Source organism: Cimex lectularius, unplaced genomic scaffold, assembly GCF_000648675.2.
Source record: "Cimex lectularius strain Harlan isolate CLEC.00 unplaced genomic scaffold, Clec_2.1 scaffold9, whole genome shotgun sequence".
NCBI classification, from domain to species: Eukaryota; Metazoa; Arthropoda; class Insecta; order Hemiptera; family Cimicidae; genus Cimex; species Cimex lectularius.
In genome coordinates, this window is record NW_019392733.1 from 3,603,099 (window position 1) to 3,673,047 (window position 69,949).

The 69,949-nt window shown below is 34.6% G+C and overlaps 2 protein-coding genes across 2 annotated transcripts; one reads left to right on the plus strand and one right to left on the minus strand.

Annotated features, from left to right (window-relative positions):
• Window positions 1-1,300: 1,300 nt before the first annotated feature.
• On the plus strand, window positions 1,301-1,672 carry LOC106665411 (uncharacterized protein C14orf119). The gene has a single exon (XM_024226904.1). The coding sequence runs from the start codon at window positions 1,301-1,303 to the stop codon at window positions 1,670-1,672; it is 372 nt and encodes a 123-aa protein (XP_024082672.1).
• A 7,659-nt stretch (window positions 1,673-9,331) lies between these two features.
• LOC106665326 (unconventional myosin-VIIa) lies at window positions 9,332-34,817 on the minus strand. Its single transcript, XM_024226905.1, has 32 exons — window positions 34,717-34,817; window positions 34,507-34,569; window positions 32,037-32,289; window positions 30,081-30,271; window positions 29,057-29,275; window positions 28,820-28,984; window positions 28,520-28,762; window positions 26,040-26,348; window positions 25,836-25,981; window positions 25,549-25,761; window positions 25,233-25,402; window positions 24,217-24,353; window positions 24,005-24,150; window positions 23,746-23,944; window positions 23,418-23,675; window positions 22,159-22,345; window positions 21,923-22,077; window positions 21,628-21,846; window positions 21,412-21,546; window positions 21,112-21,341; window positions 20,713-20,905; window positions 20,464-20,628; window positions 20,238-20,385; window positions 19,891-20,162; window positions 17,938-18,074; window positions 15,905-16,110; window positions 15,532-15,830; window positions 15,237-15,444; window positions 14,874-15,151; window positions 14,577-14,816; window positions 14,303-14,506; window positions 9,332-12,834 (listed from the first exon to the last, which is right to left on the minus strand). Exons 1-32 carry the CDS (start codon window positions 34,792-34,794, stop codon window positions 12,670-12,672), a joined length of 6,231 nt encoding a protein of 2,076 aa, XP_024082673.1. The 5' UTR covers window positions 34,795-34,817; the 3' UTR covers window positions 9,332-12,669.
• Window positions 34,818-69,949: the final 35,132 nt, after the last annotated feature.

Sequence of the window (69,949 nt, forward strand, 5' to 3'; positions counted from 1 at the left end):
CTTAACTTAGCTGGAGTTTCTGCAAAAAGGACCAGGTCATCAACAAATCTTTAGCAGATTTTACGTCCATTCATATGTTTCCGTGTTCCTGGCTGATAGCACTAAGAGGCACAAGATCAATATTGAATTTCATTTAAAAAAGGGTCAGTTTAATTTGCAAAAGAGTGAAATTTATTTGCAAAAGGGTTAAATTGATTTGCCAAAGGGTGAATCTCATTTGCAAAAGAATGGAATAGATTAGCAAAAGAATTAATTTGATTTGCCAAAGGGTGAATTACATTTGCAAAAAGAGTAAAATTGATTAGCCAAAGAATGAATTTGATTTGCAAAAGAATTGAAATTGATTAGTCAAAGAATGAATTTGATTTGCAAAAGGTGAATTTGATTTTTAAAAAGGTCAATTTAATTTAAAAAAGAGTGAATTTCACTTGAAAACCCTGTATCAACATTATTGTTAATTCTTAATTCCTGAGACAACTTCTCTAAAAAAAAAATCTTCAAGATATTGAATAAATGACGGGATTCAATTTGATTTGATCCTTTATTGTCTTATTCTTTTAGCAAAAAACTAGTTATTTTAGATTAAAATTGTTGCTTGACTTTGACCCCACAACATTTATGCCAAACAATAATTACTGCTTAATTTGTGAAAATATACTTCTTGTTAATAAATTATTAAGTGTATGATATATATAATATAAATATAATGTAATTTATTTTTATTAATTATTAATAAATATATAATCGAAAAGCCGCTTTAGCAGGGCGTATTCTAAATTAGATTTATTAGTGTTGTTTTTATAAATTGAAAGAAGGGAACAAAGCCCCGATGAAAAACGATGATGTGGTGGGGGAGGGGAAAAGTACTATAGTAACAGTACTCAGTAGTCAGTAGTCAGTATTAGTAATACAGATGGACCGTCATTCTTGAGAGACCGTTTTTTGGACTCGTTCATTTTAACCTGTTCCATCTCGGATAACGCTATGTTGTCAACACTTAGAGAATAATAAAAGAAAAATATCAATAAACGTATTTAAATAATACTCAATGCGCTGACACGGTATTTAATACGGGGTCTCCACGTTAATAGGAAAGCGGCCGGCAAAAGGTGACATTTTTACTGTTTCTAATAATTATAACAATATTTTGATGAAGGATGAGGTAGTCGGAGGGATTAAGTAGATTTTTCCTTATTCTTATTACCGTCATCCGACATATTTATTACAACAGGCTAATCGTATTGTTATTTTTCAAGGTTTTTCTTATTAATACATACTGTCACTATCTGACCTGTTTGCAATGGGGTCGACGAACGGTTATGTTCCCAGCAAGGAGATGCAGTTGAGGTATCTTGTCGAATGGTTCAAAGAGTTCAGCGATATGCAGAAGAGTGACTTCCTTCCAGTCCTTGTCCAGAGGTTTGGGAACAAGAGCTATGTCAACGGACTCCTCCCGGCGATGGAAGCGATTGGGAACCTCGAGGACAGGCCGCCCAACCTGTTCCAGTGCCGGGTCAAACTCTTCACCGAATGGACAGAAACATGGGGCAACGAGGAGAAGCAGACCCTCCTCAACCACATCAAGTCGATCGACCCAAACTTCTCGGCCAAGTACGATAAAGAAGTCAGCTCTGAAACTGCCCCCTATCTCCAGCAGGAATACGTCGATTGAAAAATACACAAACCGCCTACTTTTCAGGTAAATTTTGGGATATTTGTACATATAAATTGTGAACGCAATCAGAATACGCAAAGTATGCGTTAACATGTTTACTTTGGTTCCTGATGTGAGCATCGACATTGTGTCAACTCGACTGATATTTCACATCATTAAAGCAATTCAGCACAGGGTATCGATCTGACTGGATTCAGAGACGACCTGTTAAAAGAGATGTATAATAAAACGACCTGTTAAAAGAGATGTATAAACAGTCATCAAATTATTGTCTGTTGTGTTTAAATAGCTTGAACTTGAATGGCTTTAGCAAGTCACAAAAAATGTCTATTTCTGGTGGCAACCTGTTTCCAAGCTGCAATTATTGTATTCTAGGAAAGGTGTAGACAAAGGTATAATATGTCTATCTCTCCTTTCATTTATATAAAGGAGCCAAGCAAGGCATTTCATATACTGCGGTTTTCTGAATAGATTTCAGTATTGAAAGTGAATTTTTTCACTTTTCCCTTTAGCAAGTAAAAGGAAAGCAATTCCTGTCATTCAGCCTTTAACCCTTAGAGATTCGCACAAGACAAACTACTCTAAAATACCTTTTTACATTTTATTGTCAATTAAAATTCCATATGCTGGCCAGGATTCAAAACTACTAGCATGACAAATAGTCTGGTGCCCTAACCACCCAGCAGCCGCAGTTTTACATTAAATAAGTAATGTCCCTTTCAGAGTTAGATGATCTCTTTAGCATATTTTGTTGAAAAAATAAATAAATAAAAAATATAGAAATCTCACACAGGTTTTTCAAATTAAATTAACTCCTTTGCTAACAATTTCACCCTTTTGAAAATGAAATTTACCCATTTGCAAATCAACTTAGTATTTTGCAAATTTAATTCAGTTTTTACCAAATCAAATCCACCAATTTGCAAATTAAATTTACCTCTTTTGCAATTCAATTTGTTAAATTTACCCTTTTACAAATCAATTTCACCCTTTTGAACATAGAATTCTTTCTTTTGCAAAAACAATTCATCCTTTTGCAAATCAAATTCCCTTTTTCCAAATTAAATTCACTCTTTTTACTAATCAATTTCACCCTTTTGAAAATCAAATTCATTCTTTTGCAATAAAATTCACCCTTTAGAACATCAAATTTACCCTTTTGCAAATAAATTTCAGCATTTTGAATATTAAATTCACCTCTTTGTAATATCCATAATTCCATTTATCTTTGAATATTTTAACTTAACTTTTAAAACTTTTCCCCTTGTTCTGTCTTCCCAAGATAAGGGCTTTATCGACCCTCTTCACTTTCACAATGCTACACCCCCTCCCAGACCTCATACCACGGTATATAGTAGGAAAACTTGTAAGCTGCTAACAATCCCTAAAGAAGCAACGAGTCTGTTTCCCGTAAGCTCTCCACTCCTGTACTTATTAACTTTTTAATATAGAAGTTAATTTTCCTCTGTCCATCTAATTCTACTTCTACCTAAGTTTCCACCCCACAGTCCTGAGGGCGGTTATTACACCTTTTGCTAATCAATTTTACCCTTCTGCAAATCACATTCTTTTGCAATAAAATTCACCCTTTAGCAAATCAGCTTCAGCATTTTGCAAATTGAATTAAATGTTTAGCTAATCATATCCCTCTTTTGGTAACTTATTTCACCCTTATGCAAGTCAATTTCATTTTTTTACAATAAATTTCACTTTTTACCAAATCAAATCCCCCTTTTGCTAATTAATTTCACCATTTAGCAAATTAAATTAACTTTTTAGCAAATCAAATCCTCCATGTTACAAATTAAACTCACCCATTATACAAATTAAATTCATTCTTTTGCGAATTAAATTCACCCCCTTTTGCTAATCAATTGCACCCTTTTGCAAATTAAATTCACCCTTATGAAAATCAAATTCATGTTTTGCTAATGAAATCCACAATTTTGCATATTAAATTTACTTTTTTCGTGTCAATTTCAATCTTTTGCAAATTAAGGAAAGGAAACCGAATTTGTATGATTTTATGTGAATTTAGGAGTTCCTCACTGCGTAGGCTCAAACCTGAAATGCATTTGAGTATCATCACAAAACCAAAATATAGATGGACTTAATAACTAACTCAGTACCCATTCAACAACCATAACTATAATAAAGTTTATTTGAAATTAAAATCACAGTTTATTAATATATAATATCATCAGGAGCTTATTCAGGCATGCTGCTTGTGCTATTAAGGTCGAGGATGGAATTGCAAATTTTTTCCCTATTACTTGTGGGTTAGATATGGATGTATTTTTCTGAACGTGAAGGCGATGTTCGAGTTGGCAGCAATAAAGTTAAAGCTTTGCTATATTCTGATGATGTGTTGTTCTTAGCAGATAAAATACTAGGTTTACAGAGGAACATAAAAACATTAGAAGGCTATTGTGAGAAGTGGAGTTTGACTATTAATCTTGCCAAATCTAAGGTGCTCATTTTTAGAAAAGGTGGCTGACTTGCCCACACTGTCTTTTTTCTGTGAGGTAATCACCTGTTGAAATTGTAAACCACTGTAAATACCTTAGAGTTACTCACACCTAGTCTCGCCAGAGGAGGATCTGCAAGACCATACAAAGGCCTTGAACCTATACTTAGGATAACAAAAACAAATATAGAATCCTCCATCACAGATTGGATCCAAACAAAACAGGAGAAATGCATAAACTCTAGCAGTGCTAGACATAGTAAACTTATGATCAAATAACCCTCACCAAGACTGGCAAAAACATTGCTGCAATTGGAGAGGGCCAAACTCAGAGGAGTAGTAGGACTACTAACCGGTCACTGGCATCTGAGAAAACATCTGCACTACATGGGTATACAACGATGATCCCATTTGCAGATTATGTAATGAAGAAGAGGAAACAGCCACTCATATCATCTTCGAATGCGAAGCAACAGCTCAATGGAGATTTAACGTACGGAAAAAACTTAGGGAATCAAATTGCAGCAGCGATAGTCAATGACCTGATACTTCTAAGGAGAAGGATTGAGTCTATTGCACTAAATTAAGGAACTAGGAAGGTACAATAAGCCAGAAGGCTGCATTGCCTGGGGAGCACAAACGCCGCTTCCTAGTATCCTTTTTATCATACCATACTCTTACACCTCGTCCCTCCTTCCGTTATCGTTTGAAGCAGGTATTATCTACAGCCAAGATATAATTTGGGCTAGCCTAATATTAAATAATAACATTTCACTGAAAGCTAAACTCAGCACATTTAATGCTGTTTTTAGGTCTTTGTTGTTTTATGCTTGCCAAATTTGGGGGTATCAACAGTACCACATAGTCCAAAAATTTCTGACGTTTTTTATCAAAAAGCTTTTTGACCTACCCTCTTCAACCCCTAACTATATGTTGTATTTAGAAATATCCATGGACCTACTGATCTTATCTACATTGAAGCTTCACTTTAAGTATATCCTGAAAATCCTCCCTGACTTTTGACTTTCTAAAATCACTACTCTAGAGGTAATAAAGCAGCACTTTATGGTTCTCCCACTGGCATGCACTATTTTCAAATATTTCATCTTTCAGAATTTAAACGTTAATAATATACCTAAATGGAATACTCGTTTTAACTGTCTCCATACACCGATGAGTACTCATCATGGAGAGGAGTTTGCTCTGGCATCCACTAGCTTTTGGTTATGCAGGGATCTTGATCATTCTCACTGTCACTTCCAGTGAGTCTAATCACTATGCAAATCTGAGTGTCCTAGAATGGGGTTTTAAAATGAGATGTGAACTGCTTTGGCTAAATTACATCCCCTGGGTGGAGGGGCCCTCTGCATTGTGCAGTTTATGTAATTCTAAGTTCAGAGAAGATGAATTGCATATACAATCTTAAATAAAATCCATATACTCTACCTATGCTGTGGTTCCCTTTTCCAGGACCAATTAATTAACAAGTTAAAACTATGTGCCAACTTCACTTGTAAGATTTTGTAGATCCGCATGGCAATGCAGATATTTTTATGTCAATGAAATGAATATTCAGTGTTTATATAATTTAGTTTCAATTGTTTTCTTTTTATTGTTCTTATTTTATTTATTCACATTTTTAGTTTGTTTTTTCTTTTTTTAATTCTTTATTTCTTTAAGTTCTTTGGAAGTGTTTTATCAATATTTAAATTTTGATTTCAGATCCTCTCTCCAGCCTTCCTGTTTCAATCATGCCAGAATGGATATGCTTTAAATTCCATTGTACTTACTTTTTTTATCCTACTGGTCAAGGAGGGAATTGTCTTAACGTGCTAAAGAGGATTTTATCAACTAAGCTCAGGAAAACAAATCAATCAAAGTATTTTATTAAATCTGTTATTTGACATTGAGTCCTTTAAATATAATATCAGTTATAGTTGCGTTATTACAGTCTCTGGGTTATAAATGTTTTAAAAATGAAATCTGTGATCGATATTCATGATATATTTTCTAAATCTAGTTTAGTTATTGCACATAAACTTTTAGTTTGCTTGCAAGCAAGAAATCATGTCTGCTTATTGCAGCTAATTGTTTATTTTATACTTCATATTATTTTTTCCTGTTTTTCATGATTTGGCAAATATAACCCGACTGTGTAGCTTGGAAAAACAAGGCTTTTCACTAAGAGTTAGCTTATGAAAACTCAACAATTCATTTTTTTTTAAATTAAGTACATTCACAAGTTCCTAATACCATACATTCCAACAATTTACTTTTAACTATGCAAAGTTTACGAGTAATTAAACAGAGATTAGGTTTGTTTTAATAATATACAATGAGATTTTTTTAACAGAAGAATTGATATGTTATGTTATTTAATAGTTTAAGTAACTGAATTTGTTGATATATTTATTTTTATTACACGCAGCATCGTCCATATTATTTGGTTTTGGGACTAAATAAGAATTTATTTTTGATTTCATTTGTACTGATAATATATTTATATAGATAGCAATATGTACCTATATATTTATAAAATAAATGATAATTTAAGTATTTTTAAATATATAAACATAAGTATCTTTAAATATTTAGCTCTCTCACAGTTTTACTGATGATAAAATAATAATTTGTACTCATATACGATTAGGAAAATACATCATATATAATTGAATTTCATTATCGATCATCATCAAAAATGACACAATAAAGATTTCAGATTAAATTTCTCCAAATTACAATTTGACATAATCAAAGTTTCAAGTGATAGTGGCAGTTTCTATAAATTATAGGATATATTCTTGTGGAACAGAAGCCAAAGTATGAAATAAAAAACTGAAAAGTGTTTTTTCTTTCATTTAAAGATTACTTAATTATACTCTTAATATGGAAATATTAATTCTGAATTATTTTTGACTCTTAATATAGAAATTTTAATCCTGAATTATTTTTGCAAGTTTTTGCATAAAAATATATATGGTCGATATTTTTCTAAATATATTATAAATTAATGTAATAAATAGTTGTATTTTGAAAGGACTGAAATAAGTATTGATAAAAATTGTGTAATTTAAAATACATAATCAGCTTATTTTTAGACTAAGCCAAGTTAATAACTTATATTAAGTATTATAGATCAATTTAAACTTACTATTTGTCAATTTGTATTTTTTTTCTCAAACATATGAATGTGTTTTTGCAGTTTGCTATCCTATTTTAAAATGAAAGATTCATTTCCCTAGAGAACTGTTCCCATGTTATTCATTGTAGTTGAATAAAATACAACTAACACTTTACTAATTTCTAAATTTGTCATATAGCATTTAAAGCGATGAATGTATTCCAGTCTGAGAATGATTTTTTTATATCAGTCAAAATTGTTTAAACTAAGTACAATTTTGATTGACAGCAAGAGACAAAGGTGGCACTTTATATTTTATTTGCGTTGAAAATGAAACTAAAATAGTTTAATCTTGTTGACTTATAAGAGTATTGATATTATTTTTGTGATGTTGAAATCTGAAGTCTGTCTTGAAATTGAATTTTATTTTGAACATACATCGTATGAATTTTATAATATAACTTTATAAATAAGAAAACTGTTTTATTTCTCCTTATTGTTACATTACCATTCATTGTAACAGATAACTGATATATTCATGTATGTGCAGAGTTGAGTCTATCACTTCTCGAACTCTACCAGCATTCCAGCTTTTGTAATTTACAATAAATTGCTGGCAGGCCTCAAAAATCACCTATCCTGAATGTAGGCAGTCCGGGGTCAGATCTCGTTCTTATTCATCCAGTCACTGAGGTTGGTGCTAGGTCAATTCAGTTCCCAAAACAATCAGTTCCTTAAACCATTATCGCTTTCACTCATTCTTAAATACATCTCTCATATTTACATACATTCCCTCAGTTAGGGGTCATGGAGTACTTGATATTCCTCCATCACCCATTACACCTATATGTAACGACTATTTCAACCCGCATATCAAATTTTAACCAAAATTCAGTATATATTTCAATTGTGATATTTTACTATTTGGAGAAAAAGCCAATAATAGCCACTGACCACATCATTGGAGATAGACCAAAATGAATTTAGATTGACCTAGTTTCTAGAATCATCTCTTGTGTTAGGAATAAGATCTGGATGTAAAGAATGGTGTAAAGTTAACAATAAAAAACTGAGGGAAATTAAAGAGGGTGGTTAAACGATGTCTAATAAACATATCCCGTAACAGTCTTGGCACGTAAAAATAGGACATTTTAGGCTTACTCATGGGTTCCTCATCACAAGTGAACATCCTCTGAAATGATAAACCTCTCAGTAACTATTAACAGTCAAACACATTTTGAATGTTTTCATATTAAGGTTATTAGTTAAATAGTAGTGAAGTTTCAATTTGTAGGTTAGTCCTGCATACCAAATTTGAACCAAAATTCAGTATATAAACTACTCAAAAACAAATAGGGATATTTATAATTTATTCTTATTCTATTAATTTTAATTAAATTAACCGATATATTCTTGTTAGCTTGATAAAGCAAAATAGAAAATACAAACGAAAAACAAACAAGTTAAACCTCATTGTTAATAATAGATTTACTTAAGAATAGTAAACAAGAAGATTACTCATTTTGTGAACAAACACCTTTTCTTGTCTTTTCTCCATTTTAATCTATTTCTATTCTCTTTAATCATGGAAAGACATCATGTTGAACCAGAAGTTCACAATGTTATTGTGAGAATGAGTCATCGAGGTCACCGGCAATTGGATATCGCAGAGGCAGTTGGCGTTTCTCAGAGCGTCGTCTCCCGGGCTTTAGCCCGATTCCGAGAGACTGGAAGTGCCAATAGGAGGCCTGTTAGTAGATCTCAGTGCATTATGAAGTTAAGGGTGGACAGAAATATTATCATTGCTTCCAGTTTCTTCTGCTGCCACTATACAGACAGAAACGCGACTCATCAGTAAACATATCAGTAACTGTGAGATTTTACTATTTGGAAAAAAGCCAATAACAACCACTGAATATGGCAAGAAGCCAAAAAGTGTCTTACAGACCAAATTATTGAAGATAGGTGGACCAAAATTGTTGGAAATAGTCATACTAATAGCCATCACTCCGCAGACCCCTATGAAGAAATCAAACAAAAATTAATTATGATTTAAAAAAACACATACTCATTTAAACAACTGTAAATTTATTTACAATATCAATTAGGTAACCACTATAGTTTAATAGAAATCACTGGCCAATAAACAGAAATAAAGACACCCAGGATTTTAGCTGTTAACAGTCTTATGTTACAAAAGTCTGGCTCTTAATACAAAGCTAAACAATTTTAAAAGTGTATATAAATATATATTTTAACGTTATTTAATTTTAATAATTTTATGATGCTATAAATATTTTTAATTACAATGCAGACTATTAAAGTATAATTTTTTTCTTCAAATAGAAACAAAGGCATTATAATCTACATTTTTTACAATAAGGACTTTGATAAAATATTTTATAGCATTTAATAACATAATAACATAATCTAACAAGTGTAAACACAATTACACAATTATTAGGGTCAAAGTTAATACTGCCGCTTCCATATCAGTAACATATATATAAAATATGTTACTATTTTAATATATACATGTGCTTCTTTTTTTTAACAGCTATCCCTAATTTTATAGATCTCAGTTAGTGTTACGTTTTATCTCTAGTTTCATAGGAAAAAATGTGTTTGTAAAATGTAGACTTAAAACAAATGTAACATTAAATTTTAGTTAATAATAACTCAAGTTTTTTCTTCTATTTTCAACAGATATTTACTAGATGTAAACTACAGGAGTAGAAAGAAGCCTAAGTTAAAATAATACCACTCCTGATATAAGATTTAAGTTCAGGAACTGAAAATTTGTATTTAAAGACTAAATTTTGTAGAAGGATAAATAAATAAACAAAATTGTTACAATTGTCTTTAGATGATAAAGCAGTTTAGCATTATTATGTTATAAAATTTCATTTAATAATTTGACAGTCTCAACATGTTTAAAAAAAAGCTTTGATTGTTAAATTAGAACTTTAAACTTTTAAACTTTGTATAAAGTGATTTAGCTGGCTGTGTCAAAACTCAATTGCATAAAAGTGTGTAGATTTTTCTTATCACGAGTCCTGGCAGAAAATTCAAACAAATATCATAAGCATTTTTAGTACTAATGAAATCTGATTGCAATTTGTTAAAATTAGCTGAGTAAAAAAATAATTTTCAATATTTCAGGGGGGGGGGGACAAACATTTCCCGGGCATGATGATAGTGGGTCATGACTTCATGATTTTCATTTATATATCTTAAGCCTATGTGTTAAGCGTATAAATTATTTCCATAAATTTTATATCTTGTAACAGTATTTTCATGATTACTTTTAAGTAATTATTTTTGTATACACTAAGTCAAAACAGATCTTTTTGTTGTTCTTTAACATCTGTAGGATTCTGGGGAAGATTAACAATACTAGAGGCAAATGGTATGATTTCAGGTGGATCTTAGGAAGAACTTCAGTCCAGCCCTTCTATCCTTTCCTACCTGGTTAAACAGGATGCTGAAATTTGACAAAATCCCTAATGGGGTCAAAAGAATGTTGTGAGACTGAAGTTTGAAAAACTGTACCCGGAAGGAAGCCCTAAAATATTGGCCTACGTCGACAAATTTTAAATAAAGTGGGATGAATACATAAATGATCCAACAAAGCCAGCCTGATCCCAGGAAAAGTGTATTTAATTTGTATTATTTTGAAACACTAATTTTAAATTCAATCAGAAACTAATTTTAAATTTTTCTCTTGAAGTTGGTATACTGTGCGGGCGGACTGTCATTCTTCCCCAGTGCCCTTCATACAAAAATGTATCTTTTTCTCCCAAAGCTTCTTTTGTATATATATCTATGTGTGTGTTTGTTATGTGTGATGAGCTTTCTAAAATCAGCAAATCACTTTTCCCTGAGTTCTTTTTAATACTTTTTTTGCATAATTTTTCTAGAGAATTCACTACTTTATTAGTCGATTATTACAATTATGAATAAAGTTGTAACCTCAACTTTACTTTTTATAAAATAATTTCTAAAAATTTATTGAAACAGTCAAAGTTTAACTATAAATTATATTGAATGCAATATCATAAGCAGAGATCTCATAATGATTAACTATTTGAGCATTGCTGGCCCTGTTTCATTAGACTGGGCCTGTTACATTAAAATTTGGTTTACTATGCTTCTTCTAACTCCTATGAATTTCAATTAAAAATACTTAATACAATATGTTAAATGTTGAATCTTAATATGTTCAATGCGGCTGACGTTCAGGGGAGTGTTCCAACCGGATTAAAAAAAAAAAAAAATGCCATCCTTGTAGACTGAAAATTTAAATTCCAGCTAGTGTTGAATGTGTTAAAGATCTGTAAAACTGTACATAAACTTATAGTAAATAAAGAAACTGGTAGTAGGACTGTAACATTTACATTTGTTTTTAAATTTTATAAACTTTGATCTAATAACAAATATTATGTGTGTGCAACAGATCTGCTGACGATTGGTAATTTTCATTGCAGCTTGTAAATCCCTGGTGTCTCGTTTTTCCTTATCCTTATAAAACCCACCTGTTTTCATACTTGTATACTCTCCATACAACACACAAACACACACAGACAATTTTCCGAATTTTATGGGACAATGAATCTCTTAATTTTTAAATTTAAAACTTAGCTGCTGTTTACCAGATATATATGTTCGTTTTGTATACAGTTTTCATGAAGCAATAAGCCAATTTCTGGAAGACAACATTTATGACAAAAAACTCTAAAATTCAAAAGTCACCTTATAATACTACAGATTTATCACAGTATTATTTGTTTAAAAATTAAAACAAGACAACAGCATAGAAATAAAATAATAGTTACAAATTCTCTAATGAAATTAAGTATAAACAATTATACATGTGATCTTAACTTGTTAATCGATACAGTAATGCACTAAATTTGGCTATAATATAAAACATATATACAGCATTCACAAATGTATTGAATATTAAAAATTTCCATATTTCATGAAGCATAAATTTGATATTTATTCTATTCTTTGGTTTGGTCAAAGTAGTACTTTTCACACTTGCTGGAATTGTTACAAACATTGCTTTATGGCATTAATGCATCTTACAAACCCATTTTATAGACTGATTAAACGTACAGTCATGATAAAAAACATTGATTATAGTAATTGGCATTTTAGATATTACGCTTATAATAAAGGTTGATATTACTAGCAAACTGTTATTAAAAAAAAAAAAAAAATAAATAAATAAATAAATTTTAAAAAAACAATATCACTTGATTCCAATCTCTTTCAGTTATATGACAAATTTATCGGCTTACTCGAAAAATATACAAACAGTTATAGACATCTTCAATTTATCTTTCTTACAAAACAAGGATATTAAACATGTTATTGATTATTTTAAGTTAAAGGCTGCGGTTAACTCAAATGTGGCTCTATAACCGGAGCCGGTTTGTACAGAATGCTGACTGGCCTATTGTTGAAGCTCGCCTTTTTCTTACTGTTTATCTCTCTTTTACGCATGTCATGTGGAGACTGTAGAACCTCAGTGTACTCCTTGATTAGTGTCGCTATTTGAAATGCCTAAAAAAAAAGAAAGTCGTCTGAATGAAACATAAATTAATCAATCAGGTCTAAGAAAAGTAGAAAATATCAACTAATTTCTCTAAATTATTTATATGAGTTAAAAATAACCAAGAATTATACATTTGAATTAGTATAGTTAAGGTTAAAACGAGTCAGCCTATTTACGACCTTGTGCAATGTGACCAATTCTGGTCAATTGTGCAATCCCCATTATTGTCTAGAGCTATTCGTTAAGCTTAAGCCTGCTGACTCAATAAACACTTTAAAATATTGCAAGTTAAATAAAGCCTGTGTAGGTTAACAGGAAGCTGTCAAACAAGGAAAAGGTTTCCTAATAACTGAGGAGCCACTATCAAGGCTATGGAGGCTAATAAATAATCCTCAAGCTGGATGGTGACACATTTTGATGGATGCAGTGTGACAGGCTTTGCAGCCATTTCATACAGAACATAACCTAACCTTAAGGATAAAAGGAGTCTAGCCGGACCTAAACATAAGGTTAAAATGAGTCTAACCTAACCTAAGCAAAGGGCTAAAAGAAGTGCAGCCAAACCTATGCTTTATGTGAAAAGGATTCTAACCTAACCTAAGCTTAAAAGGAGTCTAACTGGAACTAAAGAGGAATCTAACTTAATCTAAGCTTAATATTAAAAAGAGTTTAACCTAAGCTTGAGATTAAAAGGAGTCTAACTGGTCCTAAGCTTAAAAGGATTCTAACTGAAAACTAAGCTTAAGATTAAAATGAGATTGACCAAACCTAAGCATAAGGTTAAAACGAGTCTAACCTAACCTACGCTTAAAAGGAGTCTAACCAAACCTAAGCCTAAGGTTAAAAGGAGTCTACCCTAACCTTAAAAACAGTTGGTCTCTATGATCTTGTATACCACGACCAATACTGGTGTATTGTGCCTTGTTAAGCTTAAGGCTTTTTACCAGAGCCCCTATGGCAAGGGCTACCATGTGGATCAGGCCCTTGGGCTTTTCCTGTCCTATGAGTCTATCACTGCATAGGCCACCAACAAAGGACATGTTCCACTTTTTCTTCTTCTTGGTAAAATCTGCACAGGCTTCTGGTACTACAAGTATATACTTATGCCTTCAGGGTCTTCATTGTCCAGTCAGCTGTCCCACTATTATTCTAGTCCTAATACATTCTATGCTTTAGTAGGGCTCTGGAATCAGCAGTTAATATCATTATAGTCCTAACACATCCTAGGCTTTAGTAGGCTTCCAGATTCTGAAGTGTCCAGCCAGCAGTCCAACTATTATTTTAGTCCTAGGTTTAGTGTTCTGCCAATATTTTCTGAGAAACTCCTGTCTTGGGATAAGATCCCATTGAAATGAGGTCTTATTTTTAATCCATTGTCTGATAGATTTTACGTTCATGACTGAGCTTTACTAATGAGTATGATAATTAAAAAAATACAGTAATGCTTTATCATAAAATTATATATGAGATACATACTTGAGATGTAGTAAGAATAACTTTGCTTTGTTTCTTTTCACTACCGGTTATTATCATCAAACAGTTCAAAGCGGGGCTGTAGCTTAAGATACTCTCATATTCGTAACTGCAAAGAGCATTTCTTGATCGATGTTCCAGCAAATGTAAGCCGACTTGGTCCACTGCAAGCCACAACACTCTCGGCCAATTTGATGTAAATGATTGCTAAAATTTAATTTATATCCAATGTATATAATAAATTTATGCTTTATTTTATATAACTATTTTTTCATACCATAACATCGAATATTGTGGCTCTGTGTAATGGCCAACTCCTTATAAGATTTAAAAAGGCCTTTTTGGCCTCGGGCGAAGTCATTCCACGCAGGCTTTGGTGGTGGAGGGTTATTCCTTCATGGGGAACGTTTGGAACTAAGCGTGAAGGTAAGCAATGCGAGGCTACACCTCTATAATCAATATCATTTGACGTGCAATCGCCTAGTTCTACCTGTGCTTGAAGAGCTGCTAGCATCATCTAAAATTTGAAGGTAAGTCACTTTTTTTTACAATTGTTTAAATAACATCAACGTACGGCTTCTTTTTCAGCGACTGGAAATCTATCAGCTCTTAATCCATGAAGGACTTGATGATAAAGTAATTCTTTTTCAACGGGATCATCCAAATCCATATATTGATCAAGGAACAGGTGCTTTTTGAATAAGAAAAACTGATGAGGCTTTCTCGACGCTTTCGGGGCTGGTTGAGTATTTGAGTTCCTGTATCTTTCCCACTTTGACATAATATCGGCAACTTTTTCTTCTGCTATAAGGCTTCTCTCAGAATTCCCAAGGACTTCATAAATTGCATAGCCTAATAAAATTTTTACAATATTTTGTTAGCATGCAAATGCACTTTTTGACGGTTATATAATTAACAATTTTTATAAGACATTTACCCATAGCAGATTGTCTCAGGCCTATTTTATCTTTCACCAATTCCATGACATCTTTGGCTGTAGCAGAAGGATGAAATTCCACAGCGTAATACTGTCCATCCATAAAGTGAAACTTGGCGTATATAGGCCTTCTGTTAATAGTGCACATGATTTCTTCCCTTGAAGGTGCCCACTGTCTCCTACGTGTACCTTGAGTTTTATGCAAGCACTGAAAAAAACAAAAAAAAAACACTTTTTTTCATAAATTATTTCTGGCAGCGACAAATGTTAACAATATTGTCAAAAAGGAACATACCTTTTCAGCGAATCTTGCATATTTTCCTTCTTCGGTAATACAGTCACCTGAGCATCTTTTCAAGTGTGCTATTAAATACTTTCTAATGCTTCTTTGAGGAGGCAATACAACTGAACATGCAAGTGATAATAATGCCCAGTGTCTTAAATTAACCCTTGAATTTGGATCGGGATGTTCTGTTGTTTGTTTGATAAGCTGCAGATACAGTTCACCCAGTAGGGTGTCTTTGCGCATCGCTCTTTCCATTATATTTTGAATTAGATTCACATGTTCGTCTTCCGCTCTTCTGACCATTTCGCCTATTGAAAACCGAAATTACACTCTTTTGTCATTTTTAATACATTTATTGTGCTGAGTGTGAATTTGGACTTACCATTTTGTCCTAGACCAGCGTAAGTAAAAATGATGTGAAACATCTGCAGCGCAATTTGGTCTTCAGGCTCCTGAAGTTTCGTTATACTCTGGGTTAATGGTTGCCGATTGAAACACCAAAATGACATTGGATAGCCTTTGTACGTTTCTCCATGGTCAAGAGTGCTATGCTCTGCACGGAATTTATCTAAACGATGTCTGCTTAGCCTAAACAGAATACAGATATTTTTTTTATATCAGGCCCAGAAGCCAAAACACTTGCATGTTTCTTAGTTAACAGGAAAAACATTGTATCTATTGGCATTAAATATGGCAATGGGTATATTTTTTCCATGGGTTGGGTTAGATTCGGTTAGGAATGCTTAGGTTAGGTAGGGTCAGGGTTATGCATGGATTAGGTTAAATATCCATGAATCATGATTCAATGTTTTCCAAAAAGCGGAGAAAATATGTGAATGTGAAGGTATGAAATGTAAGCATATAAAATAAATTTCCTGCATTTGATTAAAAAAAAAATACATATATTTTTTTTTTTTTGAAAAAGCAATTTGGATTCGTTTTAAACGCCCTTGAAAGCATTTAAGATTTATATCAATTTAAAAAAAATTAAATTTTTTTGGTTGGATGAAGCTTTTATTCTCTAAAATCCGGTGTTCTGGATTTAAAAATTCATAACTCCTCCGAACTTTATACTTAATATAATAAATAATGCTTTTAATAATATGTTTTAAATACCAATGTTACATTTGTCTATTTATAAGAGGTTATAGATGCTAATGATGGGTGTAAATTCCTGAAACGTCAAAATAAATGAAAATAAGTAATGTATTTTTATTAAAATGTTTTCTGACATTAACCAACAAATATGATTTTTAATTTTACTTTTAATTGTAATAATTAAAAGAAATGTTATTTTGAAGAAAAAAAGGTTGATTTGAGGATACTATAAACGTTAATATGAAATAAAAAAAAGCTACATGAAATATTGCATGTAACAGGATCAGTGTGGCCCCTACTTAACGATATGTCAAAAATATTAAAGCATTTTTAATTGTACATTTGGTTTGAAAGGGCCTAACTGTAAGAATAAATTTATTTGTATGAAAGGTTAAGAGTGAACGGATGGGTCTGTGGTGGAATATAGAGTACCCACTGACCTGTCAAACTAATTAGGTTATGAGCAGTGCGATAGGAGGGCAAGATTTTGGCGTAATATCAATACCCCAGAGTGCCTCACCTTTTTAAAATTGTACATTTGGCTTGAAAGGCACTATCTGTAAGAATGTATTTATTTGCAGGAGTGGTTTACTGTGGATGGACGGATCTGTGGTGGAATATAGAGTACCCCGTAAACCTGTTAAACTAGTTAGGTTAGGTATAGAATAGGTTCTTTTTACTCTCTGTGTGCGTGTAGTGTGTGTGTTACAAGTTTGATGTATCCTACATTTCAGCAGAAGGTAAATCACCCATGAAGGGGCTAGTAAGCTACTGCATAAATGTGTAAGACAAAATGCAGAAAGGGAAAATGCAGAATAGTGCAGGCTATGACCATCTGTTTGCCTTTAAAAAAAATTACATGTAAGAAAAGAAAGAATTAATTTCTACATATCTAAGGAAATAAGTTATTTAGTTTTACGCCAGGTTTACTTTAATCAAGCTATCACTATTATGTTAGATCAGCAGCCAGTAAATCCTGTTGTTCAATACACATCTCTTACTGAACCTTTTTTTAACTGTACCTAAAGGCATTGAGTGCCCAATTGGAAAAAGTATTGGGTTCCTTGGTCCCCTGTTCTCTTTGTAAGAAACAGAGATCTTATATTGCATGCTTTTGCCTTCTTCTATTGTTTGTGTAAGTGAATTAGTGGATATTAGCATGGCGTAATTGATAGTTGAATATTAAGGACAAGTTATGTAAATGGCAGGTACATCATAAGAATTATTTAAAAATCAATGAATGTGAATATTTAGCATTGGATGTTAAAATGATCTGTTTATGGGCCAAGGGACTTCGGTGAACAATTATATATTTACCTCCTCAAAGTATTTCGAATGAATCCACCTCCTGAATCTAACGGTTTCCTCAGAATATCAGCATCAATAAGTAATCTTCGGCAAGCAACGAGATTTTGGTAAGCTCTGATTCTATCTTCATTAGTTATGGCCTTTACCTACAAGTTAAAAAATCAACATATTTCATAAAGCAATATGAAGAATGTATGATAGCCCAGGGCCGAAGATTCATGTGGTTAAGTCATATAAGGCAACATACTACATAAGGCCAAGCATTGGCCAGAGATTATTCATTAAAAAAAACTTAAGAATAAACCTCAGGATGGTGTATTGGTTATACACAACAGTCAGACCCCTGATACAAAACAAATCCACAACAGCGATGGAAACACTCTTACACATTATGTACAATAGTTAGCTTTTGAGAATGCCAACTCCTGAGATACAAATAAATAAAACCATATCTAAGAAGAAGCCATCACAAAATTCTAAAAAGAGTATTTATCCGTCACTAAATACTAGATAATTCTAGATAGAATTTAAATTAATGAAATGGCTATAATGGCACCTGATAAAATAAGAGGAAAACTCAACTTAGACAACCCAAATGATCATAGATGACAGAAATTCTCTGGAAGAAAGGTAACGTAGTTTCAGAAACATAATATGGTTTGATGGATAAAGATGGAACAGGGAATGGGTTAGGATACAGAGGATGAATTACACCCTAGTAGTAAAACCCCTTGGACTGGTTTCACCTATCTTCCAAGCTGAGGTCCATGCAATTTCTAGACACAGGAGTTGATAAAGAAGAAAATAAAAGGCACATATTACATATTTTCCGACAGTCAGGCAGCTGTAAAGGCACTAAATGTGCTTTTAGCTCCAAACTAGTCTGGTCTTTAGGAGGTTACCTTGAGGTGAGTTTCAGGACATGAAGGTATAAAAGAAAATGGACCGGTGACTAACAACAAAAGAAGGGACCCATGAGACTAGACTCCAGCTAAAGTTGAAGATGTAAAAATAGCACGATAAAGAAAAACTCAAAAGGAAGAAAGCACCAGGTATAGGCAAGCCAAGAGATTGATAAATCTCCCAGAAAAGCAGATGGCAGTACATCAAATGTGGAGCTGAAATACTAGTTTTTATCAGGATTAATAAAAAGATTTCTTGTTTTTCTAAGTTACTGCAGTACAAAAAAAATCTTTAATTTCGAATGTAGGGCTGTTGGATTCGCCTAAAATGTTGTGGCCACCGATGACCCCTAAAGATGTTTTATAAATTAAGCCAGGATGCAAAACACAATTTCCAATGAGTAAGTGGCATTAGAACTCAAAATCTTGAAAAACGAGATAATGGGACCTTATAACACAATAAAACATGTGTTGCAACAGTAGTTGAGTGGTTAAGGTGGCCAATAGGCTCTTGGCCAATAGATCCAGTGGTCGTGGGTTCGATTCCCACCATCGCCTCTGGACTTTTTTTCTGAAGCCTAAGGGGACCAGTGACTACAAAGGAAATCTACATGGCATTCATAAATGGAAGGTTTGGGGCGGGATCAGATCTCAGCGATCTTGAATTTGATCCCGACTCCATTTTGGGGGAACAACACCAGTACACTAAGGGCTCAATTCACACATGTGTTGTGAGCCCCAGAAATGGAGCCAGGAAGAAGTACAATAAGCTATACAGAGCTGCAGCGCTCAGGGGAACTCTTCTAGTTCCTGGTATCCACCACTATTTAAAAAAAAAAATTATTTAAAAAATGTATAAACTACAAAAAAATACGGTTTTAATGGTAATATGGTGCAAGGTTCGTAGTAACAACATGCACAACTTCACTGATTATGTTGCAAGTGTGCAATGTTTCTAAACTATAAAATAAAAAAAGACGAAACACATCTATGATTGTTTACCAAGAAATATAAATAATTCAATAATAAATAAAATGTGAAAAACATAAGCTTTACTTACAGGAACTTCGTTCTCAGTCATCCATGTTGATAAGGCTGGACAATAGCTTACAATTAAGGAGCCTATTTCAGTCTTTTGTTGCGTTTCAAACACAAAACATTTATGGAAGTTCTGGTCACCTTGCCTCATTAAATTAATGGTAATAAAACTATCGCTAGGGTCTAAAAATATAGATTCAATTTCATGGTATCTAAATTCATATAATACAAATTTATCATCGGCCTTTATTAACATAATGCCCTCGAAGTTAACTCCCAAAATGACACTGTTGCCTAGAATATAAAAACAAAAATGAAAATTAATATACAATTTATAAAAATTGGAAAATGTAAAAAATAAGTTGTTACCGTATGACCAGTAGCCTCTATAAGTGACAGTGAACATAGTGGTACCGTAGAGTGGATATTGCATCACACAAGACAGGTACAAGACTTTGGCCATTAAATCAGTCTTTCCAGTACCGTATTGACGATGAGCTTGGGCCAAAATTGGCACCTAGCATTAAAAAAACAAACAACAAAAAAACTCAATAGTAAGGTTTAACAAATTCAATTTTTAATTAACACTACATACCCAAACATCATCTCCTCTTATTCTACTGATCCTGTATGGCAAATAGTTATCAATGTCAGTATAATACTCTAAATGTCCATTGTCTTTTGGATTTCCGAGCGCGACTTGAGCTTGTAAACCTGCCAGCTGAACCGCTACTTTTTCACTGACTGGAAAGTCGTCGCTCTAGAAGGACAAAAGGAAATTATTATATTTTTCAATGACAACAATTGTACATTATGATGATTTTGGTTGATGATGACATCTTACCTTTACGACTGAATAAACAGCTTGAGCATACAGCATATTCACTTCGATAGGATCTTGCGATATTTCTCGTATGTTTCTGAACAGCCGTCTTTTGAAAATAAATCTATTTTCTCCACAACTCAACGTAGTGCTGTTACCTCTTCGACTGATATTAGAAAATGACGAATTTATTGATCCCATGTTAGTTTGCTTGCTAAAACATAACAGAGTAAAAAAAAAAATTATAAAAAAAATTCAAAATCTCCCAAGGGAATGAATGTACTATCGCCACTCTTGTGGTGGTTTATGGCTGATGACTTAATAGGAATAACATAGGACATTGATAAAACTGTTTAATTTCAAATGAAAAGTGGTAAATTGTACTAGGAAACTATAGCTAAAGGTTAAAATACAACTTACATTTCCCACTCGGCTATTATGTCGTATAAATAGTAATGTGCTCTAACATGCTCTTCTCCATCGGGCCGACTCTGATATATTGCCCAACCATCTAAATTTTTCAATCCCAATTTTTCAGCAAGCTTAGCAGTCGCATCGCTTGCTGTATCTGTAGGATGAACGTCGATTGCCTTCGTCCTGCCATCGAGGAAGAAGAAACGGCAGACGATGGTTCCGAGTCTTCTCATCGCCTGATAAGCGCATGAATGTGCATGTTAAATTTTTAAATACTGTGGGATTTATATTTAAATTTTAACTTACAGCTATTTCTACAGAAGAAGGAGGATATTGGCGACAGGAAGCTCGGATATTATTACAATTGTCAATACACCATTGCACGTACTGTTTTAATTTCCCTTCACACTGCAAATTCTTTTTTAAAAAGCAGATAAAGTACTGAAAAATATAGAAATGTGGTTCATTTAATAAAGTATGCAAAAAGTTTTAATTATTTTTAGCAATAAAAATGCTAAGCACCTTGAATAATAATTTGCTTGGTTGAAAAGCAACTACTGCGAGGCACAATAGGAGCCAAAGTCTTTCCGTTCCTTCAGGATTTGGGTTGTTCGTAACTTGCCTGATACACTGGACAAATATTTCATCCCTCAATTCTTCTCTTTCAAGACCAGCACCTATCACCGCCTGAATAGCTTGGACTTCATTTTTTGCTTCACCTCGCATATACTTGCAAAGTTCCTGCATAATTTAAAAATACAATAAACAAATCATAAGATATGTATGAAAGCTTAATAAATATATATTATAATCTAACCCTGAATGTACTGCAAGCAACATTAACATTATCAGGATCAAACATCTGTATATGAGATGTAGGTATACTTGAACCCTTATAATAAGTCACCATTTCATATTTTGGCATCAATTCAATTGATTTACTCTTTCTAGTTAACGTAGCTATAATTGTACCTAAAAATTATTAATTCAACAAATGACAAGAAGATTTTAACTAAAAACAATCCTTAAAAGTAATAAAACAATCAAACCCACCTTCAGGTGTTCTTTCGTGCGAATTGAAATAATTATGTGCAAATTCAACAATATCGTGGTACGTATCTTGCAACGGGTCAACATTTTTTTCTTGTAGTTCTTCCATTTCTTGTATTTTCTTTTCAACACGGAACTTCCTCCTTTGCTCCCGTTCTCCGTCTTCTTGTCCATTACAGCGCCAAGCATTCTAAATGATAATTTTTGTTGGTTCATTGTTTTTGGTAATGATAAAAAAATGCATTTCAAAATTGGAGATGATTCACAAGGCATAGCATTTTACCCGGACAGTCAAAATTAATAATATATGCTAATTTTATAATACAATAATAATTGTATAGTTACTTTATGTCTCAAAACTAGTTTTAATATAAATATGGGGGACTGCAGAAGACGAGTGATTAGTGTATCAAACTCTTGCTCCTAAATACTGCAGTAAGATTAAGATGTGTAAGATTAAGATTAGAGAAGGGATAGGTTGGGTTAGGGTTAGAAATTGGGTTAAATTAAGTTAAGCTTAGGGACATGTTGGGTTAGGTTAGGTGCAGCGTTAGGGTTAGAGAAAGGCTTAGTGTGGTATTAGGGTAGGCTTAGGACAGGTTGGGTTAAGGTTTTGTAGACAGATTAGGTTAACTTAAGCATTAAAACTGGTCGGGTTAGATTAGGTAGGGTTAGGCTTAGAGACAGGCTTGGTTAGGTTAGGCTTAGGGATAGATTGGGTTAGATATGTAACTGTTCATATTTGTTCACCTTGCAAATTATTGATAATAGTTTCAAAGTCCTGACTAAGCCAGATATATTCCTCCAAAGGGAGACACTGGACAAAGGAACTAAATGTTTTTATTTTCTTTAAAATTAGTCCACCTCATTTACATTGATTTTTTAATACAAAGGTTAGGAATAGTTAGGTTAGGTAGAGTTAGTGTTAGGGTTAGGTATGTGTTTAGGGATGGGTTGGGTTAGTGTTAGGGTTAGGTATGTGTTTAGGGATGGGTTGGGTTAGGCTTAGGCACAGTTGGATTAGTGTTATAGAGGTTAGGTTCCATGTCCATGATTCTATGTTCTTCCTTGAAGAGGGAAGAGGGGAAAATGACAGTGGGATTTTTTATTTTTAAGAATTAGACTTCTTTACGAAACAGTAACAAATATAAATATTACACATCTTTTTTGAGTGTCACACATGTACAACACTCTGGATGCGAACGGTTCATTTTCGCGGTCAATTTATACAAAATGATATACAATATGGAACTTAATCATACATGTGGTCGTGGTGAATCAGATAACTGAGGGCTGGCCAAATGGATCTTATGTGGAGGAGTTGGCAAAGGTGGTGGAGAATTATCTTCCCTGGGTCGCACACACTCATAAATTGGTTCATTTCCTTGTTTATTATGTGCAGGTGGAGGCGGTGGTGGCTCCGTTGGTTCTGGAAGTGATGGAGGTTTTAACACTTTAGTTCGACTAGACGATGAATCCATGTTGAGACCTTCAAGTTCCTGTTGTATAACTGTTTCAAGCTGAATTAAAAAGATTATGAATTAGTTTAAAACCAATTCTATAGAGGACACAGCATATTGTTATGTTCACCTCAACATCCAAATCAGAAACTAATTCGTTCATTTTTTGTCCTATTTCATCTATAATACAGTTTTTCCCCGATTGCTGTACATCCGATAGAAATGCAAATAGGTTATCTAAATCAACAGAATCTCCAGTAGGTTCGTTCAATTTTGGATTGATTTGTCCTGCTATTTGCGATAAAGCAGCAATATCTTCTGAAGCAGAGCTGAAACAATGAAAATTAATTGAAAATTGTAATAAACAATAGAACCAAAAAAATATTTACCTCTTAGAACTATCATCCTTTGTTGTTTGTGCATTTTCACTATTTTTTTTCAACTCTTCTTCTTTCTGTCTTCTTTCTTCCTCCATTTTTTCCCTTTTCCTCATTTCTTCCTCTACTCGGCGCATCTCCTTTAATGCAGCGGCAACCTGAGGAAAACACATAAAAATACATTTACTATAATTAGGTATGTATATAAAAATTATTTTCTTTACCTCTCTTGCAAATAATCCTCTTAAGTGCGATTGGATAATAATGGCTGCTCTCCTTTTTTGTAAGAAATTCAGCCTTAACTTCCAGCCTCTGTATGCATGTTGAATTTGAATAACAGCACTTCTGAGTTTTTTGAAACCTATAAAAATACAATGACTCTAAAACGTTTACTTTGGATAAAATCTAGAAAAGTTGTTGACTCAATCCTTATTTTTCCATTTATCATAACATAAAATCTAAACATATTCATATAGGCTAAAAGAAGAGAAATTCAGCTTTTCATCTGGTGCAGTTTTATTGAATTTGAATAAATTTAAGAGGAGTTATGAATTTAGTGGAACATCAGGCCAAATAAAAAAAAGCCCCACAACTAAATGATCTACCCTAAAAATTAAATATTTTTTATTTTTATAAAAATTCATAAGTAAAAGTTTTAAAAAGTGTTTAAAATGAATCTAAAAATTTTTTACATATTTTTTTTATTTTGGTTTTCCTACTTTACTGAGAGCGTCTTTTGGTTTTCATAATTTTTTATATATCAAATCTCCTTTAATACAATCCTGTATATTATTTTTTCATACTACATAAAATTGACTGACATATAATAACCTTGAAATAATAAAGACAGAAAGCCATATTTTAAAAAAGATTTTTTCAGCTCCTAGCAGCCACTGGCAAGATCGTCTGGATATGTCCAATGTTTTAGTATGCTATTTTTCTTAATAAATATTCCATACCCATCAGATGTAAAAATGTATTTATCGGGTTACTAATCATTTTATGCCATTTACCATAAATTATACATGCCTTGGAGTTTGACTGTTTTACACCCACAGGTGTGAAAAAATTAATATCTCCTCAATAATTTCTTTTATTCTGGTTATTATTTTTTTGTATCTAACGAAATATAACATAGGCAAACGATAAACTACGACTTATGTTTCAAAAGTTATCATTAGTATTACCACTAATCGAACACATCATTACTAATTATTATTAGATAAACAAATACACTTACTTTTTTTAGCAACATAGCCTTTCCACCTCTTTTGAATGATCATAGCACTTTTATGTACAATATTCTGCCGTTTATCTTCTAAAGGTTCATGAACACAACTTCTCAGAAAAACTTTCGTTTTACCAAGCTGCCACTCTTTATTGTTGATATTAAATAACTTCATTATATCTCTACAAATAATTATGAAAACATTAATCAAAAACACACAAAAATGAATAAAATTTGAATTAAAGGTCAATCAATAAAAAATTTAACAGATTATTATTGATTTTCTAATGTTTCGAGGTTTTTGAGTATTACTATTTTTTTTTAATACCTGATTGCGTTTCTTTTATCAAGTACCACTTTCCAGTTGCCAAGGCATTTGTATCTTCCAACAAAATCATCTATTGTCATATGAATCGGAAATCCTTCTTTTCTTATCCGAATAATATCCAGCATTCCCAGGTATTTCAACTGATCGAGAACTAACTTTTCATCAAATTCGTTTGACATTTTTTTCATATTAGGCTTGATGCATCTGACATACCTGTGATTTGTACAAGTTTAAAATATTGGTATTATACTCATATAAAAGAGGTCATGTTCATTATTGATAACTACCATGGGTTTGTTGCTTGAAGAACGTCAACAAGTGCTTGAAGCTGGTGTCTAAAAGTATCGCTGACCGTAGGTTTTCCTTTACTCGTACCTCTAGCCATTGTTGTCCCCGTGTTTGCCATTCTTGAATTAGAAGTTGTCAACAAATCCTAAAACAATATAAACAGCGTGTATTTTGCTGACAATTCACAATAAAACAAAAGTTACCTGATAATTTGTCAATTCTTGAACAAATTCATTTTCAGACCGGCTCATGAAATCAAAGAAAACATCTTGCTGAACATCCCTGTTTTTATCGACGAAGCCATTGATGGCGTAAGTGACTGTCCCGGCATAGTGTTCGATTCCGAATTCTTTTTCCCACTTCCTTCTATCATCACCTTTTACATACTGAGGATGGGACTCAAATTCAGTGTGAAGATTTACCAGATAGGCACCGTCTGAGCCCTCAAAACAAACATTTTCTTTAGATTTAGAGTTTAACATTGATAAGAAAGACAATTGAAGAAGTGAGCACTATAGCAGCTTTTCATAAACCTGTCCTTCTTTTTAATACATCTTTAAATTTGTCAATCAATTCAGCAATTTAGAGTCTTATTAGCCGAGGGAATGTTGTTTACAAAAGAAAATGCAACATTTACAAGCAAAATAAATAAATAAAAATAAAAAAGTATAAAAAACCTAAAGAGCTGGTTGTGCTGAAGAAAGAACCATTTCTTATAAAAAATGTGGACTAACCCTTAATTTAAAAGGACCTCAAAGTGAAAGGAAAAATAATGGACCATGGGTTAGTGTTAGTATTAGTGTTAGGTTTAAAGGTGGGTAAGTTAGTGTAAGGGTTGAAGATGGATTGGGTTAGGTGACAAATATGAACATCCACCAATTTATTTCTGATATAAAAGGTTAAAGGTTGTAGATCTCATTCCGGTATCAACTCTGAAATTCTATTCCTCTCAAAAACTTTAAAAATCCGAGTGTTTCTTTTAGCCAAATTAGCCTAATCCCTGGGAACGGTTAGGTTAAGTAATAGTAGGGTTAGGTTAGTGTTAGGGTCAAAGACAGGTTCGTTAGGTTAGGTAGGGTTAGTGCTAAAGATGGGTTAGGTTAGAACAGGCTTAGGGATGGGTTGGATTAGGTTAGTGTTAGACAAGTTAGGCTTAGGGATGGATTAGGTTATGTTAGGCTTAGGGACTGGTTGGGCTAGTGTTAGAGATGCGTTAGGTTAGGTTAGATTTAGGGACAGGTTGGTTTAGGTAGGTTTGGGTTAGTGTTAGGTTTAAAGGTGGGTTGTGCTGAGCTGAAGAAAGAACCATTTCTTTCAAAAAATACGGATTAACTCTTAACCAAACTTCCTAAACGGGAAGAAATTTTAGAAGGTCCTCGAAAATAAAGAAAACAGATTTATGAAGGTCCTCAAAGACAAAGAAAATGGATTTATAAAAGGATCACAGATACTACTTAAACATACACTCTTAGGCTGCTCGTCCATTGGAACCGAACTACGACGGCCGTTCAACAGCCGAACTATTTGATCAAACGGACGACCGGCAATATAGCCGAACGCCGTCGTCCATTGTAGCCGATTTTCATCAGTTCACGACACAGCCCAAATGGATGTAGAAGATTTGATGCTGCTTGAAAATTCTTAGTTTACATACAAATGGAATGAAAGAAATAAACAAAAATATTGGAAGTTCCATTTCTAAAGCTATCCTTGACCACAGCTTACGCTGGACATCTCTCCGATGATAGAGTGGATCACGCATGTCCCAAGAGCCTGCTCCTCAACCGCACTTATCAATTTTTCGCAATCCATCGAAATGAAAACGAAACGAAAAGGTAAGCAAAAAGCAAAGAACGGCGTTAAACAATGGTGAGCGTTTGATGTCACGTGGTTGACAGTTGAAGTCGAAGTAACCATTCGGCCGAATAGGACTGGAAAATCCAACTTTATTTGGATCGGAAAGTGCTTCGGCCGTACACGGCCCAACACGACCGAACGAATTGGTTCTAATGGACGCGTGCTCATTCGTTTCTTCACTTTTGGATCATCCGGCCCTATTTGGCCGTGCGACGGCCGAGCAAGTTCCAGTGGACGGCCTCCCCTACAGGGGATTAAAACTTAGTCATCCTTCAGTTTCTTAAATTCTTACCTTCTTAGGTATGTCATTTGTAACTTTACATTTGGACCTCCCCCCCACAATACATAGAAAAGAACAGACTGAAAATACTACTTGACAATGGAACAAAAATACAAAAAACAAATGCCTCATTCACACTACTACAACCCTTATAGATGTATGGAATTGAACTGATGCTTTCCAACCTCCAAAGAAGATGGTCTCTTCGTCCAAAATACTTCGAACCATTGACCAAGCTCCCTATTTTGTATATAATCAATGATAAAATAAAATGCAATATCAATGCTTAAAAAATAAATATAAAAAAATAAATAAATAAAATAAAAAATAAAAAATGCAAAGGCGTTGACACGGCGCTCATCACTGTNGAATCGGACCATGGACAATATGAACTTTTTTGTTCATTTTAGGGTGAAGAATCTACTGGAGAAGTTTGTAGCACGAGTAGCAATTCACCCTGTATATAACAAAAAAAAAATACTCAAGAAAATTTCATATACCAAAAAATTTTGTTGTAACAGAAGTGATTGCTAAAAGCATACTCACGATTTCTTGTTCCAAGGCAAACACATAATGATTGAAAAATTTGTGGAGTTTTTCGTTTGTATAGTTAATGCATAGCTGTTCGAATGAATTGACTGCGAAATTTTCAAAACCAAAAATGTCAAGCACGCCAAGGAATCTGGATGAATCTAATCCTGGATTTGTGCAAGTGTTGATATGATTCACTAGCCATGCAAATGTCCGGGAATACAGAGCTTTTGCCATCGCATGCCTGTTTTCAATAGCCTAAAAAAAGGAGATACATTAAAACATGTTCATATGTTAAATGTATTATTACATTACTTCTTGTAGTTTCAGTGGTATTTCAGTGATGTTCCCTCTGACATTGATCTGCCTTAGCAGGGTTACCTGAACAATGTCTGGTACTTGCAAGCCGAGCAGTTTAGCCACGTTCTCCAAAACTTCCATGTCTTCATCAGTCAATTTACACTTTTCTCCATCAATATCCTGAACAGTTATATTTTATTTTTAAAAATGTAGGTAAATAGGTGCATACAACTGAATAAAGTTGAATCTTACCTCAAAAGTAGTATTTCCGAGCCATAAAATGGCAGAGAGAACTCGAAAAATACCGTCGCACATATTCATAGGTATCCTTAATACGTTAAATGCTAATCGCAGTCCATCGAATTTCCATGCATCGTTTACACCCTCAATTTTGATGCAGCCAGATTGATTAAGATATTTATAAAATTCTGCAGGTTTCAGTCTAAATTGTTCCACTAAATCTTTGTTTCCCTAAAAGTAAATTATACACAAAATTAAATCCATCAAATGTTTGTTGTGATGTAAAACTGTACTAATAGGTAACAAAATTTATTTAATATTTCGGAACTTTCAGATTACATCCATTACACTATGTTAACAACAAAAATATTATCCTGCAGAATTTTTACCATTACATTTAGAATTTTGAGGCTGTTTATCAATTTAGGCTCATTTTATTTTCAAGTTTTTAATTAAGATATAATAGGATTACCTCATAATATAAAGGAGGAAGCTGAACTGATCATTTTGGTCTGCCTATCTCTCATTGTTCTTGTCTGTGTCATAATTGCCAAACGAACTTGTGAAAAAGTTTTCTGATAATGATTTGATGCAATCAACCATTTCAATTATTGTTTGACTTGGTAGGTTCTCAGAATGGGAAAGTATAGATAAGTTAGGCAGTATGGCTAGGATGGATTGTGAGCTTAATGTAGAACTTTTAGAAGCTGGATCGGATCAGCTCATGGTCAAAAAGAATGTTGAGGTCATTGTGTATAGTGAAGTTAGGTGACAATTTGTCTGAGGACTTTTGATTGAATGGTTTGGATGTACTGGATATTGGATGAGTTTTGATAGTCAAAACAGATTTCGGTTCTAAGTCTTTGAAGTTGTCCAAGACTTCTGTTAAGTTGTCTTGATGTTAGGATGGATAAGATAGTCAGCAGTATAAATTGTGTAAAGGATGGGACCAAGAATACTCTCTTGTGGGACCTTTCCAGTGAATAAAACAAACTGGGGAAACAATTTATATTAAATTATTAAGTAAGTTTCTTACCTTGGCTCCCTCAACTAATTGGTAAAACACGTGGTAATTTCTTTCTCCAGTACTTTGAAATGTTATTCTTGATTGCTCGAGTAGATAATCTTGTATAATGCACCCTTTGATCATCCATTTGTTATCAAAACAGACTTGCATAAATTTACCAAATCTACTTGAATTATCATTTCTAACCGTCTTAGCATTACCTAAAATAAAGTTAAAAAATTTTGAACTGCAATACTTGATCATCTTTCGTTCATATTTTATGCTGTGATTGGTGAATTCAATTTACATAACCGAACTCATATATTCAAAAATGTTTACCTCACATGTTGTATTCAAACTAAAACTTGGATAAGTCAAAAATGTTTAAAATTTATAAAAAGAAAAATAATAATAAGACTACTTGAAAAGAATAAGTGATTGATTCAGTTTTTGGATGGACTTATGTTAGGGCCTTCTTGATCATTCTAACCAACGGCTACAATAAAGTAGAAACATATTGGCGAACAAACACAGTGATTTTCTATAAGTGTAGATTCTTCTATCATAAGTGTATATAAAATAAATCTGACAGGTTCTCATGGATTGACGGTAAGCCCAAACAATTGGTCAGAACTCTGGAAATATGACCAAACTGTGGACCAACCATTTAGAGGAAGTAAGTCTTAAACTGTGGAGGGATCTTAAATGAGCAAGCAGTATGCTTTATCCACTGCCACCGAGAGCAAACCTATTAGTATACAAAGTTGCCAAAATGTAGATCCACCAGACAATGGATTAAGAATAAGTCCTTGGCCCAATGGGATTGTTAGGACTAGAATTGTAGTAGAACTGCTGACTCTAGAAGAGGATTAGAACAAGAAATAAAGTAAGACTGATGAATCTGGAGGCCTACTAAAACATATGGCGACATTTAGGGCTAGAATAATAGTAGGACTGCTGACTCCAGAGGCCTACTACAACCTAGGATGTGTTACGGTGTTAGGACTACAATGACAGTACAACAGCTGACTCCACCGTCCTACTAAAACATAGGAATACATAAATGTCCTAACACCGTAACACATACTAGGTTGTAGTAGGCCTCTGGAGTCAGCAGTCCTACTATTATTCTAGCCCTAAATGTCGCCATATGTTTTAGTAGGCCTCCAGATTCATCAGTCTTACTTTATTTCTTGTCCTGATCCTCCTCTAGAGTCAGCAGTTCTACTACAATTTGAGTCCTAACTACTAGAATGATAGTAGGAATGCTGACTCTAGAGGCCTACCAAAACCTATTGCTTTTAGGACTAGAATGATAGTAGGACTGCTGGCTCCAGAGGCCTAGTAAAAATTAGAACATTTTAGGACTAGAAAGATATAGGACTGCTGACTCCAGAGGCCTAGTAAAACCTAGAATTATTTAGCACTAGAATGATAGTAGGGCTGATGACTTTAGAGGCCTAGTAAAACTGCAGATAAACGCGCAGATATTGCCAGGAACAAGAAGAGTCTTTGATTCAGCTCATGCAGGCTGGGATTCTTAGTCATGGGAGAGGAAAAACCAAAGCCTGATCCACATGGAGCCCTAAACAAACCTTTAGGATAAAAGTAAGATAAAAATATATAAAGGTCTATTGCTACGAATGTGAGAGTGTGCTATGACTAAACAACAAATCAAATAAAGACAGGCCCTAATAAACAGATAGATTTTGAGAAAACTGTAACGAAAAATTGCTGAAATACTGTAGTATCTTACAATTTAATGCTTGAAAAGAAAGTACAGACTCTCCTGAAAAAGAGATGCGCGTCAAAATTCAAATTCATCCAGTAGAAGTGGAGTTAAAACATAATATTGGGGAAAAACACAGTTTATCTGAAAGACGGTAGCTACCCACAATGTTCATTTAATTGTCTCACCCTGGTAAAAAAAAAACATTTAAACCTTACATGTAAATTTTAGACAAAAAAAAAATCAAACAGACTTACCAAAAGCCTCTAGAATCGTATTGGCCTCCAGTATTTGTTGTTCGACCCAAGTGCTCACATTGCTCGTAACAGAACATAGGTACTGCAGTATGAATTTTGTCGTCTCCGTTTTTCCTGCTCCACTCTCACCTGATATGACACAGGACTGGTTGTTATCTTCAGTTTGCAAGTTTTTGTAAGCAGCTTCGGCAAGTGCAAACACATGGGGGTCCAGAGTTCCCATTTTCTTTCCATGGTACTCAAACACATACTCCTAAAATGTCATCCGTTTTGTAAGAAAGGGTAAACTACCGATCAGAACTAGGTATGGACATTGCAATCATGGGTAACTTAAAACAACATAATATGAAAACCAATACAGCCATGGAAGAATAGACCGGGGGGGGGGGTTAAAAGAGGTGATGTTTAATCTCCAATCCTTTGCTGTTCCCACAATGAGTTTAAAACTCAACGAAGTTTTATTACTCTCATTCCATTTTTCTAGGCTATCTTTTCATTTTATTTTATTACACATAAAAGTTAGTAGGGTTTTTTATAGAAATTGTCTTTACCGGTGGGTTGTGATGTGGAGAAGAAAGTTTTTACTCCTTGGCTTGTATCAGCAACTATTTACATTAAATTAAGACATAAACTTTATTTGACAGTTTGTCTACTCAAAATAGTTTAATAGCCTGTGAAAATTTTTTTGTGGTGTACAGGGACTTTTTTTCAGGGTGGTGTGGTTTCTTGAGTCGCCACTCTCTGAAAGAAAGAAGGCATTCCTTGCGTCCTGCCTCTGGCTCCAGGCGCTATCGATTTCCATTAGATTTGGAACCGCAATTTCAGAAACTCTTAAATTGACTTAACACATGGCCTTAAACAGGTAAATTAGGCATAAAAAATATCTCATTTTTTTTATTTACTAGAAATAACACTTAGTACTTGTATTTTCTATGATTGAAACAACTCACTACTTTAAACAATAAAAAATAGTGATCAATTCATCCAGGGCAGAACTTTAAGAGCAACTGTCAAGATCATAATCAATAATAACGGATCATTGGGCATCTAGGGCTTTGAAAATCGTATAATGATTAAGCAACATTTCAATTAAAGGACATAAGCAATAAACACTTTAAAAAAAAAAGTAATCCCTGTCACACAGGAGGGCTTAACATCCACCTGCCCATTGGGCATCGAGGTTGAGGGGGCAGAACCATTAAAAGTACCTTTTTCTAAATTAATTTCAAATTGAAGTCCAAGTGCTATGCCCCGACTAGCATGGTGAAGATGAGAATCAATAAAAAAAAATGCACATAGTATAAATTTACATGACGTAGATTCCCCCCCCCCACTAAGACAACTTAATAGAAGTCTTGGACTTCTACAAAGACTGTTTAGGCCCAAAATCTTGCATAAAGGGTTCCGAGGCCACGTGCTATTTTACATATCCAATCCTTCCAATCAAAAGTCCTCTGATGCATTGTGGAAGCTTCTTAATACGTCAATAACCTAGCTTTCCAACCTCTTAATCCATCCTAGCCCTACTGTCAAGACCTTTTTGCACTTTTCCATCGAGACTCCTTCAAGTTGCTAAAAATGGCTTTCACACCAAAGAGACAAAAATGTGCCCATAAAAATATAGTTTTCTGCTTTTGTTATGCATGTATTTCATAGGCACTATATTCGATTGATCATTTGGGCATTTTTTTCTCTGATGTTCAGTATGCGGAATTCAAAAGTTCATAACTCCTCTGAATTTTATCAAAATTTAACGGCAGTACAAAAGTTAGAAAGGCTAATTTCTCTACATTCACATTATATCAAATATGTTTAGATTTTATGCCATTATAAATGAGAAAAATTAGCATGAAATCAACAAACGCTCCTGAAATTTTTTATTTTATACCTCTGGTTTTGATTTTTTTTTAGGGAGGACAGGTTGTGCCATTACATGTAGATTATAGGACTCCAATTTATTGTAAAATTTCCGGAAGATCGCTGGAGACGTTTCAGAGTTAACAGCACTTTTGTGACTTTAAAAACAAAATTGCAGCCATTTTTAGAAGATGAATATTTTGAGAGAAAAATTAAATTTTTTTTAATTAAAAAAAAAAAAAAAAAAAAAAAAAAAAATCAGCGCCGTGCCACTGACCTTGTGTGCACCAAGCTTAAGAGTTATCAACTTAGCACAACAGAGAAAAAAATTTTCCTACAAGCCCAAAAATGTCTATTTTTTTTGTTTGCTATAAAACTTCATATTTGAGGGCTTTAAAGGATGCTTAAAATGAATCCAAGATTGTTTCTTTAAACACTTTCTATTTACCTACTTTACAGAGAGCGTCTTTTGGTTTTTGTACATTTTTATATACGTAATCTTATTTAATATAAATCCTGCATATTATTTTCTTATCCTAGGTAATAAAACTAAACTTCTTGGAGAGAAACAAGACTTTAAAAAAGTTTGAGTTTTTTTAATGTGAGTACTTACTGAAGAATATATATCCAGATCTTTATATGGATTAACAGCAACCAGTATCGTCCCAGTATATGTCTAACAAAAGGTTCAGGAAAATATAAAAACACACACTTCAAAATTTAAAAAAAACAAAAACCTAGTCAAAAGGCAATTTGAAAACAAAGGAAAAAAATGAAAATTCAATTTTTGAAATAAACCATGAGTTGTCAAGACAAAGGATACATATATGATGTTATGGTCGTATCGAACTTTAAGGTTTTCTTGGATTCTGACTTCATCTATGTCCGATATAAGTGTCATATCAGGTACTCCAACATGATCCCTTCCTGTAAAAATATTATCAATATATTAATGACTTTACAATGTAAATAAAAAGTGCTGTTCAGTGAGAAAAATAATCATGTGAACCTGTTTAAATAATAATACAGTGTACATTCTACTGGGATCAACAAATACTTATACATCCCTGTAATTTTGATTTATAGTTTTAGACAACATAAGGAAACGATTATTAAACTTGTTAACATTTCCAACGTGTTCATTTTCCGACGAAGCGTTTCTTGAATATTTGGTCCTTGGGCCGGATTGGCCCAATATTAGACGCTTGGTGCTCAAAACAAGTTTGATCTGTCACACTTCACAAATAGAGTAGAAATAAAAGACATTCTAATTACTATTTGGTCCTCCGGGCCGGATAGGCCCAATATTAGACGCGTGGTGCTTAAAACAATTTTGATCTATCAGTCTTTAAGCAGATTATTAACCATTAGAGTAGAAATGGAAGAAATTCTAAATATTATTTGGTCCTCCGTGCAGGATAGGCCCAATATTAGACGCTCAAAACAAGGTTGATCTGTCAGACTTTAAGCCTATTATTAACAAATAGAGTAGAAATTGAAAACATTCTAATTACTATTTGTTCATCCGGGTCGGACAGGCTTAATCATGGGGCAAAAATATATCACTATGCCAATATTCCAGTGAATTTTCGGACAATAACTACTTCCTGGGAAACGATCCGGCATGCTCAGCTAAAATTAAGTCAATCCTGTGACTAAGGCGATCCTTCTCTTCAGTAGACTTTCAAAACCTCCGGGCCAATTTGATGTAATAATAATTCTCAATAATATTAAACCACAAAACGTTTCTTGACAAATAGATTAGGAATTAAATAGATGTAGGGCGTCGGTGGCCGCAACAGTTTACACGCCGCTCATCACTGTTAAGGTGGTCCAGCGGCCCTGCATTCGAACCCGACAAACACCGGCACCCTGAGGATTTATATGACGTCTGCTGTTGCGAATCCTCGTTAAAAAAAAAGAGAGAGAGAGCGAGAGAGAGAGAGAGAGAGAGAGAGAATTTTTTTTTTTAAACGAGGGTTCGCAACAGCAGAGGTCATATAAACCCTCAGGGTGCCGGTGTTTTTGAAAAAAAAGGCCATTTGTAAGTATGTCGGGTTCGAACGCAGGGCCGCTGGATTCGAACCCGAGACCTTTACCTTACAGTGATGAGCGCCGTGTCAACGCCTATAAACCGTTGCGGCCACCGTTGCCCCCAGAGAGAATTATGATTTGGTACTCCTAGGATAGGGTTAATCTTTGACGCATGTTGCAATAATTAAGCATGTCCAGCCTAGTAAGACTTAAGATATTGTCAAACACAAAGCGGAATGCAATAGGAACTCCTTCGTCCTGGATGCAAGTCCGACCCCGCTTCTTCAGATTACCGCTTATTCCGGTCCATGGCCCAAAAATTTGTCGCCGCACGTTTCTCGCCTTTAAAGGCTCATCTTGGTACAGAAAATGGAATGAATTACAGAACCAGCGATAGTATAAATAATTTATATTTGGAGCAATAGTTGCAGTTATTATTATGGCCGTTTAAATCAACACAGCAAATCAACAGAATTTGGGCCTTGCCCTAAAAAAATACCCCTTTGGCCCTCTTATTGTTTAACTACACAATTCTATTACAAAGCGTATCTCACAACTTCAACTCAAACGCCCAGTTATGCATATGAAACATGTATAAATGTATCCGTAGCAACATGTACGATATGCAAAGGTTCAGTTCTGGCAGTATAATGTTTATAACAAAGTAACAGGTAGCCCGAGCTGTTATAACAAAAAGTCAATTTAAAAGACTACCATCGATTAACCTTTATTAGCCCTCTAACGATAGTGACACATTCACCCTTATAACTTTATTTACAGATCGAAAATGCCTTCAACATGTAATTATTATGTATAAACGTCGTTTAACACAGCCAGGCTTTCTCAAAATCTAGAGAAGCATAGCGGGCCTCGAGATGATCTTTCGACCGACAATGGACAACCTAAATCCAGTTTTTAAATTAACGATTCGATCAAATCAACTGCTAAGCAATTAAAAGCCTACTTTTAATCTCTAAGAAAATAAACGCTTCCTGACTTGGCGACAGGACCTAATATTTATTTTGCAGAGTTTGGCCAGCTGTATCGCCCCTGGGTCCGCTTCGCTATTCGCCCTCGATGGACGAATCGCGTGGGAGGTACGGTTCAGCAGATAAAATCCGTTTTGTCTTTGGGGTGGAAAAAGTTTTTTTTTTACTATGTCCCGTTATTTATGTGTTTTATTTTACCTCGTTTCACCAATGGGCTGCATTTTATTTTCCTGTTGCAAAATGTAGTGTTGCCATGCAAAATTAACTTTAATATCTAGAATAAATGACGGATAACAGTTCACAGCACGGGGCCCATGAAAAATTTCAAACAACCCGTAAAGATCGTACCTTCCAGGGTGAAATTTAATATAATACAAGACAACAAGCGGATCACGGTTCGAATCCCGGCAGAGCCCATGATTTTGTAATTGATTGGCACCCGATGGGTAGTTAAGCCCGCCTGTAAGGCAGGAATTACTTTACGAGACAACATTTAAACCCTAAATTCAGTGAAACAAAACGGATGAAAAACTCACGTGCGCACTTCCTGTTTTATATGCGACTTGAAATCTTAAGCACCGCTACAATAAAACAAAGAAAGGGGGGAGCATTTAGTAATAGAAGCTAGAAGAGGAAGAAGCGATGAGAATTTTAAGTTCGGATCTATTCGTACAGTTCGTGTTACTGACAGCATGTTTGAATTTAGACACAATTGTAACTGTATTAGGTAATAGGAAAAAAGTAGATTCGTCATCTTCAATGTTGGGTCTGTCTTGATTTTCTTTCCGAATTACGAAACAATCTAGGTTAAACTATTTTTTTAATCAAGAAACAAAGTTGATATTCGTTTTCTGCGTTCGAAAAAACCTGAATACAAATTTTTCGGGAAAAATTCATAAAAATTTCTCTCAAATTTTTCACCGCTGATTTTTTGTGAAAATCACAAAAATGGCCCTAACTTTCAAAATGGCAACACCGAGCCCCGAGAAAGGAGTTTAGAACTACATTTAATGGCACAAACTTCACTTCCGCAAATAAATTAGAACCGGTGCTGTAAAACAAAACGTTTGTTTTTGTTGATTTCGTTGTTATTTTCTTACTTATAATGACATAAAATCTGAACATGATAGATATAAGTCTAAAAGCAGAAACATTTACGTGACATCGGAGACAAAAATTGCACCCGGCAGATCCAGCCCAAAAATGTATATTCTTTGGTAAATTCGTATGTGTCGGCTTTAAAGTATGCTTAAAATGAACCAGAATTGGTTTTTTCAATAACAAATCTTTTATGTCTACTTTACTGAAATAGTTTTTTTGTTTGGTTTTGTAACTTTTTATAAATCTAATTTAATCCAATCCTGCATATTATTTTCTTATTCTATATTTAAAAAAACAAAACAACAACAATAAAAAAACGTATTTCAAGTGGCTAATTTTTTTTTCTTGGCTCCTCGAGTCCATTGCCAAGAACGCTCGGACACGAGCCTTATATTTCTCGACCTAGTATAGTGACCAATAACGTAGGACCCAGGATTGAGCCTTGAGGGCGCCTGCAATTAGAAAAATTAAACCAACGTCTGACCCAGAATCGAGTCTTGGGGGTCGCCAGCAATTAGAAAAATGCGAACAACTTAGGATTGAGAGGCGATCCTGGAGGGACGCCTGCGTTAATCTTGAAAGGGGAAGAAAGAGAATTATGAAAGAATGCCATGAGAATTAAACGAAGAGGAATCTGGAAATTATCAACTGTCCAGGGTAGTGCACGTTTCGAGGTTTGGAAATGAAGAAGGGTCAATTTCACAATAGATCTTTTAGGATCGCAGTGGAAGAAAGACTAGAGTCTCGAGCGACACAGGAAACAGAAAATAGTGTAAGTACGAAATTGAATAACCGGCCTTTCATGATTTGATTAAAATAGACAAACAAGAAAAAACCGCACCCGAGTAAATAAAGAAAATTAAAACAAAAATAATTTACAGATTAAAATTGATAAACAGTCTGCGGTTGAATGTATTCGTTTATTGATTAACTCTGGATCCGACGCATTTCGGCTCCATTCCATCATCAGTGATCTGTTCAAGTAAACAACTTGACGGTGAATAAACAAACTGACAATTGTTAGCCGGATCCACACGATTTATTAACGAGGTACGTTGTAATTTAACTGTAATGTTATCGATGATCGCCTAATATCCATTTAATCCTGGCGATCTTCATGCATAATTCAGGTGTAGATTTTTTTAACGGTATGTCTAACTTTTGTCATTTTTGGAGACACCAAGAAAAAATTTTACAAGAGAATTTGTTTAATTAGGTGGGGAAAGTATTTTCCACTTCGGAATTTGTTTCTTAAAGTAAGACTCTTCTTCATTTTAGAATTTTGTCACGAAAATAAAACCAGCCCCTAGTCCTTCATTAGTCTTTCTCCTTCCTTTCATTGCGGTAAAAATACCACAATGAGTCACAAGTCTGGACGTTTTACAAATTTACAGGTCTTTTTAAAACAGATCCAGTAAAATTTTTATGCTGAATGGCTTTTTAACTTTTTAGTGACAAAGGGGAAAAAATTTAAGGGTCTATATAGAGGAAACGTCTTAGTATTCACTCGGCGTCCCTCTCAGAGCGTCTATCCTGTCCGTTTAATGCAATAACACTCATCTCCGGCCGGGACAACTACGACAACAGCCCATGTACACAATAAACCGCTAATTTTGCAATCCAAGGCGAAAAAGCTCATTGGCAGTTTCCTATCTGGTGGGATGTAAATTCACAAAACAAAAAACAACTACAAAAGACTGGCACTAACAAATTAGACTATAATTTTCTCATATATTTACAACCTGGCAAGTTTAATCGTAAGTTAAAAATTAAAAAAAGAAATCCGATCGTGTTGTTTTCTGGTCCGGGGGATGTTTCTGGTGTAATTCAACTAGGTCTCATTGATCAAATAAGTATAGAACTGATCGACACTGGTAAATTTAATGGATCTATTTTCTATTCTAGTATGGGCTTCACGTAATCTTCAGTAAGAAGGAAGAGGGTAGTTATATCCACCTTTGGCGACACAATGATATCGCCGAGACAACCAGTGGCTCTCACTAGGAGGCTTTCTGTCACCCTATTGGGTGGTTGACGAACTCTTGAAACTGCCATCTGACGAGGGCTTAACTTGCCTGGGATGGAAGAGAGGATGCATTTAACTTAACGAACAGAAGGTTTAAAACAGAAGGGTAGTCAACAAACTCCTATAAAACCTTCTTAAGCCAATTGTGCTAATGGAGCTGTAATTCTCCCTTTTCTAAAGAAATGAAATAGCCAGGCGTCATCTTTGACCAAAGACCTTCCTGGAATAAACAACTAAATAAAATTCCTCATAGAACGAAAATGACCATTGGTTGATGTAAAAGCCATTGTAGGAAAAGCTAACCAAGTTTGAAGACATCCTTACGTTATATACAGAGGTTGTCAGACACATGATAACCTACAGATCGGTTTGTTGGACGAAGAATTTACAGCTGAGGGCTATCAGGATCTTCAGTATATACAGCCTGCATAAATGTGCAATCATTCATTAGATATAATAAAATATAAATCTAAAATTAAAAGCAGATACAAATACGCTTGATCCTTTGGTCCGAATAATCTGGCAAAGCTGCTAGACCTCGAGGCCTTGGCAACCTTGTGCATATGATATGGGTGAAGGGTAATAGAGGCGATTAATGTACTAGCTAAGGCGTCTGCCTCTGGTATAAGAAATAAAACTGTCAGTAAAACGTAAAAACCTTTAATAATAGAAATACACGGCAGAAAGATTACGTTATGGATAACTGTGCATCCTCAAGGACCAAGAGACAAGAGTACGACTGCCGGGCCGTGGTTCTAGGAATCGGATGTGCCAAAAGGTTCTTCACGGCAATGATCTGTCTTCAGCTGGACCACAATATTCTACTTTACCTATACAGATCAGACATTAGACCAACACCGATGTTGCAACGGAGAAGCAAGAGCAGATGTGCTATCATGCTCTCGTTCCGCAGAGGTAAGAAAGGATATCATAACCAGTGTAAGCCCTTAACAAAAAAAGTAGTGTAATTTTGAATGTGGTGGAAAACAAAACAGTTCACTAAGCCCTAGCTTCATTGCTAAAGAAGAAAATATAAAGATAAAAGAAAAATAAGGAGATTTTGCCAATGAGCTGTTTAAGAGGCCGTAACTATTTGGGTTTAATCCACAGCCCTCTGAAGAAAGATGATGTCGACGGGATTAATAACAGCGGCTTCTTTTAGCCCGTTTGTAGACCATACTCCTAAATAAGTGTTGACCTCACGCAAAAATATCGATTTCGTTTTGACCCGCGATTATCGATTCAGCAAACTCTTGGCTGCACCCATTTCTTCCTCTCCTCGTGAGACCGACCACTCTTCCGGATAGAATAAGAGAACAGTTATGCGTTAATAATGTTAAAATATTTTGTTGGAAATATAGTAACATTGCTGTATCGTTAATTGTCGATTGATGGCTGTGATAGTGTAGCTAATTCTACAATAGACTAAAAATGTCAAAAAAATTGTCATTATTAGGCGACAAATCTACTTTATTTTGTTGTTGTAAAACAAATTTCCAATAGAAGAAAGTTCGACGTATCTGTTCAAAAAAGTTTGTCGATTTGGGCGAAACTGGCAGTAATCTCCAGATGCCTGGAGACTGTCACGTGAGATGAAACTTTCCAATTTGGTTAATTTAATTTTTCTTTGGCCTTCAACGCCACATGGGACCCCTTTAATTCCTTTATTTCATTCCTGTTCAGGCTTTTGAGTATAATTCGCGTTGTACTAGAGAGTCAAAGTTGATAATGCTAGAGGGTAATCTCCTGTTCAACCGGATCCAAGCCATTTTCTTTTTTTCTCGTTAATCGGCGCTTTTTTTTCAAGCTGACCATGGGATACTATAAGCGTTCCCCCCTTCCATTCTTCTTCATCCATATTTCCACCCGAGTAGTTAAATTATTTAAAAATTGCAAATAAGAGTAGATAAGAGAAAAACGACAACCCGCGGTTTTCGGTTGTTCTAAGTGAAATGATGCACATTATTATTAATCGTCCAGCATAGAATTGACAAAAGGTCGAAAAAAAAACATTGAAAAGCACTCTTGAGAAAGCGTCAAGCTAAATTAATTTACTTTATGCACCTAGGTCCGTAGTGGCTATAGGATAAGTTACCAGAAAGTATTCAGGAAAGAGGGAAGTGTTCCTTCAAAGAATAAACAATAATAAAATGCTACTACCTCAATGGCAGTGTTGTTACTTATTATTATTGTCAGCACTAAAGGTTGCCGGAGGCGGCTTCCAACTCTGTCATAAAACACGTCAATAAACTGTGTCACTAGTGACAATTTTTTACAAGCCAGATGGTTTCCAGCTGAGCAAATACGGTCTGGCAGTTGCCCGGACGATTTGCAGATTTTATTTTAACAAAAATTAACCAATTTTTGGCGTCAAATTAACCTTTTTTACTTCAAATTTACATGACGCACTAGCCGTGAGGCGAAAAAAATCTCTTCAAATTAACCCTTTTTAATTTCTATTTAGCCCTTTTTTGGCTTCAAATTATCCTTTCTTAGCTTCCAAATAACTTTGTCATTTCAAATTAACTCTTTTAAACTACATACTAACCCTTTTAAACTCCAAATTTTCCCTTTTAACTACAAATTAACCCTTCTTAATATCAAATTAGCCATTTTTAAATTTAAATTTAACAGTTTTTAACTTCAAATCAACCCTTTTTAATTTCTAATTACCCTTTCCAAACTCAAATTAACCCTTTTTAACAACAAATTACCATTTTTAAATTTAAATTTAACATTTTTTAATTTCAAATTACCATATTTAAATTTTACAGTTTTTAACTTCAAATTAACCCTTTTCAACTACAAGTGAATCCTTTTGAATTCACCTTCCTTGAATTTCAAATTAACCCTTTTGAATTTTAAATTAAAAGTTTTTATCTACAAATTAACCCTTTTTAATTTACTTCCCTTCTTCCTTTAATTTAAAGTAATAAAAAAAACTTAGGAAATGTTATGAAATATAAGTATGTAAAGTAAAATTCTAGTATATTTGTGAATTTTTTAAAAATATGAAATAATTATGCCCTTAGAGAACCACATGAAAATTAATTATAATTAAAATAATGTAAAATTAAATATGAAAATTAAGGGTTTTATATTATGGTTCAAAGATTTCTTATCCAAATTCAAATATATACACATAATTCAATTAATTAAGGTTTTAAGTTGAGATAAAAAAGTCAGTGTCACGAGCGGGTTCGAACCCATGACCTTCGGCTTTATACGCCGCTACTCTACCACTTGAGCTATCGTGACTACATACATGTAAGTCAAATTAATAGAAGAATATTTAATTTTCTAACTTTTTTAATTTTCTTTTTTATTACAAAAACGGATTCTTCTATTAATTCGAGATATTTTTAGATATAAAATAATAGGTTTGTAAAAATAATTATTTCATATTTTAAAAAAGTCTTGAATTAATCGAAGAATCCTATATTTTTATTTAATTTTATATAATTTAATTTTTAATTTTAATTCTAATTAATTTTCATGACTTCTAAGTTTTTTAGAGGTTAGCTCTTAAACGATCATATAAAAATTAATTACAATTAAAATTAAGTACAAAAATAAAGGATTCTTATTTTTTTAAGAGAGAGAATTTGGTTAGAATATAAAATTGGTTTTTATCTAACATACCACATGAAAATTAATTGCAATTAAGATTAAAAGTTGTTACAAGCAAATGTAAAAACAAATGGTTCTTATATGTGTTTAAGATTTTTGAAAATATCACATAATTGGTCTATAAATTAATTAGTTATATTTTTAAAAATCTCAAATTAACAGATAGAAAAATCTTTTATTTTTATATTTAATTTGATATACTTTTACTTTTAATTTTAATTCATTTTCATATGGTCCTATAAGGGCATATTGTAATTTATATTTTTATAAATCACAAATATACAGGAATTTGACTTTTCATGGGTTTTTTTATTGCTTTAACGAAAGCGTGATTTGAAGGTCAAAAACGGTAATTTGAAATATATAAAAAGGGTTAATTTAAAATTAAAAGAGTTCATTTGAATCTGAAAAAAGTTAATTTCAAATTGAAAAGATTTAATTTGAAGTTAAAAATGGATAATTTGAAATTAAAAAGAGCCAATTTGAAGTTAAAAAGGGTTAATTTGAATTTTAAATGAATTAATTTGAAATTCAAAATGTTAATTTAAAGTTAAAAAAGGGTTGATTTGACTTAAAAGGGCTATGTATTTAAACCCTGAATTATTGCACATTTATGTTCGTAAAAGTTGACTATTTTGTATGCTTCACTTATATGTATTTGTCTCGCTGCCCTCAGTCAGTGAACCTAAAATGGCTCACCCTGAAAAAAAAGGTATAGTTGAACCGTAAGGCCGAAACTGTATGTACGTCTTTCTGGTCCGCTCGTTCTCGCTTTGGCCAGAAAGGACGAGGTCGACGACCTGCAAAACAGAAGGCCGCTGAATACGGCCTTGAGCAGAAACATATGTGACTCGAGATTAACGGCAAGAATAAGACGAGAGATGATCAGTTTAGATCCAATCGTGATGGACTGTTCATCGTCTCGAAGGCACTCGTCGAACTTTCAAAATACAGAGCGTGTTGATTTCATGACAGTGAAATTATCGTGCCAGTGTGTCGTGAAAATATAAATCCAATTATGTATTTATGTATTTCCTATCAGCGGTTTAACATAGTTCAAACAGGACCAAGAAGAAATTATTTTTGTTTAGGTTAGAAATTTATAGGCTGAGGGTAGGAATTGATAGTTTCATGTGCTAAAGGGGCGTGGACGTGATTATTGATCCCTTCTGCGTTGGGACTTCAGCCGTTTAACCCCCTCGCAATCATCAAAACAAGCGAAAAACGGTCAAAATTCTATTAAGAACGGTTGTAAAAATATACAATTTGAGAGGATAGTGTTTTTTGATGGTGCGCCATCCCCACTTGAAATCAATGCGAAGCGGAACCGCCGCCGACCTCGCCACTCTGGGGGTGGAAAAGGGCCTGTTTCCAACTTGTACATCGGGGAGCGCGCCCTCCCGGTTTCCGCTTACCCCTCTTGGCCAGTCGCTACAATCGTACCGGAGGGATGAAATGCTCTTGGCCAACGGAGGGTGGAAATCGAATGGATTTGAAGGAAAAGACAGAAGGTAGTTTCCGCTCTCAATAAAGTCTCCATAAAGTGGATGGAGAGAGTTCAAAGGAATTCTAATAAAGGGCATAAAATACCACGAGATGCTTCTTTCTTCTACCATCTGTGTTTTTATGAAATATTGTGGGTGGGCGTGAACAAAGAAAAACGGCTGCCAGGAAGAGAAAATACACCAAGCCAAATTGTTTTACGTCTAATTATGCCATAATTAAATATTCAGCAATGAAAATCGCACAGTTGAAATATTTCCAAATGATGGGCCTACAAATATGTTTTTTTGGAAAAGTACACGTACGGTAAAAACTTATTTTCGTGAAGAAAAAAAAAACATTAGCAATCCGGATTTAAAAAAATTTACAATATCTAAAAATGTAACAACAAATCAACGATCCACCCAAATTCAGCACTGTGAAAACAAAGAACGCAGGATAAACAAATGGGATAAGCAATTAATTAAGGTTTTTAGTTGAGATAAAAAAGTCAATGGCATGAGCGAGATTCGAACCCACGACCTTCGGTTAGATACGCCGCTGCTCTACCACTTGAGCTATCGTGACCTCGATCCACTCGGACACCAACTTCCCATCTCAACCCCACCTTTTGAATTTTCTCTCCTTTTTGCTATTTTTCACTTTTTTATCTCAACTAAAAACCTTAATTAATTGTAATACATTAATTGGTCAAGCGGACCACGAAATTAGGGAATTAAATGGGATAAATTTCAATTATGTAAAATTTCCAATCGAAGGCGAAAAAGATCAAATTTACAAACACATACTTATAGATCGAGAAGGCATTTTTCTTTTATCGGTTTTCCAACCTTAAAATATGTAAATGAGACGAAGATAAAATGGATTTTTTTTTTCATTTTGCATGATAACTGATAGCATTAGGTTATGTGCGCAAAGTTGAATATTTGTTTTTTCTTTTAGAAAATATTTTTCTACTTTAAAAATAAAAATAAAAACAATATTTGGTAAAAACGGTTGTAGCGACCCACCAAATTTGTATTTTATTGTATTATTGGCCACCAGGGGCTAAAAGGTAATTAATAAAAGTTTTTTTGCAAGGTGTTGTACGCTTCTATTATCCCCTACAATAAAGTATCATCCAGCTATCACACACGTTTCTATTATCCCTTATGATAATAAAATATCTTCCAATACCACATGGTGACCCCACATAAGAATACGAGGAAGGATTCAAGCGATTTCAGCAGATAAACTGCGACGACGTGCTACAGACGCAAATGAATGATAGTAGGACTGCTTACTTCAGAGGCCTACAAGACCTAGTATGTGTTAGGGTGTTAGGACTACAGCAATAGTACAACAAGTGACTCCAGAGTCCTAATTCCAGGGTTCTACTAAGATCTAGGAAGTGCAGTACTAGATTGATACCTGGTGATTGATCCTACACTGATCCTAGATAGCTAGATTGATCCTGGTGGAACAATAACACAGGTATAAGGCACGCGAAGAGATTCATAGAAGGATCATCCGCAAAGCAAAAACCGCAACCGAACCAGGATTCTGGGTGGACTCCCGACATTCCCACTTAAGAAAGCACATGCACCGGATAGGAGTACAGACAGAAGAACCACTGTGCAGATACTGCCAAGGAAGGTCTATATAGGTGCAGGTTCTTGCAACTAGGACAAGAAAAACCGTAAGCTATGTTGGTACCATTCTAAAAGTTCGGTACCGAAGCAAAAAATGTAAACTTCCTTGTTCTTTTGAATCGAATACAAATAATAACCAAAAAATCCAATAATGGGCTCGTCTGTGTCGGCGGCCAACGATCAAAGCCCACATTCTCGCCGCCTTTTCGTCAAAGATAAAAACTCAAAGAAAACATTTCTCGTTGATACTGGGTTAGAACTAAGTATTTGCCCAAACTCATTATTGCAAACATCACGCATAAACAGTCTCTATACGCCGCCAATGGATCAATCATAACAACGTATGGATCCATACGTCCCTCGACCAGGGACTCAGAAGAGAGTTCAATGGAGATTTGTGGTTGCAAATGTGTCACGCCCGATAATAGGGGCCGATTTTTTGGCCCATTATAAACGTTTGCAATCACAAACTTATGGACAATAATACCCAATTAGTTATCAAAGGTTCATCAGCAGCAAACGTGCCAAACATCCAAACCAAACGTATTCAAACTTCTAGTGTTTACCATCCACTGTTAAAAGAAGCACCAACCTCATATGTCCAGGGGTCCGTTATAGATATTAAGCACACCACTTTACATCATATAAATACAACACCTGATCCCCCTGCCACGTATCTAGCAAAGCATGCCGCCTAGCTCCAGATAAATTAAACATTGCAAAAAAAAGAGCTTGGTGCTATGACTAAAATGGGAATAGCCAGACCATGTTACACTTTATCTAAAAAAAAAGGAAGCGCGTGGCGTCCTTGCGGCGACTATCGCGAATTGAACGTTCGCACAACACCAGACAAATATTCAGTTCGACATATAGAAGGGTTTATGGGTTTCCTGTGATGACATTTGGCTTACGCAATGCGGCACAATCATTTCAACGATTTATGGACAACATAACAAGAGATTTCGACTTTTGCTTTCCATACTTCAACGATATTCTTGTAGCATCCAAAAACCAAGAACAATAGGAAGAACACCTCCGATGATTCTTCCTACGCCTCAGCGATAACTGCATAGTTATCAATGTTTCCAAATCTCGTTTTGGACAAACAGACTCGCATTCTTAGGTTACACAATCTCAGCAGAAGACATCACACCTCTCTTGAATAAGGTAAAGGCAGCGAACGACTATCCTCTCCCACAGTCAATAAAACAACTACGACTAATTTTAGGAATGATCAATTTTTACCGCCGATTTATACCAAATTGCGCTCATTCAATCTCCACTGCACAATCTGCTTAAAGGCCTACAGACTTGAAGCAAACAAACTGTGGACAGAACACCAGAACTCCAAAAGGCTTTCGCAAAATTCCAAGAAAGCCTAACTCAAATAAGCCTTTAACAATCATGACAGATGCTTACAATCTAGCTATTGGTACATCTTTACAACAACTATGCTTAACCCTTAGCTTTCTTTACCAAAAAACTTTCTCCCAGTCAACAGACATTAGTGCATATGACCGTGAACTATTAGCTGTTTATAAAGCGATCCGTCATTTCCGACACATGGTAGAAGGTCGTCATTTCACGATCTACACTGATCAGAAACCACTCATATACGCCTTCAAACAAAACCCAGATAAATGTTCGTCTCGACAATTCAGGTGTCTCGATTTTATAACCCAGTTCACTACAGACATTCAACATATAACCCATTGTCCTGAATAAGTTAGCAGAACAACAATCTCAAGATCCAGAATTACAAGTTTTACTGGATTCAAACACCAGCCTTATACTTCAACAAACTCCGATTCCTGGTTCAATCCAATTTACCTACTACGACATTTCTACGAGTACTCCAAGACCCTACATTTCACAAGGATGTCGCAAACAAGTTTTTGACTCTCTTCACAACCTAGCCCATCCCGGGACGCGAGCCACAGCTATGCTAATATGCAATCGATATGTGTAGCCATCTATAAGAAAAGACTGCAACAATTGGGTCCACTCGTGTCATAACTGCCTGTATTTACCTGTCGGATCATTTTCCCTTCCTAGACAAAGCTTAGAACAAATGCATATAGATATAATTGGACCACTGCCTTCGTCATGTGACTACACATACTGTCTTACCATAGTGGACAGATTTTCACGATTTCCAGAGCCTCTCCCTTTAAAGGTCATTACGTTCCAAATTGTCGCGCAAGCACTTTTCTCAGTTTGGATCCCCGATATGGGGTTCCCCTGAGACTCACATCTGACCGAGGTCGACAGTTCGAATCAGAACTATTCACATCATTGACACGACTATTTAGAATAACCATTTACGCACTATAGCATATCACCCCTCCTCAAATGGCTTTATTCACCGGCTAAACGGGAAGGAAGAGAATGTCTCCATTGATCGCATTGCACCGGCATACATCCTGGAGACACAGCGAAAAGCTACTTCAACAAACAACTACCCTCTGCCATCGAGGAACCCAGACGGATTTTGTGACAACACGCCAAACTTGTAATTTGTTTCCAGCCACCAGGGGCTGGAAGATAATTAATAAAACAGTTTTTCTAAAGGTGTTGAAAGCTTCTATTATCCCCTACGATAAAGTATCGTCCAACCATTACACACGTTTCTGTTATCCCTTATATGAACTATCTTCTAATACTATATGGTTCTTTTTAACAAATGCAAATCTTTAAAAGTATCGGAAAAGCGGGTGTGGAACATAGAAATAATATTTAAACCAATCTAAATTGTTTACATCCAATAATAACACGAATAAATTAAATTTCTAAGATATTCCTCCTCAAAGGCCACTGAAATTAATTTCTAAATAAGGTGGGGTTGAGATAGGAAGTTGATGTCCTAGTGGATCGAGGTCGCGATAGCTCAAGTGGTAGAGCAGCGGCGTATCTAGCCGAAGTTCGTGGGTTCGAATCCCGCTCGTGCCATTAATTTTTTTTCATCTCAACTAAAAACCTTAATTAATTGTTATGTATTAATTGGTCAAGCGGATCACGAAATTAGTGAATTTCTAAATAAGTATAGAAGAAAAAACAGTTTTTTCTAGTTAATTTGTTGGTTTTTCTAAAAATCAGCACGCCTATTGGACACTCCTTTTTTACCTGTCTCCTTTTCAAATAATTACTTCATAAAAACACCCTTAGTTAAAGAAAAATGTTTTTACTTGTTATTTGTTGGTTTTCTCAGAATAAGAATGTCTATTCTTTGGATAGTCGTTTTTTTACTGGTCTCGTTTTCAATAATTACTATAAAAACACGCCTAGTTAAAGAAAATAACTTATTTTCCGTTATATTGTTTTCTCAGAATCAGGAATGTCTATTTTTTGGACTTGGTCACATTCACAATATTTCATAAAAAAAAGGACTTGTTGAAGAAAATACTCCTTCCCCTCGAATTGTTGTACCGTTTTTATTAACAGAATCCCTTCGTCTTAAACCCCCCTATTTCGTCAATTAAAATGAGAAGTATTGATTTATATAAATAAAAGGGAATTTTCTCCAAAAGTAGCTCTTAGTAAATAGATTGCATAACATGGAATATTAAAAAATAATCTTTCTAACAGCAGTTAACGTTTAACATTTGGCAATATTACACAATGAACATGTGTTGTGGCCAAGCCAACTGGCAAAATGAAAAACTCATTTTTTTCAACTCATTAACATATTTTACGGTTGCAACTGCTACAAGGTTTCTGCCATTTGCTTGCGATCCGTTAGATGTTACTTAACCCTTTGGCTGTGCTAATATATTTTTATATATTTTATATAAAAATATACAATATTTATATATCAAACTAATTTAATATCAACCGTTTGAAATTTGTTTTCTCATTTGTTTCTTTGCCTTTAAAACGTTCTTTCCCATTGAGTCTAGTGAAGTATGCGGTAGTGAAGTGGCAATCCGTCAAAGGAGAATTCTGAAAATGATCTATATAATCTTTGAAAGTTTTTTAAATCCTTTCCTTATTTAGTTATACCATAAAACGTACAATTCGCTTGGCATGGGGATATTAATTCTTCCCCTCTGGACTTTAATTTTGGCTTAATCACGTTCACAATGTGTATTTCATAAAAACGCAGCTGGTCAAGAAAAATGCTCTCTCCTAGTATTTAATAATTAAACGCATAATTCTACATTTAGCATTATTTATTGTACAAGAAAATATTTTTCCGATTTAGTACACAAACAATGAGAAAAATAAGATTTCCTACCATTTCGTCTTAGTTTGCCTTATAGGTAGTTTGTTTAGTGTTATTTATAAAAAAGTTTTTACTTTTCTCCATTCCGTTTTTTATATTTTGAAATATTTCTATACAACCTTTACAGCAGGAACAGATTATTCCCCATGTAATTTAGTTATGGCATAATTGAATGTTAACAATTTGCCTTGGTATAGAAATAAAAAAGGTCATTCTTCTGGTATGTCGTTCTCGCCTGAACACGTTCACAATATTTCATAGAAACAAAGCTGGTTGAAGAAAAGCTTCTATGACGTTTATTAGAATTCCGTTGAACAGACCCTTCGCCGGAATGAATGCCTGAGAATGCGAATTCCATCTTTTGTCTCGCCTTATTATAAACGGAAAATGTTTTGTTGTTAAATTTGTCCAAAATGAAACCATGTCATCGATTGATTTTTTTCATTTGCAAAAACTACGAGAGGAAAAACGAAAGCTATTCAATCGCGATTCGTTGAATGTTATTTTTCAATCTAACGTCTATAGCATTTAGACTTGTTTTTCGTTAATATATAATTTGAAAGAAAACAATTTGGCTTGAAATGCATGCCATTAGGGCGATGAAACAAGGGTTACTTTTTGGAGCAAATTCCCTTTCCTTTACATAAGGCAAGAAATCATCCTTCTCATTTTAATTGACGAAATAAGGTTTTAAGACGAGGGCTTTTTTTGTAATTTATTTGTAGCCTACACAGATTTGTACGTATTACAAACGTGATCACCGTACATTTTTCTTTTCATACGGTCACAGCGCTAACTCTAATGCCAGCGTTGCACCCGGAGGACACGCTATCAGAAGCCAGCCAGTGGTGGCACTTAGTGGAGGGATTAAGGGGTAAGGATGTCTCGAGGGCTTGTCAATTAAGGCGATGTGGCGGGTTTTGGAGATGGGAATGTGCAGAGAGGGCTCAAGCAGTAGGGTTATAATGGATCAAAAGGTTGGTATAAAACTTTTGTAATCGGAAACGGATCAGTTCGTTGACAAAAGGAATGTCGAGGTCGTTGTGCATAGTGAGGTTAGTGTCATAGTAAGGAGTTTTGACAATTTGTCTGAGGATTTTGATTGGAAGGATTGGATGCGCTGGATTTTTGTAGGATATAAAAAAGAAACACAATATTTAAAGGTGAAATAAGAACAGTCTGATACATATTATTATCCCACAAACAAAAAAAGTGTGCATATGTGTCTTTCTCGATACTGAGAAAGCCTTCGACAAGGTGCTTCATGAAGGGCTTCTTGACAAGGTGAAGAAGCCTCATCCCCCTGACACTTTACACTGGTCCAATGCTAGTTACGAGGACTTACATCACAGTTAGGGTCCATATAAAGAGACGGTTCAAGATAGTGTGCTTGCGCCGTTTATCTATCTGGTGTAATCATGGACAACCTCAATTAAACGAAACCCAAACACAATATGCAGACGACCCGACGACCCTACAAGAAGGAATACATACGATGAAGCCTACGACATACTGCATTAAACCCTTGATGAAATAAAAAATAGTGGATAAAGATTAATTCCCACAAATCGTGGCAGTCGTATGCTACACTCTAGAGAAGAATTTACACATTCTATTACGTAATTTCTCCTTTGATGCTTTACTCTATACTCTGTAACATACAGTTTCTTCCTTGAAGCTTCTTTCAGAATCTGTAGCATGCAATTTCTTTTTTGAAGCTTACTCCATACCATAGGAGTTTCTCAACTGAAATATTCTTGCATTGATGCTTAATATTTCTTCTAGAGGATAAACAGGTGTAAAGTAACCAATGGAATTATGCTTATTCTTGTGTTACCAGCTGCAATGTGTACTTAACAAAAATAAACAAATATTTAGAAGATTATTTGGAGATCGTGAGATGTGGTCTGGCGTGACGTAGGCTTTAGAAAACATTTTCTTTATCGTGCCAACTTTCGATCTTTATTAGATCATCTTCAGGGATCAAAGTATTTGTTTTCTGCATAGTTGTGTCCTTCTTGTGTGTCGTGTTGAGAGTGCCAAATATTTAGAAGGTTGAAATGATTTATAGAAGGGATTTTTAAGAAGTTAAGCTGATGGATAGCAGAGAAACAGGATAGGCATTAATCGCAGAAGATTCATATCTTAGGCTTACTTTCATCCTGCCTGCCAATTCGGAGTCAAACCTGAATACGCCTATTATAAGCTAACAGGAAGAACAGAACAGAAATTGCTGACAAAATAAGTGAGAAGAAAAGAGTTAGACTGAAGAAAAGTTGAAAATTAAGGTAATTGGGGGAAAATTTGATAAGTTGACTTGGGCTTTTCCTGGGAGAAATGTAAGGGAATTAACCGCATCAGTAGGTCGGAAAAAACCGGTCGATCGAGCAGATGAAAAAGCCGAAAGTTACCCCAGGCCAGTGAGACTATGCTTGATCTACTTTCATGGTCGCTGACGAAAGTGATCTTAATACACGCTGCCAATCACGGAAGCATGAATGGGAATGTGCAGGAAAGACAATAAACCTAGTCGGAACAGACGGACAAAACACATCGCCAAGCGGACCCAGAAAAATTGAAACCAGAAGGAAAAATAGAGAGAGACCCCTGAGCATTCCATATTCCTAGAGGTTGGGGTTAGCAACCCCTTCCTTTCACACTAATAAATCACACACACGCGCGCGCGCACGCACATATTAGTATATAAGAAAGGGTCGGTGCTTAAGCAGTAAGTTTGGAGAGTAATAGTAAGTTATTATATATAGTAATGATTAATATAATAATTAGATATAGTAATCAGTAAGTTATACATACACTATGCCCTCAAATTAACGATTCGCTTTGAAAGTGAATTCGCGACACGCGGTTGAATTAAATAACTAGAGGCTATCAGGCTAATAAAGCTCAATTGTGAAAAGGACATGTTCAGACTTAGGCTGCTAGGCTGCTCGCCCATTGGAATCGTGTACGGCTGACCTATTTGACTATTTGACCAAACAGAGGACCGGCATACAGCCGAACGCCGTCGTCCAGTGTAGCAGATTTTCGTCATTCACGATACAGCCCAAAAGGATGAAGAAGACTTGTTGCTGCTCGAAAATTTTTACTTTACATACAAATGGAGGGAAAGTAATTAACAAAAATATTGGGTACGACCAATATTGAAGGAAAGAAAACAACTTGGCGGGTTTAACCACTTACATAGCCAGCTCCTAGAAGACACGGTCAAATTTCACGAATATTACCCAATGAGTGCAGGGACGTTTGGTTATATTTTGAAGGCCATTTTTACTTCACTCGAAGGTGGCTGTGACTATAAGGTAAGGAATCTTTTTAATTTGTTTTATTTTTGTTCATTTTTAATTTTTTTTCTAGTAAATAAAAGGGTAAGAAATACATAAATTTAATTATTTTCGATCAATTATTTATTTACATATTCATACACAAAATTTTACAATTTTACATTTTTATATTTTCATACACAACCTTTTACAATTTTACATTTTTTTATATTTTCATACACAACATTTTACATTTTTGCCCACTTCTGTTAAAAAAAACCTGATTGCTAGAAACGAATTGCTATAAGTTAGTAAAACAGGTCGCAAAAAGGTCAGATAGGAAGTACATAGAATTAATGGAGAATTCACTTGTTCCTCATAACTTGAAGAAGAATACGCCTATTGATCTGCAAGCAGTGGCGGAGACCCTCTGCTTCCTTCGTCAATTAATACCTGCTGCTGTTGGTTTCTAACGTTCAATTTCCTATTTTCCGGAACCTTCATTATAAAAAGTAAGAGACTGATCAGAACCTGTTAATCAGGATTTTGCATGAGGGAGTTGTCCAATAGCAGTTTCACGTTTTATTTTTCTAATTCAATAAAACGATCTTGCGGATCATTCAATTGCCTTTTGCGGCTGTTATCGAGCTATGTTGATGGGGGTGGCATGTTCGGAAGCGGAGATGTCGAGAAAATAGGAGTTTCTGCAGTAGCTGCAGCTTCAGAACATGACATCCCGAAGGCTACAGCCTATACCGTCTACATTGCGAATGAGAGGAACATTAGGCTGCCTGCGGAAAAAATTCTGAACCGTTTACGGATCAGTAACAGGCAGCTTAATATCAGCCGAGTAGCTCTGGAAGGCGACTTAGGGGTAAGGAATAATGACATTTCGGCTAAAAGAAAAGGGGGCGCCGGTAAGGACAACAGAAGACCAATAGGGTTTCGTGCTACCGGTTACAAGCCAGGGGGGTTAGCGAAGGGAGCAATACAGGAGCTGGACTTCACCAGCCCACTGAAGACATACATGTCTGGAAGTGGAGCTGGGGAGACAAGCCACCAGTTGCTCATGGAAGTCCCCCTGAAACGCCCCCTACCCAGAGATGAGGACAGCAGTAATAAGTCCTGCAAGCGAAAATTCAGCATGCTGCTTCAGCCGTGTTGTGCAGGGTATTCGAAACTGAGGTTCTGGATATAGCCCTAGTGCAGGAACCTTGGATCATCAAGGAGGCCGCAAGAGGCTTGAAATCCTCACAAATACAGGTACCAAGGATTCTCTCGATAAGAGCACGGTCATGTATTGTTGTAAATAACAAACTAAGCAGCATATTAGTACCTGGGCTCTGCTCCGGCGATGTTGTTTCAGGTACCCTGCCTACATACCCGGAGATGGCCCTTACCACCGCAACTGATGGAACGACATCGTGGAAATATGACGTCTAAAAACTTAGAACTAATAATAGGATGTGATGCGAATGCCCACCATATAGTATGGGGCAGAACGAACATCAATACCAGAAGTGAGTCCCTTTTAGACTTCATTACTGGTGAGGGTTAAGAAATAGCCAACCGTGGCTCAGAATCTACTACCTTCGTCACCCCTAATAGGGCGGATTCTTGACGTTACAGTAAGCAGTCGACGAGGAGGCGAATAAATTACGAACTGGCATGTGTGTAACAAAATCACTCTTGTCTGGGTGCCAGGGCACACAGGACAGAGAGGCAACGAAGAGGCCGATAAATTGGCCAAGGAAAGTTCAGTGAAAACCCCTATTGGCCCTGAACACTTACCAAATTGCCAAAAACGCGGATCCATTAGACAATGGATTAATAAATAATAAGCCCTCCGCTCAATGGGAATATAGCCCAGGACAGAGGCATGCGAAAAAAATTTATCAAAGGACCATCGCAGAAACTAACAGCAGAACTACTAAATCTAGGAGGTGCTAGGACTAGAATAATAGTTAGACTGCTAACTGAACACTGCAGCCTCCAGAGGCTTCGGTATAGACTCGGAGTGGCAGAAACAAGCCTGCGCAGATATTGCCAAGAAGAAGAAACAGCGGAATACGTCGTCTGTTGGTGCGTAGGCCAATAATAAAAGCCAATAATTTGAAAGGCAAATCTCTGCAGACTAGGAAACTAGTGAGGGTGTCAGCTAACTGTTCAGTTATGCCATTTATATACTCATTCTAGGTAAATATATTATATTCCCAAGTGATTTATCATTCAATTAAGTTATATCTAACATCTTATAAAACTTGCAAGCCTGTTAAAATTTAAAAAATAATGTACCCTTGTGAGACTCTTTAGACTCATCGTGTTTCTACCCCACTCTTCCTTCTTGCTGGCTAAAAAACTTCAAAGATAGTTAATTAGCATGGAAAGAGTCTCAAAACAGGAGTCATTTCATTGCCAACACCAAATTCAGCCTGTAATATGGGCAAAGGTTATGGAAAATAATAGCGGATATCTTGAAAAGTGTGATATTCAAATGTATTATGTTAATTCATATTATATCAATAAAATATATTGATTAATAAATAATTAAATAGTAAGATTTACCACATACGATTATTATACATGAAATAAAACTATACAAATAAATCGAATTGAATAGATTCTCATTCCCCCTCATGTATCTAATCAATAGAATAAACAGTTTATGAAAGAGGGGTGGGGACTACTGACTAACCGCGTCTTAACTGTTCAAATAATTTCTTCCACTGTGGAATTATTTTGACTTTTTACCGATGAATCATATTTAACATATTTTAGCATTTGATTCGAACTGGGTTTTTATTATGACCATTTGAACTAGGAGTTTAAATAAGCAACTAAGTTCTTCTGAAATCAAATTGGATAGTTTTGGATGGAACTGGGATGCGAAATATAAACTTAATTCAATTTTCTCAAACGGTTCCCCCTTGTTTCATAGTTTGGCCACAGAAAATCTCAAATGTAGACTGAACTATGAACTAAACTTTTTTCATTAAAAGCAATTTAAAAGAATAAACATACAATACAAGAAGGCTTAAAATTATATAATAGGTAAGTTTTAAAGTTCGACGAAACCCGTCCTAATTCCCTTTTCTCACCTAACCTAGAATTCACCAGTCAGAATAGTCCAGCATCTACAAGAACATCGGGCCGACAACCATTTGCATCTTTCTTCACTTCAACCAAAAAAGCTCCAGGTTTTCAATTGTGCCTCTCTACATTACCCAAATCTTGCCTATTGGGTTGGCTTTCTTCTAAACATCTGTCTTCTATGAATACGTTTAAGGGTTGGTCGAAGTTGAGATTTCCCCTCATTTTGTCAGGTACCGTTATATCCACCTCATTTTCATCTAGAGCTCTTCGTTAAGCTTAAGGCTTATTATCAGATCGCACAGCTTTTTTGCGCTTATATCCGTCAGACCTTGGTTTTTCTTCTCCCAAGAATACGAAGAGTAAGAATCTCAACCTGCATCTCACTTCGCACTAACAGAGGACATAATCCGGTTCTTCTTCTTCCTGGCAAAATCCGCACAGGCTTCCCAAACTTCGGGTCTATACATACGCTTCTGGAGCCTGCAGTTTCCAATCAGCAATCCTACCATCATTCTAGGCCTTACACGTCTTAGGTATTAGCAGGCCCACGGAATCAGCATCGCTCTAGTCCTAAAACATCTTAGGTTTTAGTAGACCTCCGAAGACAGCAGACCAAGGTTTTAGTAGGGGTTCGGAGTCAGCAATACTACTATCATTCTAGTCCTAACACGTCATAGTTTTTAGTAGGCCTGCGGAGCCGGCAGTCCTGCTATCGTTCTAGCCGTAACACACCAAGGTTTAGTACCCTCTCTAGTGTCAGCAGACCTACTATAATTCTAGTCCTAACACGTCTTAGACTTAGTAGTTCTGCGATAGCCCTTTGATAAACTTTTTCGCATCCCACTGTCCTGGAAAGCACTTTTATTATTCTTAACCTTTGTCTCATGGATCTACATTGCTGCAGAAGGGTTCAGGGCCGATGTGCGTGGACGTGGAATTCATTATCGGGGCAGCCCAAAATTGTTGATGAACATTCGCAATGGTTTTCAGCACGCGCAACGGTGTATACGATCCTAATGGACATAATTGTTTAGTGGTCTGATTGACCAAATTACTTTCAATTAATTATTCTTTTTATGCAAGGTCTTGGTTGAGATGAACAAGTTAGTGAGTGCTATGTTTACACACTGTGTGTTAATGATGAATCGCCTTGTCTTTTCAAGCGTTTATCGTTTATTATTCTTAATGGACCATGAAATATTGAACTTTCTAAATCAAGAAGAATGCAAAATAATAAAATAAAATTTTTATTAGTAGTGTTCGTTTCAAATCTGACGTATCCACGGGGTGGACGACTAGAAATCATATGTCGGTGAGATTTATTAAGGGGACGTTCGCAAGAAGCTTCGAGGCCTTGTACTTTTCATTTTCAATATCAATTTATACGTGTGTATGTGAGCGTGCGTGATTAAATTATTGCATGATAGCGAATGTGGACGTATGTCCGGGCCTGTCGGGTGTAGTTTTTTTATGTGAGCTAATGGATCCATGAGAGCGTGTAATTGTGTTAAATGGTCTTTTAAATATAATAATAACTGTAATTTAATTAAACTAAAATTACACTACTTCTGCAATGTGGTTGTTTTTTGTTTGTTAAGAACTTTGAGAAAGATATTTTAAATAAACTGTAGATGGTTCGAACAGAACCATCTAAAATAACAGCATTAAAATATTAAAATGTTAAAATAACAACATTTTAAAGTTTCCAAACAAAGAACCACAACAATATGGTTGAAATAAAATCATCAAATCAGATACCATCATTTTGAATGAAATTTAACTTTCGAATCCTTTTATAAATAGTTTGTACCTGGTTTGATGAGGACTACAGATATGAGATGGAGAGCGTCCATCGGGAATGAAAATTTTTAAACTATTCAGCTGCGTGATGTATTTGAAGATAGGTTTTTTGGGCTGTTTTTCAACCTGTCGACAGGTTGTCTGTTCGATTAATCGACGAATTTTTAGAGCTATATTCGCCCTCGCACTGTTCATCAGGACACGAGACCATCTATCAGCCTGGAAGAACGACTGTTCTAAACTATTCAGTTGCAATGTGATAGTTCACAAGGGGATTTTTCAACCCGTTGGAACATGGACTTCAACGACTTAGCTGTGTTTTATGGTCTCGAGTACAAGGAGGAAGAAGAATCAGACAAAAAATTATTTGGCGTTATCCTTTTGCACCCCATGGAAAAAAGCAGTTCCATAAATTCTATATTATACAGATATTTTTTTAATTACGAGCCTGAAACCATACGAAAAACATTTAGAACTACTTTCCCATCGCATCAGGGGACGCGAGATGCTTCCATTATCGTGATGTTACAAGGAAAATTAGACGATTTAGATGCGATTTGTGCTCTAAAGCTCAGGAGAATTACTAAAAAATCATCCTTAGCTTTATTTTATCGAATAGGAAATTAAAAATTTAAAAAAAGCACACGATAAAATAACGAACTTTTAAGTTTAGTAATTTACAGGCAGTCATGTTGATTGTCTTCTAGTAGAAAAGGACTTCTACAGAAAAATTTTCGTCTGCGAGTCAATTTGGTATCTGTAGTACATTTTTCCCCAGAAATTGCACTACTACTTGTCTATGCTATTTCCAAATCAAACCTGGCATAAGATAATACTTTACCAACACTACCTTCACACTGTAGTACTTAGGGTTTGTCCTTTTCCTCAAATAAACTACTTTTACTAAATAGTAAAATTCAAAAGAGTTTGTGGTCGGAAACGTCTATAGGAATAATCCGACGTTTCTTATCGGCACAATTTTCAAAGAGAGTTTCTCAAGCAGCTGTTGTTCTTTCAAACCCAAATCGATTTTCCTCTTGGAAAAAAATGGCCCATTACATAATCCTCCAGAGTCCTTTCCCCCATGTACTGACAGGAAGCTGAAAGTTAACAGTCCTAATTGTCTGCCGTGTCAACTTGTATCTGCAGTACATTTTTTCCAGCAATTGCACTACTAATATCTACGCTATTTCCAAATCAATTGAAATATTAAAATAGTTTCTGATTTTCCTTTTGTATTTTCATCCTCGCCCTCGACGTCTGTTGGTCGGTCAACTGTATCTCCTGTCTGACAAACCATTTTTACCACTACGTAAAGTCACAATTTAATCGAAAATGCTCAGATTAAAGTGGATGTAAATAACTGTAATCATTGAAAGGCTTAATTGTGAGTGGATATTATATTAAGTAGCCCGGAGTTTCGCTCGTCTACTAAGAGTCAATATGCGGGCTTATTTATTTGAATGTTTACGCACTGAGAATTTATCGTATAAAGTGGGTGAAATTCTATCGGGTATCTTACAAGATACACTTAAGACTCATCGTTTCGCAATTTATTTAGAAAAAAATTGGCGCAGTGTTGGGTAAAAATGGGAACTTAGCAAATCCCTGTCTACTACTTTGGGAGAAGCGAGGGCGAGCTGTTCTATCTACTTCCGGCTGCCACATTCCCGGTGACGCATTTAAGGAAATGGTTCCATTAGGTTGTTCCATTGTCCCTGTCTTGGTCCTTGAGTCGCTCCACTGTTAAGAACTTCAGCCCGGCGTTAAAGTAAAAACCTAAACAAAACTAATCTACATAAGGGTAAAACTGCAACAACTGATAACTGCTAGAATATGTTAACACTTTGGTAAATATACAAAGAACGATAGGACGATCTTTATTTAAAAATAAAAAATCTTCAGGACATGGAACCTGCACTACTTTGTCGTGGAGGAAAATAAACCACTTCTTTATCACTCCATGGGTTTCCAAAAGAGATTAGAATCCAAGTATTGATTCCCAAGATAGATTATCGGCTACGAACGTCTAAAATTTGTTAACCATCATTTTGTACTTTCCACATTTTCGTTTTTGCATCGGGCTTTGCTGAAGACCATCTCAACCCCGGCTGTAGGATTATTCGCGGCCGAGGGTCGCAAAGCTATGCGATGTAAATAACGTCCCATTTGTATGCTCTGGAAGCGATTTTATTCCAGATGAAACAATGCACAGAACGGCTCAACTGATTCAAATGCCATTGTCAATTCACTAATTAAATCTGAGGGGTATTTGTTGAATTTTATTAAAATTGCATTTAAAATACTCATTAAATTATTTGATATTTCAAAAATCAAGAATTACCAGAAGAATTATTGTTTCGACATTCTATTTTAATAACTTTTAATTTTAATTGTAATTAATTTTCATGTGGTATTTTAGATAAGAACCCATTTTATATATTTTTTTAATTCTCGAATTGAAAGAAGACTCCCTTCATTTTTAATGCTTTAAAGAAAGGGAAATTAAAATGGTTAATTTGAAGTTAAAAAGAGTTCGTTTGTAATTAAAAATGGTTAATTGGAGGTTAAAAAGGGTTAATATGAAATTAATTAGAAGTTAAAAAGGGTTAATTTGACGGGGAAAAAATCACTTCGCGTTTTCATTCATGTAAGCATGAAAGGATAGCAAAATCATCAAGCAAAAATCATAGTAGTTAATATTTTGGTTTCGCAACTAAAATATATTAAGAATGATGATGATGATGAAAGGATACTGCCAAGCTGGGGTTTGGTATTCCTCAAGCACTACAGCCTTTTGACTTATTGTACTTTTTCTAGTTCCTCTGTTCAGTTCAATTGAGTAGATACTTCTTTTAAAAAGTAGCAGGTCGGTCATTGGTGTAATTGCTGTCGTGCTCGACTAATAAAACATGCCAATAAACCGTTGCACGACTGAAAATCGCCTGTAAGCGACCTATTGAACAGAATTGATCTGATTTTACAATTATTGCAACAACAAGACTGACTTTTGATAAATCTGTTTATCCTCTTGATAACTGAGTCCGGATGTAGAGATAGGGAAACAGAAAAATGAATCATTTTTTTTCAGAAACTCGCAAACTCAAGAATGGGGGAAAAGAGCAAAATATAACGCCAAACACGTTTTTCCCTCAGAATGTCAGGATAACAGTAGTTTTTGGATTTTTAAAAATTTTCTAAAACTGTCTGATAGACCCAAACAAGTATGTAATTGTTCACCATTTCGATACTTAATGAAAAGTTTGGACTTCGCGTGCATAATATCAGCAGTATAATAGACGAAATTCGTGGTTCGAATCCTCCTCTTGGTACTTGCTTTTTCATCTCAACCAAGGCTTTATTTTTATAATTATTTAAATTAATAGGCCAATTATGACTATTAAATACATATATGTAATATCATGTATAGCCTTTTCCTGGCAAATTAACCTTTTCAAATTTCAAATTAGCTTCCTTAAATGCAAAGTAACTCTTTTTAATTCATTAAATTTTTTTCAAAAATTTTCAAAAAATATAAAATAACAGCTCTTAGAAGACCATCTGAAAATTAATTACAATTAAAATGTCAACCTAATAGACCATACTTATTCACAACTTATCAATGAATATTTACACTCACCGATTCCATTATCCCTCCCTCCAAAAGCTTTTTCACCTTCTGCCGTTCATTCTACCATACAACACCTAAAATCCAAGAAAGCCCCAGGTTTTGATCTTATCACCCCAAAAATTCTCCAACACCTTCCCAAAAAGGTCATCATATTCATTACATACCTATTTAATTCTGTTTTTCGTACAACCTACTTCCCTATAGCTTGGAAGCACTCGTATATTCGAATGTTCCCTAAGCCAAAAAAGCCAACACATTGTACTACTTCATACAGGCCAATAAGTATACTACCTACTTTGGGTAAAATTTTAGAAAATCTTCTACTGAAAAGAATTCTTCCGATTCTAAATTCTCAAAACATAATCCCAGACCATCAATTTGGTTTTCGCAACCGCCACTCAACTGTCCAGCAGTGTCACCGCGTGGTAGACAGTACTGTTCCGGAGCCTTTCTTGACGTAAGCCAAGCTTTTGATCGAATTTGGCACCCGGGCCTGCTGTTCATGCTCAAGGGCATCCTTCCATCCATCTACTATCTCGTACTGCAGTTACCTCACTGAACGATTCTTCCAAGTCATCGAAGGCCATTCCCTCTCTTCATATTTTCCTATCCATGCTGGTGTTCCTCAGGGCAGCGTTCTGGCCCCTACACTGTACCAGGTTTTCACAGCTGACATGCCATCTCATCCCGAAACCACCACATTCACATTTGCAGACGATACGGAAATCCTCTCTAACAACTCCGACCTTGTCATTTCCACTCGAAACCTCCAACAACACCTCATACTACTAGTCTTGGTGTAAAAAAAAAGGATAAAATTTAACACAGACAAATCCACCCACATTACTTTCACTCTTCGTAAAAAGATCTCCCCCCCTGTTTTCTTAAACAATATTCCTCTCCCAACTGCGGACAAGGTGCGGTACCTCGGATTGTACATCGACAAACGCCTGACGTGGAATCCTCACACAAGACTGAAACGTCAGGAGGTTATGACACGATTTAGAGTTCTTGCACGACTTCTTGACAAACGCTCTAATTTACCTCTCAAAAATAAAAGGCTGCTTTACAACACCATAGTTAAGCCGATTTGGACTTACGGACTGGAAGTGTTGGGTTCAGCCAAACATTCCAATATCCATCGCATTCCAACTGCCCAGTCTATAATACTACGAAAAATACTAGATGCTCCATTTTATGTATCGAACCAAACTACACATACAGATTTACATATTCCTTTCGTACAAGATGAAATACGTTTCCGTTACCGTAAATTACAAAAAAACCTCCCAACTAACGTAAACGAACACATCAGAAACCTCGCATCCCGACGAATCCCCTCAAACCCTCCTCGCCGACTGAAGAGACAATGGCCGCGAGATCTCCTAGGAAGTGATGATGATGACAGTGAAAGTGATAATGACACACGTATCAATTGAACAAACAATATTATTGTACAATACCATTGGAGTAATACCAATGGGTGTTTTCTCAACTCTTGGTTTTAATTTTGTTTTGTTTTAATTACCATGCTCACTGTTACTTATTACATACTTTAAGGTAGTTGTGTAATGTACTATAAATTATATTAAAAAAAATTAAAATACAATACAAAAATAAAGGAATCTTCTATTAATTAAAGAAGTTAAAAAAAATAAAACGTGGATTCTTATTTAAAAATACCGCATGAAAATTTATTAGAACTAAAAATAAAATTTATATAAAATTAAATATGAAAAGAAATGAATTTCATTAATTTGAGATTTTTTAACAGTTTTTTGTAAATATAATACAATTGTTATGTGAAATAATTATTTTATATTTAAAAAATACTCCATAAATTAAATTAATTAAAAGTAGTAACATTTTTCAACATGTAATTTTATGTCTTTTAATTTTAATTGTAATTAATTTTCATGCGGTCGTGAAAGATAATAATTATTTTATATGTAATTTTTTCTAATGATGGAATTTTACTTTACGTATTTACATTTCAAACCTTCTCCTAGGTATATTTGATGTTTTAAAGAATATATTAATTGTTATTTAAAAAGGGTTCATTGGAAGTTAAAAAGAGTTAATTTGACGGGAAAAGGGTTGCAATTGGAAAAAGGCAATACCACGATTGAGCCTTGAGGGACGCATGCATCAGAAAAATAGAAACCAACGTAGGACTCACCATTGAGCCTTGAGAGACTTTAATGTTAACGTTATTATTATTTAATGTTACGTCAAAAAATTTAAGTTTAGTTACGAAGGGTTAATTTGAAATACTTTTAAATTAAAAACATAAATTTGAAGTAAAAAAGTCAATTTTGTAGGAAGAAGAGTTAATTTCAAATTAAAAAGGGTTAATTTGACGGAATAAATGTGTGTATATATGAATAAATGTGTATATATACATATATATATATATACATATATTATTTGCTCGTTATCCTAAATGACATATAGCATTCACACGTATATTGGCTTGGGTCGAATCAACTACTATAAAATAAATATATATAATTTTTAATTTAATTAAATTTATATTCACTTAAATATAGTCTTCTATGAGCCAAATTATTTTACATTTAAACAAAAATCGCAAATATACTGGAATTTTACTTAAAAACTTTATTTTTTTTATTGCTTTAGCGAAAGGGTTAATTCGAAATTAAAAAAGGTTCATTTAAAGTCTCGGTTATTTCGAGGTTAAAAAGGGTTAATTAGACGGAAAATAAAAGTACGGATAGTAAAAATGTATTTGCGTTTTTTTATAAAAAATAATCGGCTCTTAGAAAACCATTTAAAAATTAATTACAATTAAAATTGAAAGTTGTATAAAATTAAAAGATTCTTCTATTAATTGGAGTCTATTTAAAATATATTTCTTTTAAATTTAGTTTTCTGAAAAAAATCTTATCTGTTGAGATTCGTGTTTAAAGTATCACTTAACGATAGAAAAACATCTTTATTTAAAATTATTCATCTATTTGTTAAACACGAGAGGTACAATTAAGAACAGGAAAGAAAAACGTTCTGAAAACTTTTGAGATTATAAAGTTTCCCTTGAAGAGTTGTTATCAGTTTAGATTTATGTTTTAAGTTAATAATTTTAGAGGTTGAACACGATCGGTATAAAAATTTTTGACCCTCCAGGCTAGTGAAGTGTGACGAACAAGTATTTATTGATTGAGTTATCGGGTTGTATCTCCCAGCAGGAAGCCACGGCCGGCCGGCGTCCAATGTTCTGAATTCATCCCAGTAGAGAACTTTTCCTTTCACATTTTATCTTTCCTCGTCACAAAAGTAGGGACCGGTTCCCGACCTCTGGTCCAACTGCGGCGATTTTTCAGGTAGTGATTTCTGAGCTCTAACGGACTGGTAAAACCTCAGAGCGAAAGGTCCCACGTGGTCTCGTCAGTGTGATGTAAATTATTTATATTAGATTTATCGGAAACCAAAGCCCACAAGCATTCATTTTAGATACAAATAATTGAAATTCGTAGGCTTTCCTTTTTTTATTTGCACAGTTTATCTTTATTAATCAACTTGATAATTGTAACTGAAGTTCCCCGGTTGGTCAGTGTCTTGCCGGACGGCTTTATGAGGCAAACCTACCTTCCTAGAGTGTATTGATTCGGTTGCCCCCAGGTCCAAACAAAGTGGAGAAATGCAGTCTAAAAGAACCCAGGACAAAATTTGTTACTAAAGATGAAAATATTGCTTAAATTTAACGAAATGTAAAGTTAATCCTGTCATTCAAGAAGGCTTACACGAGGGGTCAGAACCATTTTGCAAGACTTTTTTATATTATGATTAACTAAAAAGCAATGAGCTGTGCCGGGATTCCAACCCGAACCCTAAGCGTCGCTAAATAATTGTTTACTTGGACATAAATCCGTCGCTTTTATTACAATTAGCAATAATTTCCAATAGCGACAATAGGCGGATTAATATTTTGAATTGATGAATATAAATACTTTTTAACTGGCTGAGATGTGTTTAATCAACTTGTCAAACTGACTAGTTATCTATATATAACAGCGGAGGGAGACACATTAAAGATGGCGAAGTGCTGAAACGCGTCTGACAGACCAAGATGATCAAAAGACTACGCAAGAATCAAATTACAAATACAGTTTGCTCAGTGTTTATTAAAAAAAAATTAAGGTGTAATTCCGGAATTTTCCTTGTCAGTTGTGAACGCTTGGATGTAATTTAAATCCTATCTTTCTCACCCTTTTCATTGATGACCATCCTTATCATCGTACTTGAAGGCTGTGTTCGGGCGACACTGATTATAAAATTAAAACGTTTTTGCTTTTGCTTTTTTTTCGATACTGGGCCCTACGTTGTAATGCACTTTTCCTAATTGAAGGCGTCCCTCAAAGTTCTGGTTTCTTCGTTGTTTTGCGTTTTTCTATTGCGAACGTCTCTCAAGGCTCAATGCTCGTTCCTACGTTGTTTTGCATTTTGCTTATTGATGGCGTCTCTCAAGGCTCGATGCTGAATTAAAAAAAACTAGGAGACGTTATGAAATGTACGAATTTTTCAGCATTTGAATTTATTCTTCTTTAAATTCAAACCATATCAAAATTGGTTAAAATTAAGATTTATTTAAATTAAAATATAAAAATAAAATATTGTTCTTTTAATAGGGGATATATTTAGGTAAAATATTTAATTCAATTTAATTCAAAAATTTAATTAAATTTAATCAATTTAGATAAAATATTTTTAACAATCATACTAATTATTTTATATTTAAAAAAATCTCTAATTAATGAGAGAAACATTTGATATTATATTTAATTTTATACACTTTTGTTTTTAATTGTAATCAATTTTCATGAGGTATTTAAAATAATTTTTAATTTTAATTGTTATTTTAATAGATGCTAATTTCAAGTGAACTCTTTTTAGGTTCAAATTAACCTTTTTTAATTTCAAATTAACCCTTTCTTAAAGTATTTTAACAGTAAAATTAAAGATTCTTCTTTTATTTTGGGCATTTAAAAAAAAAAAATGGGTTCTGATCTAAAATACCAGATGAAAAATAAATAGGCTAGACATACAGTACAAAGACAAAAAAAATTAAAATAAATTAAATAAAAAATATTGGGTTGTCCGGAAAATAATGCAGGATTTTGGTATTAAACAAAAAAAAAGAAACTAGTTACTTTAAAGCAATGTTCTTTAATCAAAATAATTTCCCATACNTAAACAGAATATTTTATATAGATTTTTTTTAATGAAAACTTAAAATCCTGCATTATTTTCCGGACAACCCAATACATAAATTAAACTTAAAATTTATACAAAATAAAAAACAAAAAGAAAACTTCTAACAATTCTAGATTTTTTAAAATAAAAAATAATTGGTTTATAAAATAATTATTTTATACTTAACAAATCTAGAATTAATAGAAGAATCATTTTTAATATATCATTATTATTATTTTTTAATTGTCTAAAAGCCGAATTGTTATATATTTAAAAAAATCGCAAATTTACAGGAATTGTACGTTGTTTTTTTGCTTTAATGAATGGGTTAATTTGAAATTAAAAAGAGTTAATTTTATGCAAAAAAGGTTTAACGTGAAATTGAAAACAGTTAATTTTAAGTTAAAAAGGGGGTTCATTTTAGGTAAAAAAAGGATAATTTGAAATTATAAAAGAGTTAATTGTAAGTAAAAAAAGGGCTCATTTTATATGAAAAAGGTTAATTTGAAATTAAAAACCGTTATTTAGAAGTTAAAAGAGGTAATTTTGACGGGAAAAAGCTATCGAGAGATCTACGGACCTATTATTGATATGCATACTGTGGATTCACTTTGCGTATGTCCTTAAAGTCGTCAAGCTTCTTCCTAAGTCCCAACTTCCAAAAATTACTGGCATTGAAATACTACAAAACCATACGTTCTGGTTCTGAAGCTGGCGTAGATACCCTCTTAACAAATATTCCACCTCACATACCTCAGAACCAATACTATCCCTGAACGGAATACAAATCTTGGCTCATTTCTTGTTAAAATTAGTGAGCGACGAGAAGAGTTTGTGAGGCTCTGGCATCAACTCCCTTTCAGCTAATAAAGCGTATAAAGATCTTGCGGTGGTTAAAATGAGGTATAAACAAATATGGATAAAATCACCCCCTGATGGAAAGACCCTCTGATTTATGCTTTGAATGTAATGCTAGGGCCAGAGAGGTTTTATTACCTCGCTGAATGCTCCTTGTTAAAAGACAACTCTATTTGTGGTAATCAAATTGCCGTCCAATAAAAAAAAAAAAAACAGGCAGACCTTAATGCTATAATCAATCGGGTGAGACAAGACGCTGATCCTTCTATTTCTGCGAATTTTATGCGTCAAACGGGAACGAAGGTAAGGAAAGTTCTATTGTTGAAGAGTAGAGTTATTTCCGGTTGATGAAGACGAAGAATTAAATAGAACTTGTGGAACAAGGGGTTCAGCCGCACACTTCCGACCGCCCGATCGTATAGGCTTAAAAAAATCCTGGGGACATTTTTGTTTATATGACCACGCCATTTAATAAACGTTTCATAAACTATGGGTAACATAAATTCAAGGTAACTTGAGACCTCAGGTTGCACTTTGAACAACATGTGGCATCGCCTACTTGTTGAACCGATCTGCTGTAGACTCAAAAAATCCACTTTTCATCGAGTGTTCTTGACACTCCGATATCGTTCATTTTTGGATTTTGAGGCTTATGTTTAGAAACTTGGGCTTATGATGACCACTAAACGGTTGATAGAATCTGTCCGAACTACCCGATTCGTCACTACTTTCAGATTTTACTTGTGCACATGTTGCTACTCATATCCTGTTGCGCTTTCCCCGTATGGTGTATATTTTTATGTTTTTTCTCAGCCAATGTCCGCTAATTATCGAGCAGTTGAAAAGAAATCCAATGACAGGGATCAGCATGAACAGCCTCCTTTGTCGGATTCAGCTCGTAGAAAGGAGGCTGTTACTGCCTCTGCTTCTCTTTCTCTCTCTCTCTCTCTCTATATATATATATATATATATAGAGGGAAGGAAAACGTCAGTGCACCCGCGGGAATGACGTCAACAGTAAGCAGAAAAGAAACCCCGAAGGAGGG

Coding starts and splice junctions, on each gene's coding strand:
- LOC106665411 (XM_024226904.1), top strand. CDS start 1,301: ATGGGGTCGACGAACGGTTATGTTCCCAGCAAGGAGATGCAGTTGAGG.
- LOC106665326 (XM_024226905.1), bottom strand. CDS start 34,794: ATGACACTTATATCGGACATAGATGAAGTCAGAATCCAAGAAAACCTT. Junction 32,290..34,506: donor ATCTGGATATATATTCTTCA/GTAAGTACTCAC, acceptor ATGACATTTTAG/GAGTATGTGTTTGAGTACCA. Junction 21,547..21,627: donor CAAGCAAATTATTATTCAAG/GTGCTTAGCATT, acceptor TATATTTTTCAG/TACTTTATCTGCTTTTTAAA.